Here is a 72089-nt window from a genome sequence, read left to right as displayed (position 1 = left end):
CCAATGTCAGCTTCTGAAGATGTGTATTGATTTTCTGCCTCATCCTCCTTATGATACCTATTCCTGCAGGCTTTGCAGAGTGTATGCAAGCAACACATCCTGCCGGCTCACGGTTTTTAATTTTAGCATGCCTTCCGGCGGCAATCAGTCCCATGGGCTCGCAAAACTTTCTTTCCAAAAGGAAAGACGAGCTCACTGGAAAGAAGTTTCAACTTTTGCTTATCCAGTCTCTTTCGCTGCTGGCCCGGTCTGGCCTAGTAACTGGCAGCTCCTAGTGGTGAATGGTACCATTAACGCCCTCATTCTCCTGAATTTCACTTACCCTCTTCACTATACTCCATTCTTCCGCTTGCACACTTACTATGTTTGAAACAAAATAACTTCGTTTTATTTTTTATTGTATGTGGTTTAAAAAAAAACTTTACAAATAGAACAAAATAAAAAGAAATATTACATTAACACATTTAGGCAGTAATACACCAAAACAGTAAGAAAGATAACATATCCAACAATAAGTAAAAACTGTGGGAAATATTTTTACATCTATATTTTCACATACATGAAAAACACGGACTCAAATTCATACTCTTGATCAAATCCGATATTGCAATACCTTCCCAAGTAGTCTTGGAATGTAAACATCTCCACCAAAGTGTCATTATCTAAGATAAAGTCAGATTGCCATGATTCTGATTCTGCACTCAGTTTTTTAGTTTGACTGAATTATATCAGAGGCACACTTTTGGGGCACGTAAGAGAGGAAAGAGGGGCTTGATCCGGCTCCGTACTGCATGCAGTGCAATCCATTCCACAGAAGCATGTCTTTCTGCACAGAGCAGTCCTGCTATGCATCAATACGAGCAGAGATACTGTTGTCCAATCCCACTGTCCCAATAGATGGGCTACAGAGACATGCTGTGTCCTGGTTTTCAATTTATGCCAATTGGTATTACCACATGTACCACTGTTGGAGCTGTGCATGCTCCGTTAGCTTACCATGCCTCTCTGCCAATGGCAGTCTCCGGGGGAGCTGGGCAGGGCAGCGGTTGAGCAGTGATGGCAGCCTTCAGCCTAACTGCTCTCTTGTGGTCTGTTTGTCTCCCTTGCCACACTGTCAAACTTAAAGATTCTGGAGGGCAGGTTTGGGCATGGGTAGCACAAGAGCCCTGTACCACAGCTCACACGCTCTCCTGCCCTGTTCGTTTCCCCTGACACACTGGGCCTCATTACACGGAAGGCGGTAATGGTTTACGGCCACCGTTAATGGTAACGGTGACCCTCAACCATTACCGCCTTACTACGAGGTCCCTTAGCGGGTCGGGGCTTTAACGCCTGCTTTTTGCAGGCGTTAAAAACCAACCCGCTAAGGGACCTCGGAGCTAATTACGGCACCGCAAAATTGCGGTGCCCTAATTAGCGCCTTCCCCATTCCCATAGAGCCCTATGGGGCAGAAATGGGAATGGGGAAGGGCAATGGCGGAAGGGGGATTTACCGCCCCTCCAACCTTGGAATGGGGCGGTAAATCCCCTTTCCGCCATGGCTCACCGCCTTCCGTGTAATGAGGCCCATTGTCAAACCAAGAGCAGCTAGTGAGATAAATAGGCACATGGAACACAGGGACATTACATTCCTTTCCCACAGTCAGTACTTACACATAGCCAGTGTCAGGAGATGAGTGAAGAGTTTGACCGCATGGTGAGGGAGCAGGGGTGGCTCGTCCATAATGGGAGACATGGTGCCGACCTAGAACCCATACAAAGCAGCCACTAAAATGTTTAGGGAAATGTGGTTTTCCTTCATGTTTCATGTCCACAGAAAGATTGCCCAGTAGGCCATGCAAAGAAACTCCTTTCGGGATGCAAGATGGTGCACTGCAGGCATAACTGTGTGTAAGGGGGTGCTCATATGCCACCCCGAACATTTACATCTATGCAAACAACAGATGGAATCACTCCATATGTCAGGAACCCATCCTGATTCCTGTCTGTATGGCGCGCGGTAGCCGGAGACCTGCAGACGAGCTTTAAGTTCGGAGCTAGAAGGAAACAGGTAAGACAAAAAACATTGTTGTGATGTGTGTATGCTTGCATGCATGTGAGGATGTCAGATGTGTATGTATGTGTACATGCGAGGTGGTGTCTGTGTAAGTGTGCATATGAGGGGAAAGTGTGACTGGAGTGCATGCCTCTCAGAGTGTGTGAATGGGAAAGTAATGTGAACGTTGTAGGTGCTTGTGTGACTGATTGCTTGAGAGAAGCTGTATAGGTTCATGACTGCTTGAATGAATGTGTATGAATGTGTGCGTGCATGCAAGACAGGGACCTGGGAGGGATTGCTACATGCAGCCATCCAAGGACATGTTTTCTTATTACAGCGTCCCACCTTATCTTGATTTCAGGGGCAAAACTAACTTGATGAGTGTCCTTACATGTGAGGTGTGGGGGCATTTGTGCAGCCAGAAAAGAAAATATTTTTTTACTGTGGCATGGCATCTTGTACTGGTGCTAAGACAAAGCCAACAGGATGAGGGTTCTTATTTGGCCTACTGTCCTGCATTTGTGCAACCATTCTGATCAGGTTTTCTTACTGAGATATGGCATTTTTAAATGGTGTTAAGGGCAAAGCCTACACCATACATGTTCATAGGTATAGGGGAGGCTTTGTGTAGCCAGTAAGTACATGTTTTCTTGATGTGGCATGGCATGCTATAATGGTGTTAAGGGCAAAACCACCATGATTAGTATTCTTACACAGTGGTGGTTGGCATTTGTGCAACCAGCAAGTACATGTTTTCTTACTGTTGCTTGATATTGTATATTGGCAAAAGCCAACATGACGAGTTTTCATTCATATGTGGGCTTGTTGAGGTGGCATTTGTGTATCCAGCAAGGAGAGGTTTTCTTACACTGGAATGCCATATTATACTGGCATTAAGGGCACAGCCATCATCTTGAGTATTCCTACATATGGGATATGGAAATTTGTGTAGACAACAATGACATCTGTTCTTACTGTTGCTTGGCATTATATATTGATGGAAGGGGCAAAGCCAACATGATGAATGTTCTTACATATGGGGGAATGTGTGCAGACAGCAAGGACATGCTTTCTTATTGGGACATTATATTTTATACTGGTGTTAAGAGCAAAGCCAACATGATGAGTATTCTTAAAAATGAGGTTGAGGGCATTTGTGCATCCAGTAAGGGCAAGCTTTCTTGCTGTGGCATGGCTTTTTGTACTGGGGTTAACAGACACTCCAAATGATTACTTTTCTTACGTGTTCATGCTGGCCTACATTGATGCATCCATTCTGTACATATTTTCTTACTGGGGTGGGGCATTTTTACTGGCGTTAAGGGCATAGCCAAAAGAAGTATGGTCTTATGTGGGGATACTGGCATATATTGAAAGTGTAAATGGGGACATGTTTTCGTGTAATATGATTACTGCCATTATTGCAAAGGAAACGTGAGTATGTTCTTACGTCAGAATACTGGTATATACAGGTGCTGCCCGTATGGACATGTATGAGTACATTCAGCATCAAAACGTTGGTCAAAGGCATCATGAAAATGCTCCTGTGCATTGTTTGCGACTTAACATCTAATTAATTTTCTTATGTTGTACCCTACAACACTGGCTGTGAACTGTGTGGCTTCTTACCCAATTTTTCAAAGAAAGTGTGCTGAAAAATGCACAATTTTGGCCAATTATTTAAAAGATTTTCTTGGAGGGAGAACTCTCACTGAACCCACGTTGTTGGTTTGGGCTCCCTGGCTATGCTCAGTCCGTCCTGTGCATTCATCGGAAATGTTTATGCCCCTCCAATAACTAATGTTACCATCTGCCAATGCATGAAGAAAAATAGGCCAAAGAGGGAGTAGAGAGTGTTTCCTCGGTATACAGTTCTTTTGCTGCAGGATTTTTCGTCGCGGGACTTTTCATCGGTGTTTTTTTTTGGGGGGGGTTTAAAAATTAAATAAATATTTGTGGGTGAAAGGGAATAAGTTACAAAAAAAAGGGGGGTTTGGTAGGGTAATCCCCCCCCCAAAAAAAAACAAGTTTTTTTCGATAAAAAAACTGATGAAAAGTCTGGCGCCGAAAAATCCCGCATCAAAATCACATAGAACCGTTTCCTCTACCCCCTATCTATTGATGCCAATATTAGGCAATGATGTGAGTATGCTGGATTTTAACACCTTAACTGCTGACCTAAATCAAGTCTATGCAAAAAGGACGAGCATACTTCTTCCTTAGAACTATGGCAAAACCTGACAATAATGTAAGTAACTAGCCTTTGATTGCCATACCCGGTAATGGCTTGACCATATGGGTACTTGAATTAAACACTTAGAAATTGTGTAACATACTGTAACACCCCATAACTCATATTTTACTCTCACCAAAATGTAATGTAAAATGCTCCATTGTTTTCAGCTAGGTTTATTCTAAAACTTTGGGCTATATAAAAAACAAATACAAATAGAGCTTGAGCTAATCTGGGGGGGAACCCAAACAAGCCCAGTTTATAAAGTAGAGATTCTTAAAACATTTACTTGCATCAACAGGGAGCCTGTGGAGAGATTTCAATGCAAGACATATACGATCCCTGGGTCTCAATGCCCAGGATAAGTCATGCTCCCTTATTCTGAGTACGCTGTATTTGACGGCTGATGCTTTTGGGCAGCTTACCAAGAGGCTGTTTAAATATTCTAAACAGGGCGTGACCATAGCTATGTTAATTCCGCTTTCTGAGACATGTTAATGAAAGGACGGTTGTGTTTGATCATGTAAAAGTGAAGTGTAATTTGTTTGTGAGATCCGAACCTTGTTGAGTGAAAGTTAGGTCCCTGTTGAAAATGAATGAATCCAAAGCTTTCAGCCATGAAGACTTGTGTGGGTGTGTGCCCTTGTTAGGATGCCAGGTGAAAGGCAGCTGAGGAGGGATGGGCGACCCAATGACAATGGGCCTCATTACACGGACGGCGGTAAGGGTTTACCGGTACCGGTAAGGGCACCGATACCGGTAAACCCTTACCGCCTTACTACGAGGTCCCTTTGCGGGTAGGAACTTTAATGCCTGCTGTTTAGCAGGCGACAAAAACCAACCCGCAAAGGGACCAGGGTGCTAATTACGGTACCGCAATTTGCGGCACCGTAATTAGCGCCTTCCCCATTCCCATAGAGCCCTATGGCGCAAAAATGGGAATGGGGAAGGGCAATGGGGGAGGGGGGAATTACCGCCCCGCCAACCTTGGAATAGGGCAGTAATTCCCCTTTCCACCAAGGCGGTGCCGGTATTTTAGCGGCATGGACCAAGGTGCTAATAGCACCTTAGTCCTCCGCCTACCGTGTAATGGGGCCCAAAGATCTTAGTTTTAGTGTTGCGGCAGAAATGGTTCTCTATCCTTTAGCTTTGGATGGTCAAGAGGCAGGATGAGATGTGGTCATGATCTAATGTTGGGTTCACTAGTCTGAATGTGATATGTCTGTCATCAGCATATATTTAAATGGTACCCAGTCAATTTACCAAAGCACATTTCAGAGTGGTACATTTCAGTGCAACCATAATACGAAAAAATACCGAAAATATTAAATAAATATGTATAGGGTAGTGGGGTAAGGGGTTAAATGGGTTGGGTGGGGTTATAAGGATAGACAATCAGGGGGCTTAGGGGGACCCCCCAAATTAAATTTAAAAAAAGAACATTTGGTATTTTTTCAGTATGTTGCATTGCAGTGAAATGTACCGCTCGGAAATTTGCATCAGTAATATCACAGATAACCATTTAAATTGGCAAGGAGTATGCTACAACGAGGTCAACTATTGGCTTAATGTAGGTGGTAAAAGGCCGTGGTGATGCTACTGATCCTTGCAGAACTCCTCTGTCATTCAAACAAACCTTAAAAAGAATAGGCTCAGATTTTACTTGGAATTCCCTGCTGTCAAGAATGGATCAGTTCCATTTTCAAGCAATGCATTCAATACCCAATGATGCTGCCTTACAGTTGAATGATTCACAGAATTGAATTCTGTTGACCAGTCTAGAAAAATGAAAATGGCTAGTGTGTGGCTGTGCAAGGATTCAATCCCTCATGAACTGGAGACCAATGTGTGTACCTCTTAAGAGTCTGAACCCTGACGGGTGATCATGTGGTAGGGTTAAGGATTCACTTTGTTCAAGCATTTGCCCCTGAGACATTGTCTTGAGGATCTTGTCCAGCTAAGAGGTGTTTGAAACTGGGCGCTATGCAGCCAGTATGCCAGGTTTTGTTTTTTAAAGCCGAAATATGCAAGTCTTTTTCAGTTGGTACTGAAAGCTAACATGATGAAATCAATGCACAAATGATAAGCAAAGTCAAAGGGGCCAATCAAAGGAATGTTATTGTATCCCGAAGAGGCCTTCATTTTCTAAACCTCTTTGGTAACGTTGGTAGAGATGATCCACCCAAAGGTGGTACCAGAAGCTGTTGGGTTTGTGTTCAGTTGAGGAGAGATGGAGGATGCAGTGATGTTCCTGATGTTGGACTGGATGTTACTGGTCTTATCTTTGAAGAACAAAGACACGTTTTGGGGGCAATTGGATCTGCAGGATTTGCAGGCATGCTTCTTTAGAGATTCAGAAAGGTCAACTGATGTGTTTGTGTCCTGGGCAATGTGACTTTGAAAGAAAATCTTTTCTTTTTGTTTCATGATCACATTGTAACCTTTCCCGTGTCTTGGGAAATTCAATTTGTCTTTGCATGCAAGGGCTTTTTGCCGGTTATGTGTCAGAGTTTGGTTTTGTCATTTCAGGATGCCGGCTTCCGCGTTCCACAATTTAATGTTGTTATTTATTGGTGGTTCTATTTGATTTATTGAAGGGGCGTGATTGTCCACTGCTCTAGCGGGTTTGCCATAGCAGTTGTTAGTAAGGTCTTTTGGAGAGCCCTGGTGCGTGATGGGTGGTTTGAAAGTTGCATATGGGGCAAAACCCCTGGACACTTGACTGTGCAATCTAGCATATGAAGGGGATCCCTTGACATATGATGTCAATACCTTTTATATGTTGGCTACACTTGCCAGATCAGATTGAGTACAAGGGAACATCAGGGTAATGCCCAAGACATACCTGTAGGATTGCACATTCAATGATAACATCTGGCAAATGTAAGAAAACGTGTATTTTGCTAATATCAGGAAAATTATGTGAGTGCGTAGTCATAACATGTCAATGATTGGCAACACCGGAAGCATATTGCCTATCGAAATTTTGCATGTATTAGCTTTGTAAATATTTATCACATGTTTGCAGACACCGGAAAATGGAAATGGAGCTGCTTGACACATGGTGTAAGTTTGAGTGTAGAGACAACATTAACCCCTTTTTTGAATTAAGGTATTGTTTCAGATGTAGGGCTTCTTCATATGTTCAATATCCCGCAGCGTTCACACACAATAACATAATCGCTTATCAGGATGGCGTTGCAGGCCCCGACGCTTGAGAACATTTCCCTAATACATGCTGAATTGTTTGGTAACTTGGGGTTGGTCACCCTAGGTTACCTGGGGGGCAACCTAGGGGCAACCAGACGTGGACTCCCTGCTCAATGTAATTAGAGAGGCTAAGCTTCACCTCACTGATGATGCCCAACAAGGCCGAAACACGTGTATGGGGTTGCTGTTGGTACTCTTGTTCAGAGAGGAATTGCCATAGCATTTCGGTGCTGGACTGCCCATGTGGGCGGGACAAAGGCTGATATTCAAATGGATATTTCCGATCTGTGAAAGGTACAGTGAGCAAAAAGCAGATGGCTGCAAACTCTCAATGTGGTTAACAACCACTGAACAGGTTATCATGCCTTGTTCTTCCGAGAGAGGGGCGCCTGCTACCTTTGTTGAATTGTTTGGTAAGTATATATTTGAGCAGGAACATCCCTATGCTCTGCGGCCATACTGCGGAGAGATTACACACTGGAGTAGATGCACATACAACTGTTAATGGGCTGTGATCCCTTGGAGACTAGTCCTCATCACTGAGATTCAAGAAGTCACAAACATTAGGACTATGTGGAATGTGCATCATAGGTAATTTGTAAATTGATTTGCTCGATCTTGTTCTCCTGCTCCGTAGTCTTTTTTTCAAAAGCATGCTTTGCTGAGTGTCTGCAAAGGTGTCCACAAGGGATGAAGGTACAGAAAAGGCGATGGGTAAGAAAACCATCTTTGTAACGTGGCATCCAATGAAAAAAGAATTAACAAACCAGGCAAACATGTTATATCAAGTAACTACGGGGTGTGGCTACGCAGGTGTATGCAGGGTGGAATGTCATTATTGGATGGTCTGGAGTGGACCAATAGATAAGAAATGTAACATATTAAAAACACAATGTCAAGGGGAGAAAGGGAGGGAAAGGAAAGAGCAAGAGGTAGGAGGGAAATAAGGAGATTTTGGGAGGATATCTCAGAAGAACCAATAGAGAATAGTGGAGAAGAGCAGCAATTTTCCAAACTAGAGTGTATTAAGTGATGGCGGGAGTGATGAAGGGAAGAACTCTGCGTCTATGGCAGTAGCAGCGTTCAGTTACAACTATGTCAAGAATAAATGAATGCTTTATAAAGGTGTGGGATGACATACAATGGTTAACAATGACATTCAATGAAGTGGAGGCCTGTTGACTTAAGAGAAAGCAAAAGCTCAGGTATGAAGCGATAGGAGAAAAATTACTAAGACCCCCATATGACATACAGTGAGATAACATCTGCAATACTCAAGGCAGTAATGCCTAAGCAGTAGCGCACCTGGTATGCCCACCATTGTAGGCATTTGTGGTGAACACCCTGTAATAACTGTTCACCTCGGGATCCCTTGCTTTAGTTCTCCGAATCCCACCCTGGGACGTCTGATACTGGCCTCCAAAGGCGGCACCTCGTACGTACATAAACCTCAGGATTATTTCTGGCTTCTGTGCATTCAAGCACCTTAATATAACAGACCATATTCAACCAGACAGTCTCTGTGATTGCATATAGATTCTTCCAGTTGGAATGTATGACCTTGACAGCTATGGACAAGAGAATTCTGAGTAATCGTTGGTTGGCCTATCCTGCAGATCAGGAATGGGTCAAATGACATATTAAAAATGTCAACAAAGTCATGGGAGTGTCCATACCTAGAAAAGAGCCAAAGGCTTTCTAGAATGATGCCCACAACATCTGTAATCTGTGGTAGTCAAACCACATGTTCCACATTGGGCCTTACAAGGTGCTGCATAACCAACAAAGGTTGTTACTCAGAAGCATTTGTTGATTAATTTTCTGCTTGGTCTGTAAAAACGGTCCCCGTTAATAACTGTGTTGAAAGGAAAAATATTGGATTATCAGTGACGTATCAGTCAGATTGTGTGAAAGGAAGAGCTTTGTGCAGTAGAGGCTCAATCTGTCATTGCTTCACAAACAACCAAGCTGGAAGCCAACTGGCCCACTTGTGTCCGGTTGGGAGTTGTCAGGGTGAATGTTCTATCATAATTCTGCAGAGATAGAAAGGACGCACCACCAGCACTTTGCCCTATTGTAGAATGTTTAGACTAATGCATGATTTTTATAACCCCAAAAAATGTGGCAGCAATGTTCGACGCATTTAAAGAAGGTAGATGGGAAGGAAAAAGTCAGATGGGACATAACGTGTAGCACCACAAGAACCAAAACTATTTTAATAAATTCAACCATGTCCCACCAAGACATAGAGAGGGGACCATTTTGTGATATTGTCCTGCAACACTTCATAAATATGATTCATGTTCAGTTGATGAGTGTGCTAAAAGGGAGGCACACCATGGTTCCTTGTATAGTGGATCCCTTCTGTTTTCAAGGAGAAATTCAATTGATCACAGAGAGCATAATGAAAAAGAGATTTTGAAGGGAAGAAGTTTTATTGTATCCCAGTTAGCTTTGTACCCAGACAAGGAGCCACATTCTGAAATCTATGACATAAGGGCCAGAACATAGTTATTGGGCGTGTGACATAGATTAAGGTATACCACTGTCTGCAGCTTTGATAACTCTGTCTTGGTTTGATCACGCTATGGATATAATAGCACAGGCTGTACGACGAAGGCAATTTACTGGAGCAAAAGATTTGTATTTGGGCTAATTTGCACACACACAATGATTTGCTCAGGTTGCTATGAACTGGAGGTGAACTTCCAGCAATGGGTGCTCAGTGGTGCTGTGTCATGTGTGACTTGTCTCAAATGACTTATTTTGCTTTCACATTCCAGGTGGGAACATTTTTCACTTTTATATACAGGAATTATGTTTTGTAACTTATATTTTATTCATTTTACAGCAGAGCAGACAACAGATTAATGCCACATGTGGCAAGCATCAGATAGGATCATTGATTAAGTATGATCTCAGCAATACCTTTTGTTGGAGACATCTTAGACTATTGTCTATCCTGGCGTCAAATACCTATCTCAGAATGTAGTCCCAACATGTCTTACATATTTCAGTGCCCCTTTATTCAGACAGATGTGATGTGGCTTTGAGAGTTTAGTTCAGAGCCCCCTCATTAGCCTCCTATAAATTGAAGTAACCAATGAGGCCCTCCCTACACTGATCCTTTGAGTTTGGGCAGCTCTTTCAATGGTGAATTTCTCTGTCCTAGAGGCATCTCTATATTGTTTTTTCAAGATCTGATAACTATCTGCTTATCTTCCAGCTATTTTGTAGTTAAACCTTGGTAATTAAGGCACAACAGTAAGCCAAACCTATCCACTGTGATGATTTCCCAGCCTATCCACATTTTCCATCTTAAATGTGTCCCACTATGAGTGAATATGGTATTGTTTTAGATAATAAACCACACACCCACCTCTCAAAAGTTATGAAATGCCCCCAGCAGCCCAAAAGTTCCCTACATTCTTTTCAGGTTAGGCAATCCAGCAACAGTTTTTTTTATTATCGAAGAGTCTTCATAAACTATACTCTTTTAGCATCCAGGTATTGGGCTTCTCAGCCACTCACCTAACATTCGCATCACGCTTGCAAGATCGAATTATTAAAAATATGTGAAATAAAGCCCACCTCTTTCCTTTGACCTTACCTCCCAGAGAATGTATCTTTCTGTTTGGAAATGTACAGAGAATACCATGAAAGTATTTTAGATCCTTCTTTGTGAAACTATGGGGACACACATAAAAAGATAAAGATGTCTCAGGAGAACACTCACCTTGATGAGATTATCTTTCCCCCAAGGTATTGAGTTGCACATTTCTCTCAACTTCGTTCATTATGGATTTAAAATTTTAAGACAAAACGGCATCTTTGTTAATCCTGATTTTCACCTCCAAATGCTGTAACCCATTTACACATTATTTATGTTTGCAGTTGTCCAGAAGAGCATTATAACCTCTTTCTTAGATGGGTATTCCTTCCGTCTTGAGGTTTATCTTCTAAGGAGAGACTTCAATGTAATTAGTAAGAATGTCTGACGATGGGATGAGATGATCTATGGTCATGGTTCAGTAGAAGGGCCACATCTACGTAGGCCAGTAGTTTGCATTCACAATTCAACATCTAACAGACAGTGGGCCTCATTACACGGTAGGCGGAGAACCATGGCGCTATAAGCGCCATGGTTCATGCCGGTAAAATACCGGCACCGCCTTAGTGGAAAGGGGAATCCAAGGTTGGCGGGGCGGTAATTCCCCCTTCCACCATTGCCCTTCCCCATTTCCATTTTTGCCCCATAGGGCATAATGGGAATGGGGAAGGTGCTAATTACGGCACCGCAAATTGCGGTACCGTAATTAGCTCCCTGGGTCCCTTTGCGGGTTGGTTTTTAACGCCTGCAAAAAGCAGGCGTTAAATTCCCCAACCCGCAAAGGGACCTCGTAGTAAGGCGGTAAGGATTTACCGGTACCGGTAAAATACTGGTACCGGTAAACCCTTGCTGCCTACCGTGTAATGAGGCCCAGTATGTTTACCCCTCTGATTGTCTATTATAACGGTTCCAAGGTTTTTCAAAAAATAAAGGATACAGTGGATGACACTGTCTTATCCCTCTGCTGCATAAGAATTTCTCTGACATCTCATTATTTGTGAGGACTTGAGGTCTAGAAACCATATAGACGAAGGGAGGTATGACGGGAAATGCAGGGCCAACAGAACCCTGTCTGTAGTGCAATTTTTTTTACAAGTCCTTTTTAAGAAGGGTTCCTGGAAATGTCTCCTACTAATATATATAATTATAATTGTTCTATTATAACGTGCTTAATACCAGTGAATGGTTTCTGAGCATGGGATTGGGATCTGTAACTGTGTTGTGCTGCGTTGTCTTGCTTCCAAGACAAACACGTTGCCCCTGAACTATCCTGTGTCTTTTTGTTTCTGTCATGGTGGTAGTCTTTAATACATAGTTGTTTATCTGTTAACATGTCCCTTTTACAGTTTGTTACACTGAACACAAGATGGCCCTGCTGTAACCAAATCCCTGCTGCCTGGCGCATTTGTAATCTTGGCATCCACAATGGCCACAGCAAGATCACACTCAGTGTTATATGCAAGTGAAGATGGCGGCTAATGGGCCAATGCTACTCCTATAATGGGGATTGCTATGCTTCTCTCCTCCGTAATGAGGACTCCTGTGGCGAGGAACTGCTGTTCATGTAATATGTGTGTGTGCTTGCCACTCCCAAGAGTTTTAGGGCAAGCTGGACTACTGCAACAGCCTCTTTCTCTTTTTTAAAAAAACTTTTTTTTTTGTCAGCAGAGGTAAATAGCTTACACAAACATCAGAGCAGCCAATAGGAACATAATACATAATTTTCAAAATACAGTGGTACACAAGCACAATAATGGAGAAAGAAGCACAGTAGCAGAGGCAACCTCATGAATAGGCAGTGGCTGTGGAGCGTTACAAAGATGAGTGCGATGAATCGTCTGCAGACGAGAGTGTATCCAGGCTATTGAGATGGTTATTGAAAGCAGTCTAGATATTTTTTGGGTGAGAGTGGGCCGGAAGAATAGTGAGGTGCTCCTCCTCGCAGTTCCGAGACCACGTTAGTAAGTTCATCCAATTCTGGAATGTTGGGGGGGAGGAGGACTTCCAATTCTGTAACACACATTTTTTGGCGATTATGCAACTCACGTTTAAGAATTTAGCATCACTTCTAACTCCCTCAGCCCCCATATACCAAACAATACCCCAGGGGGTCGGATTCTATAGTGATTCCACAGATTTCAGACAAAGTTTTCAGGACCCCGTCCCAGAATGGAGCCAAACCCGGGCAGTCCCAGAACATATGTAAGTGGCCCGCGTCTCCAGCGCCACAGCGAGGGCAGAGCCATGAGTCGGAGCGAGCTAATTTCGAGATTTTGCGTGGGGTATAGTATAACCTGTTCAACAATTTATACTGGATAGCGCGGTAGCGAAAGTTCAATGAAACTCTATTAGTGTGGGAGCACATTTTCAACCAAAGCTGGTCGGTTAGTTCCAGCCCTAATTCAGATGCCCAGTCGTCCCTGGCCTTGAAATTCTGTGATGGGGTAGTATGTAGTAGGAGTTTATATAACGAAGACACCACCACGCGGGCCCCGCCCGAGTTGGCAATATAGGATATCCAGGGGAATCAGGGGGTTCACAGGGAAACCCCAGCCAGGCACCTCGGAAGGGCGCTCGTAGTCTGTAGACTTGCAGCTCCATCGGTGATCCCGTGTGGCCCGGCTTCCAGGTCTGCGGGGTTATGAACTGCCCGTCAGGGTAGACGTCTGTTAGAGCTGAGTAGCCCAGGGCTTACCAGTGCCGTATTAGAGCTACGTTATGCGTGGGTTCCATTCCGGGAAAACGCCAAACAGGGAGCCACTTGTTGTATGGGTCATCCTCTGCTCCAGTGGCAAATATCCGACCGCAGGCCTGAATGGTGGTTCGGACCGGGTCATTCGCAAAGTCCGGCTCGTATTGTCGATGCAGCATAAGGGACATTATATTGGTGCCAGATACCGCAAGGGCCTCAAGTTTGACATGAGGAAGTGGGGGCGGGGGGTGGGATACCAGTAGGAGGCGAATTGTGCCTGCGCTGCGATCCAAGTCAGGGGTGGTGAAACCACCTTTCTCGTAGGGAAGTGTCATAGCAAGCCATTTTTTTCGCACTGCTCCTGAGTGCCACAGAAACTGAGCACACAACTTATGTAAGTCCATGAAGTATTTCTTACCGGGCCAGACAGGAACATTATTGAATATATACAGCAGCTTAGGAAGCAATATCTTTTTTACCAGTGACAGTCTCCCTGCCAGAGATCGCGGGAAAGGGCGCCACTGTGCAATCCTGGCCTCAGCCAGTTCCGCCGCAGCCCGGTAGTTGTTAGCGAGGAGGGTGTCTTTGGTCAGGGACACCCGGATACCCAAATATTTAATTCCATCAGGGGACCAGCGGAGGGGGTACTCGGTGGCCGGTTGTGCTGTGGAGCTTGTGAGAGGAAAAAGTTCAAATTTGGTGTAAGTGATTGTGAAGCCAGAATACGTGCCGATACGGGTGATGTCTCGCAGGATTGGGTCAAGATGGGTGTTGGGGTCCCTGACAAATAGCAACACATTGTCCACGTAGAGAGAGATAATTCCGGGGGAATCCTGCAGCCGTATCCCTTTGCGTGAGTGGCGCTCCCTAACAAAGTCTGCCATAGGCTCGATGGCAAGGGCAAACAGGATCGGGGAAAACGGGCACCCCTGACGGGTGCCCCTGAACAGAGGGAACAGAGAAGAGTCCTGGTTGTTGACCCGGACCCTGGCGACCGGGGAGGTGTATAACAGCTTGATGTATGCGATCATCCTGGGTCCTATGCCCATGGTCTCAAGAACGAGCCACATGTACCTCCAGGACACCATGTCGAAGGCCTTCTGGGCATCCAGGGTTACCGTGACCGCACTCACCCCCTGATCGATGCGTGCCATGACGTTCAGGAGCCGTCTGATATCGTGGGACGTAGATCTCCCGGGGACAAAGCCCGACTGGTCGTCATGCACCATGTAGGCCATGACAGGCAGGAAACGGGCGGCGATCAGTTTAGCAAAGGTTTTAGTATCAAGATTCATCAATGACAGCGGCTGGTAGGAGCCGCATTAATTGCTAGGTTTACCAGGCTTAAGCAGGACCGCGATGACAGCCTCGGGTAGGGACGGGTGAAGGGAGCCTAGCCTGAGCGATTCATTCCATACTTCAAGCAGTTTGGGGGCCAAGATTGCAACGTGCTCTTAATAAAATCCAGCTGTTAGCCCACAGGGGCCCGGCGCCTTTCCTTTAGGGTGACTGGATATGGCCTCCACTATTTCATTCAGTGTGAAGGGGGAATCTAATCAGTCCCTCGTAGCGGTGGAGACACAGGTGGTGGGTATCCGTTCCAAGAGCTCTCGCATCTGGGAGTCGCTATGCTCGGGGGGCTGTGAATATAGATCCGAATAGAAATCTGTGAAGATATCAAGGATTTTGCTGGTCAGCCCACTGCGTGATCCTCTGTCCGTTCTTGATGCAGGTTATTTGAGGCCCAACTCCCCCCTCGCCAATGCAGCCAGTGTTTTCCCAGGCCTGTCCCCCTCGCTGTACCGTCGAGCCGCCTGTGGGCAGCTGAAGTACTGAACTTCCCTGGTAGCCTGTTCGTTGAAGATTTTGAGCTTCTCACTGATCTGGGAGAGGATGCTCGGGTCAACTGAGTCCAGGTGGGCACGTTCCAGGTCACGCAATTTAGTTTCCGCGCGGGACAGGGTGGCTCTAATAGTTTTGAGGACCCCTGACTCTCTAGAGATGGATGCACCCCTGATGAAGGCTTTGAAGGCGTCCCAGCGTTTTCCCCATGTGGTGGGCTGGGGGGTGTTGTATTCAAAATAGGTCTGGATGTCGGAGAGGATGTCTGCCTTAAATACAATATCTTGCAGGGCAGCTGATTTGAATCGCCATGTGTTGATCGCAGGGGCAGGAATACCCAAGTGTAGAGTTATCAGAATAGGTGAGTGATCGGACAATGTGCGCGCTAGTATCCGTGACTCTGCTACCCTTCCTAGCAGTGAACCGGACAACAGAAACAAGTCTATCCTAGACGAGCTGTCATGTACTGAAGAATAGTAGGTGAACTCACGCGCTTGCGGATGTAGTGCTCTCCATACTTCATGTATGTCAAGTGTTGCCTGGTAGGGGAGCAATCTGTGCGCTGCGCCGGACAGGGGTCTAGGGGCCGCCCTCGTTCTATCCATCGTGGTATTCAACATAAAGTTCATGTCCCCCCCCAGATGATCTGTACCCCAACGTATCCTAACAAAATGGATACCACCTGTTCAATAAATTCGGGGAGTCAACATTAGGGCCATAAGTATTCACCAGCAAGTACTCCCTATTGGCTATGTCGCAGTGCAATTTCGTAAATCTCCCCTCGGGGTCCACATAACTCTTGTGGAGAACAAACTTAAGAGCTTTATGGATCATCGTTACCACCCCTCTGGCGCGTGTGGAATAAGAGGTAAAATATCTGTAAGGACCCCAAGTTGGGGCCATACTTTTGATCAGGGGGCCCATTGAGTGCGTCTCCTGCAGGAAGAGTATTTTCTAGACGTGTCTGTTGGCGTATGCCATGATTTTACGAGCCTTGGAATAGTTGCTCAGGCCCCGCACATTCCAGGACATTACTGCTACAGGCATGTCAATGACCTAAGTAACATCCCACCAACGTTGTCGTAGGGTAAAACTACGACGGTGTCGCCACCGCCACCGTCAGGGCTCCCCGATGCACTGTGGTCTGCCAGTCCACCTCTGCCATTTTCCTTAACATACAAACAACCCTTCCCACCCCCCTCGCGCACCGCCCCATCCAAGCAGGCAATGTTACCTCCCTCCCCAACCCACAAATACAACCAGGTCCCACGAAAAGGGGAGCAACAGGCGGTGCCCAACATGAGCCCGCCAGCACATTGGCCCAACCGCGGCCCTCGCCCAATACTAAACAAATGCAGTCGGGTGCGCCGTTGCCGTGTGGTCGGCTCTATGAGAGACATACATATCATCAGATTACCAGCGGAGCCTAGCACAGCATGTATGGACCATGCATAGGTATTCAGCGCTAGTCGTTAGCATGTGTTCACGTGAGTCCAAAGGGTTATATTACCATCAACACATGAGGAACAAGCAATAGAAGCATATAGCAAAGATACCAAGTGATTAGTCATCTGCCAATGGATTGGTGTTGGGAACAGGTAGCGCTATTTGTGCCTCTATAACTTTGACAGCTTCCTCAGGCACGGTGAAAAAAAAACAACTTCTCTTTGAAGGTGATTTTGAGCCTAGCTGGAAATAGGATGTGTATGAGACATTGCGCTCCCGTAAAAGTTTCTTGACACCCAGAAATTGGCGTCTCTCCTGCTGCACCCCGACCGAGAAGTCAGGGAATATACAGATGATTTTGGAGTCAAGGCGTAGGTCTCTCTTCTCGTGGGACAGGCGTAAGATGAGGTCACGATCCCTGTAATTGAGAATCCTGTCGATGATGGGTCTGGGGAAATCTCCTGGCTTGGGACGCGAGGACAGGGCTCGGTGAGCCCGTTCCACCATAAAGAAGGGGGACAATGCAGGTTTCCCCAGCAGGTCTTTAAGCAAATTTTCAACTGCCAGCTCCATGCGTCCCTTCAGAGCATTCTCAGGGACCCCAATTATGCAAAGATTGTTTCTACGCGAGCGGGATTCGAGGTCATCACACTTTGACTTTACCAGCTTCATGTCGCGGGTCAGGGTGGCCACTGTGTCCTGCAGAGTGCGAAGCTGGTGTTCGTTAGCCCAAATTCTATTTTCCGCCTCAGTTATCCGTGTTCCCGCATAGTCGACCCGTGATTTTAGAGAGGCGACATTGGCATTTATGTCGTCTAATTTTTTGTGAAATGAGGCGAAGTTCTTGGCCATTGACTCCATCATGGCATTGAAATCTGGGGCCGGTGTGCCAGTGGGGGCCTCGGGATCAGGGTCATCCTGGACGGACGCCCCGGCGTCCTGGTCCGTGCGCGGGCCCGCTCTCGCATATTTATCCATAGCCTTATTTGATCCTCTGGGTTTGTTAGGCATAGCACATGTGATGGGGAATGACCCAACAGGGAGGCCTAGTTTAAAGTTATGTGCCAGGGCACAGTGGCAGGGGTCACTCTCCAGATGTAGCAGGCTGTTGTGGACCAGCGGCGGTAAAGATGGGCTAGGGTCTTATTAGGATGTTCAGGATTCCACTGGCCACTGGCTTGATGTGTGAGGCAAGCGGGCAAATGTAGGCAATCCGGGTATTAAACATGGAGGGTGCATGGGCCGGGGGGAGCCGCAGCCAGGCACTGACGACGTGAAGTTAGGCCAGGGACAGTGTGCAGGATGGCCGATGTAGAGTACTATGATGCTGGCGCTAGACCCAGGCCGACACCTGTCAGATATTAATGCCTGAGGCCGCACGCGGCGCCAGCACCAGGCACCAGAAAATGGAGTGAGATGCTGTGGCCCTGGGGGCAGATTGAGTCGTGAATGCGAGGCACAGCAGTGAAGGCCCCCTGTCCAGTGTAATGCAGCCGGGGGTGTCAGGGCACACACAGCTGACAGAGGCCCCCCGTGGTCAGCTAGGCCCGCTGAGCCGGTGGTGATACGGCGCAGGCTGGCCGTATGTGGAGGCACTGGGACAGGGAGCAGCAGCAGCAAGAGAAGGCCGGCCCCGCCCAGCCCAACTCCTCACCCCTTCGCGGGTGCAGTCGGCCACCCGCGAGGAGGTAGCCCGGTGTCCCCAGACACGAGCGGCGGATTCGCTGGAACGAACGGCCGTGTCTCTCTCTGTCGGAGCCGTGGAGACAGTTGCGGGGAAAGCCTCAATGCACAGGTGAGGCCGGGGAAACCCACGTCGCCCCCGGCAGTGTCGGCAGCCACAGGCACCAGTCCCTCCGCGCCGCGGCAAGGACGGATGAGGCCTCCCACAGAGGCAGGCCGCAGCGACCTTCCAGGAAACGCCACGGTGCGTATAAGGCAACAGGCCAAGATCTTCTGAACAGCCCAGCGGGGCCCCCAGAGCCCAATTCGGTCCGAGACAGCAGCAAGACGTGCAGGTCAGTGTGGGGCACAATCCAAGCTGGCGACATGTAGGAAAGGTAGTGGTATCCGCTGATGCTGCCGGATGACAAGTCCAAGCCACACGGAGCTCCACAGCTAAGCGGCCATTTTCGGGCTGCTCAACAGCGCCCCCCCCCGCAACAGCCTCTTTCTCAATCTACCTACTTCTACACTCCACCCACTACAACCCATCCAGAACAGAACCAAAAGATTTATCCTTGGCCTGAAGACCAGGGACCGCATCTCTCTGGCTCTGAAACTTCTTCAATGACTCCCTGTGGCTGTTAGGATCATGATCAAGACCCTCTATATAGTCTATATAGTCCACAAGGCTTTCTGGGGCTGGGGCCCGCCCTATCTACAACACCCTCTTCCTAAATACTCTCCTTCTAGAGCCCTCCGCTCGTCTTCCTCCAACTCTTGTGAAATTTTTCCAAGCAGGGATTTGGGGGTAGATCCTTATCCTCTGCAGGTGCCTCTCTCTGGAACAGCCCCCCTGCCTCTCTCTGCCTTGAGCCGGAGCTCCTTAAGTTCCAGAAACTCTTCACGACCTTCCATTTCTCTTCCTCTTTCTCACTCCCTCGCCCTTGCTAACCTCCCCAATCTTTCTCTCCGGCCTCACTCCTCCATCTCTCACCTAACCCTGCTCAGTTGTTTTGTTGACTGGTCACCTGGCACACTTCCGGAGCCTCACAGGTCCCAGGCTCCCCACCAGTCTTTGAACTGGCCTCCGGGCATCTGCACTATGCCCAGCACTACAATACATTCAGCTTTCATTCCATGAGAGGGGTAACCCCCTACTGCACTTCAGCATATGTTCCGTGAGAGAGGTACATCTCTGCAGTTAACCTAGGGCCCTGCTGGACTGGAACACTTGTTTCCCCACCTCCCCTCTCCCCTGCACCTCCATCTGAACATTTGCATGACCCGAATTATTTAGGCCTAGTAAGTTCTGTCCTGTCCCCCTTTGTCTCCCCTCCCTAGCCTGGTTGCGCCTGATACACTTCATGCACTTGAACTAGGTGAAATGCCATCAGGCCTAGTACGCTATTTACTTTTTGTTAGATCATTCAGAAACTTCAAGGCCTAAGAATGACCACTGTTTTCACCTTGCTCCCTTCCCACCTTGAAGCGCTTTGAAGCACTTCACTTGTGTATAAGCGCTGTACCAATAAATAATTACAATTACAATTGTGACCCATGCTGCCAGACTAGTGACTTCCGATCAGCTTCTAGCACCTTTTGAATATGCTACACAGGCTGTCAGGAATCATAAAACTACGATGAGTGATGTTATCTATCTGGTTTATGTGTATGACAGAGTATGACAAATGTATACATTGAGATGAAGATGGTTTTGAAGTGTTAGGTCGGACCAACGGCATACTCTAGCACTTAGAAACAAATGCAGGAATCAACACACTTCAAGGGGCTTGCCGACCTGCTTCCTGGATTTTCCCTCATGGTTCAGCACAATCACTGCAGCACTACACACACACACAAACACACGCGCACCCACACGCACACACACGCAAGAAGGTAATTTCTTTGCTAGGCACACTATAAAATTGCCCATCTCAAAATTCACATTGCTCCTCAAAGGCATCTGCCTTCTTGAAGCTTCTGGATTCCTTCATTTTGCTCAGTGTTCCTTGTTCCTTGCCCTTGCTCCTCTGCTTTCCCCTTCAAAGCCACCGGTCCATTGCTGTACCTTACACCTGGTCTACATCCACCAGACTCGTCAGACACCTGCTTCTTCTGATATTCTGCTGTCTGCAGTTCCCTGTTCCTTTGGCTGCTCTCACCTGCTACTGTGCCTCTCTCAGACCATAAGGAATGTCCTTCTTGCTTTTTTTATTTTTGCTATGTCTTCACTCCAAATGTGGCTAAGCCCTTCAACATTCCATTCTGTAGTTTCATTGATATTGTGTATCTCCTGCGTTAGAAAATGAAAACTTGAACTTGTGCTGCTGTGCTCTCTGGTGATATACATTGAACGTGTAGAGGCTAGACAATTCCAATGTCCTGGGTGTTTGGTGGCAGTAGTGGAAATTGTGCTGGTGTGATTGCTCTGTAGAGAGGCAGAAGAAGAGAACATCACTCCCGGTTCTTTCCTGGGAAGTTGCAAGTCAGGCTTCACCCTCTCATTTGCAATTCCAGCTAACATCCACTGAGTGCGTTCCAACCACAAAGCGCATTGAGGCCATACAAATGGGGAAAGGGCGCTATATAACTGACGAATACAATACAATACAATACTTGTTTTTTTTCCCATATAACCCTGTCAAAGATTAAAAAGAGTAAACTATCGAGATCTGTAGCCTATGTTTAAAACCGTGACACAGACGAAACCCCAAGAGTCACGGTATGTGTTGATTCTCTCTCTTGTTCTCTCTCTCTCACAAGCACACATCTGTGCACGGAGCAGAAAGCAACACGTGAAGTCAGCAGCGAAAACAAAAGATCTCTCCCCATGCAGCCATCAGCTGCAAAAATATAACTCAGTGTTATCATGTTACTATGCATGTCACATAGCAGAGAAAGATCATCAAACTCAAATCTTGAAGCGTACTGTTTCCGGGTGTGAAGGCCATATTAGCACCCAGGGCGGTGGAGCCAGCCAATCAGGTTACTTGGATTGCGGGCTCAATCTACCAATACAGGCCCATGTAACAAGCAACCTGATGGCTGCCGCTGCTGTGCAATCTCCCTCACCCACACCATCCCCTTGCCTCGGTCACCAGTCCCGTCCCTCCCCACCCTCACTGCCTCGATCACCTTGTTGTTTGTGGTGGTAGCTCAACCGCTGCAAGATCCAGGCCGCCATGGGAATGCAAGAGGGGCTCTGCTTGGAGCCCCGTCTCCCAGCTTCGTGGTGGCTATCTTGCTTAAGTATTTTGATTGAATGAACGGGATGCAGCGATGTGTCCCTGTCACTCATACAAAAAACATTGTTGTCAGAACGCCGGGTTCCGGATTGGAAACCCATGGTGCAAGTAGCAATAACAACTGATCTGGTGGCCCGTATAGGGTGAAAACGGACTGGCGCCCAAGTTACAGGCCCATGCGCTACACACCGGATCAGCTGTTATTGCTAAAATGGAGTATATTGCCAGCCATAAGAAGAAAACACCTGATAACAATTGCATCTTTTCTGCTTGTTCTAGAAAGAGTGTATGTATGAGGGCTTTGAGAAAATATAAGGAGATACCAGCTGCAGTGCCTTTCCCAGGTTTAAATGTAGAAAACAATGAGGCACAGGTCACATCATTGCAGCTCAGCATAGTGTCTCAATTAATGAGGTAACGAAAAGCCCCTCTTCAACGCTGGCTACACCTGGGTATTCACGCGTCTCCATATTTCATCAGATCAATCATTAGCAAGTGCACACATACTTTCATAGATGGGCATGTCCATCACCTTTTCTTAGGAGGGAAAATAATGTGCATACATTTGTAGCAGATGGACACACGAAAGGTCAGCAATGCAATGGAAGAAGTTCTGTTTATGATGGCAAAATGGGGGGTACAGGCGTCCTTCTGACCAAAAGGTAACATAACCATTGGAATTCCAGCCTCAGTATTAAATGGGGGAAAAGCACACACACAGCATTTAGAGACGTTCTGGATTAGTCAGCATTTTGCAGAGGAAGCCATGGAAGAAGAATGTCAGTTTCCTTTACGTGTTCTCCTGGAGGTTCACAGGCAAACAGAGGTAGCAGGATGTGCTTGTATAAAAGGATCATGGCCGCTGATGAAACACTAGCAACAATGGCTGAAAGCGACTCAGTCAGCAGGTGCGTGCAGCGATAAGAACAAGCAACATGAAGGAGCAACTCCTCAAGAGGTGTGTTTAGCTGTCCAGTGGGGGTCGCAGGGCCCTGCAGCGGACTTATAGCAACTAGGGACTCTATCCACAGGCGCTAGGGCATTATTGTAGCCATTAATTGAAAGTGTATACGGTACGGTCCAAATCAGAATGCACTCAGGCCCTTGTGAAATAGTGACAGTTGGAGGCTGCGTATACCAAACCCATAGACCACTCGTATATGCCTAAAAATTGAGTGAATAGTAAAAGATAATTGGGTATGGTATATCTGCGCTCTTCCCAAAAAAGTTGGCCGATAATCTGATATGACTAATACATTGATTCTTCCGATCACATTATACAAATGTGTTGTTTTATTAGTATCCAAATAAGGAATTTAGCCGACATGGGTTTCGACCCTTTGGGTCGTCCTGAAGGCTGTATATTCTCTGTAAACAATGTTAACCCTGTCCAAATTAGCACTTTGTGTTATAACATGTGATTGTTAGGTTCTCCTTCTCAAAATTGATGAAAATGCATCCACTACGAAATCTCTTTTTGGTCCTAATCCTATTGACTGTATCCAAATGGTTAGAAACGATTAAGGATATTGACTACCCAGGATTATCTCACATTCTGCATTTACGGGTCCAAAAATACCACTCGGCGCTCCGCACCATTATTGTAGCCAGATGAAGAAAAGGATGAAGGAGGCAGGCACTGAAGCTTAACTTACAGGTAGGATGTGGGTATTGTTTCCACCGGGAGCTGGCATTTTGTTAGGTGGTTGCTCTCAACTAGCCTTGCTACAGAGGTTGCAATAGTGGTGTGCTTCACACTCAGCTTCAGTCTGCTGTTCCTTGTGCTGAAAAGAATGGACATTATGGGGCTGAGAACCTCTCTTGCAGGCAAACAACAGATGGCTGAGTTTGTCTTCAGGAGCAACTGACATGGTCCTGTTGAGTGTAGTTGTACTATGTTACAATTAGGATGCTTCTTCATCACCACCCATAACTGGGAGCAAGGTTGTGATAGTAGGAATGATGGAACCAAAGTAACAGGATCTTGACAAATTTACAGGGAACCAATTGTATACAAATAACCTGCAGACGAAGTAAGTCAAATGCTAGGATGCAATTACCCTCTTTCAGAAGGGGAAAAGAGGCAGAAAAGAGATTCAAATTGTAGAATGTAGTGATTACGTGTTTTGGAACGTGGTGTCTCGCGAGCCATGCTCTTTGCTTACTTTTATGAGAGCTTGAGTCGCAAGACACGGCGTCCGTTGCCAGTGTGGCTGGGCGAGGACTTGCCTGTGGGCCCGCACAAATAAACTTAAAGTTTAATTCTTAACTCACAGCGTGGAGTCATCCTTACATTGGCGACGAAGGTGCCCGTAGCGGGCCCGCACGGCTGGAGGCTGGGCGGTGGGACGCCTCGCCGTAGCAATCAAAAATCCTCTGTGTCCCTGGGCTTGAAGGCGGAGAAGCGCGTAGCAGGGGAGCGCTTCCAATGGTCTGCTGACTGCTCTGGAAAGGCCCAGCGAAGGGAGCAGCGAAGTCTCCCAGCTGAAATACCTCTTCCAGACATACGAGGTGAGGAGGGGCAGAGGGGGGCGGTGAGAGGCGGACGCACGCCGTGGAGGGAGAGCAGCCTGCTCATTTGGGGCGTGGCTACAGCCCCGTTCCCTGGACCGCCCACAAGCCGAAGACGGCATTCGTCTGTACAAGCCCAACCAACAGACTGAAAGCACTGCTAGTGTGCGGTTGAACAGATTGTGCCACTGACATTCAGAGGAGGGTGATATCACCGTTCAAAGTCTGTGAATTCTAGGAATTCATCTTTCTTACCTTAGTGGGAAGAAGTAAAAGGACTTAACAAGTATTCATTTTAAGTGGGGAAGTTTAAAAGAAAAAATTGGAACATTACTGCTGGTCTTAGCAGGACTATAGAAACTTATCATGGCTGCAGCCAGCATGGCCCCGCCTCCACCCTTTCTACCTGAACCAGGAGCACCACCCATAAGGTGGGACAGGTGGAAGAAGATTTTTGATACCTACCTGGTGGCAATTGGGGGCGACAAGTTTGCGGCAGGAAGGTAAGAAGCAATTCTTCTGCACAATTTGGGCACTGAGGGGCGTAGTGTCTATAATGGTTTGCCTCAACCACCGCTTGAGGGTCAAGGAAATGTGGACCAATACACTATAGCTGAGAGAAAACTTGAAATCCACTTTGAGGCGAAGAAGAACACAACATTCGAAAGATACAAATTCTTTCAAAGAGTACAAGACCCACAGGAGCCGTTGGAAAACTTTGTAGCGGCATTGAGATCCCTAAGTCACACTTGCGAATTTGGAGTGCTGACCGACTCACTAATACGGGACCAGTTAGTACATTTTACTAACAACATGAAGATACAGGAGAGGTTGTTGACCAAGGATGTGTCACTGGAAGTGGCAATTGAGATTGCCAGAGGAATGGAACAGACCCACAAATACATGTTCACAATGAAGGGTGATAAACCCGAAGGTGAGGTGGCGGCAGTGAGAGCGTTCAAGAAAATGAATCTGAGTAAGGAGGTCAAATGCTACAAATGTAGAAGCAACCACCATATCTCTACAAGCACGTTTTGTCCCGCGAGGAACATTTTCTGCTTGAAATGCAAGAAGAAAGGACATTTCACCAGAGTGTGTAGAGAGTCGGGACAAGTGCAATGCATTGGGTCAAGTGCTAGGATCTCGGAGCAGGAAGAAAATGCTGAAATTGCTCAACTGTCTCAAACTAAACATGTTCTGGAGGTTTCGGAAGTATCCAACAAGCGCAGTGCACCGACTGATGTATTTATGATCAATGAAAGGATAGTGGCTTTAAAGGTGGATAGTTGCTCTCCATGGACTCTGATATCCAAGAAGACATATGAAGTTTGCTTACAAGGAAATTTGAGTGAACTGAAGGAGCACAGCATAGAGCCATATGCCTATGGAAATGTCATGATACACTTATTGGGCAAATTTCAAGCTGTTATTCAGTATAAAGGCAGGAGTTGCGATTCAGAGGTATATGTCACACAGGAAGGCTCATCCCTGTTAGGCTGGGAGTAACAGCGCAAACTTGGGATCAGAATACAAGCAAGTGCTGAGGAACCAGTTTCAGTAGCTGAGATTCATGACAAGTGGGAAAAGGCGTTCCCGACAGTTTTTAAGGGAAAATTGGGGATGGTCAAAGATTTTGAACACGAGATTCGATTGAAAGCAGGAGCAGTCCCTAATGTGTACAAAGTGAGGCCGATACCTCATGACCTGAGAGAGAGGCTAAAGACTGAGATTGAGTCATTATTGCAGAAAGGGATTATTGAAGAAAGTGAGAGCTCAGAATGGTTATCGCCAGTCGTCGTAGCAGCAAAAGCAAATGGTGATATAGGACTTTGTGTAGATATGAGAGACATCAACAGGAACATTCTTGTGGACAGGCACCCTTTGCCGATAATCAGCGAAAAGTTATCAACTCTCGATAAGGCCAGGGTATTCTCTGTAATTGATCTTTCTCAGGCTTATCATCAGATTCCTTTGAAGGAAGACTGCCAGCATCTGACGGCGTTTGTTACAATTTTTGGGACTTTTAGGTATCGGAGAATGCCATTCGGCCTTGCCTCGGCAGTGGCCGTATTTTAAAGGGTGATGGATAAAGTTATGAAGGGGATGAAGAACATTGTGGTGTTCCAAGATGATATGCTTGTGTTTGCGAGTTTGAAGGCTGAACATGATGAGGTGTTGAGGCAAGTGTTGGGTAGATTGTCAAAGGCTGGTATGACTGTCAGGATGGACAAGTGTAAGATTGCGGTGGACAAGGTGGAATACCTTGGACATGAGATCGATGAGTTGGGTGTGAGACCAAAAAGGTGTTTGGTGGAGGCAGTGAAAAAAGCTCCTGTCCCGACTGACAAAGACCAAGTGAGGTCTTTTTTAGGACTTGCAGAATATTACCATAGATTTGTTAAAGATTTTGCAATGGTGTCGGCTCCTCTGAGAATGATTCTCAAAAAAGGGGCGAGGTTTGGGTGGTCTACAGAGTGTAGTACAGCATTCGAAAGTATGAAGGAAGCAATCAGTAAAGCACCGTCTATCTGGAGATTTAATCCTGTGAACAAGACAGTTCTGGTTGTAGATGCGAGTCTGATGGGGTTGGGAGTTACGTTGATACAACTGGATAAGGAAAATAAAGAGAGAGTTATTGCCTTTGCTTCGAGAGCATTGAGAGGGGCGGAGTCCAAATATTCAGTGATTGAGAGAGAAGCTCTAGCTATGTTCTGGGCTGTGATGCACTTTAATTTTTTCTTGTGGAGCAGATGGTTTTTAGTTCGCTCTGATCACAAGCCATTAGTTCAGTTGTTTGAGAGTAGGAGGTGGGCTCTGGGTTCTCCCAGGATAAGCAGGTGGGGTTTTGGTCTTCAAGGGTATAATTTTGACCTGAGTTTTTTACCTGGGAAGAGAAATGTTGCAGCAGATTGCCTTTCTAGGATGCCGTTGAGTGGAGATGAGATAGTGGAGAGTGAGGGAGTGGAGGAATTGGTGGTGGCTGAAATTAAGGAAGCAGTTGCTCAAGAGAAGTGGTTACAGGGGGAAGATTCTGACAAAGAGCTCAAATTGATTAAAGAATGGACGGTGAGGGGTTGGCCTCATAAGAATAGTTTGGATAGGAGGTTTGACATATGGTGGGAAGTCAAGGAGGAGTTGAATATACATGAGAACAGACAGAGGAGAGGATGATATGTGGTTCCACCAGAGTCAATCAGCCAGCCTCTTTTGGAGCTGGCTCATGAGGGTCACCCAGGAGAAGGGGCGATGAAGAGGAAACTCCGCCAAAATTTTTGGTGGCCGCGAATTGACAAAATGCCAGAAAGGTGGGTGAAGGTGGGTGAAGGACTGTATGGGGTGTCAAATGAGTGACACAACTAAAGTGACAAGGGAAACTCCTTTAGTTCCTAATATTGTGCCAGAGCAGCCGTGGTTTAAAGTTGCTGTGGACATTATGGGACCCATTAGGGGTTTGGGAGACGGATAGAGGTTTTTGTTTGTGCTGGTTGATTTTCATTCGAAATGGATTGAATGGTAAGGGAGGTCACGGCTAAGGAACTTATTGCATTTTTAGAGACGATTTTCTTTAGAGAGGGTGTGCCCAATGAACTTGTTTCAGATAATGGGGTTCAGTTTGTCTCCTTGGCAATGAAGACATTTCTCAGCAGCTATGGTATTAAACATGTCAGGACGGCATTGTATCACCCCAGAGCCAATGGCCTGGTGGAGAGAGTTAATCGTTTTTTGAAAGAAGGATTGCAGTTGGCTGTGAGGGTGAAGCAGCCTTGGAGAGAGATGTTGAAATTCATGACGTGGAATTATGTAACTACGCACCACTCAGTGACTAGAATTTCACCTTTTGTATCCCTCAAGGGTAGGGAGACGGGAACAAAATTGTGTTCAGGATGGTTGGGAATGGCCAAAGTGGTTCAAGTGGACAGAGAGCAAATTATGAAATATATCAAGGAGAGCCAAGACAAGAATAAGCGTAGTTTTGATGCTCGTGAGAAGGTAACAGATCGTGAGTGGAAAGTGGGAGAGTTGGTGTATGTGAGGAATCCTAGATTGGTCAACAAATGTTTGAACAGCAAGTAGATAGAACCTTCCAGAATTTCTGTGGTTAGGAAAGGGGTAGTTATCCTGGAGGGAGGAGAAGTCTGGTCAAAGCGGAAGATTGCTGAAGCATGTGAAGTGAGAACTGCTATGGAAGCAGGAGACCAAGACAATGAAGAGGTGATAAGGATGGAGGAGGATGATGATAATGAAGGTGTGGTCAGAAGGCAGTAGAGTGAGTGTGTTCTAAAAAAGGTTGAGTTGTTTACAGTGGTCCAGATTCAAGCCTGCCTGGATGAAAGACTATGGGCCTCATTACGACTCAGGCGGTAAGGGTTTTACGGCGGCGTAAACAGCGCCGACCCTTACCGCCTGAGTACGAGGTCCCTTAGCGCCATGGCGGACTTAACACCTGCTTTTAGCAGGTGTTAAAATCCATGGCGCTAAGGGACCATGGAGTTAAATACGCCACCGTAATTTACGGTGGCGTAATTAACGCCTTCCCCACTCCCATTATGCCCTATGGGGAAAAATGGGAATGGGGAAGGGAAAATGGGAAAATGGGAAAATGGGGATTTACCGCCCCGCCAAGGTTGGAATGGGGCGGTAAGTCCGCCGACCACCATGGCGTAAACATAGTTTACGCCATGGTGGTAAAGTCACGGCCCAGGCGGTAACTTACCGCCTGGGTCGTAATGAGGCCCAATGTGTCTTAAAATGTATTGGAAGTTATTTGTATTCATGCGTATCACACATCTTCAAGTGTTATTGTAGGATTATGCGGTTGTGTCTCACACATGTAAATTTGATTGGTTTGTTTTAACCTCTTTTCTTTTGTTATGCTATATATAATTTTCTGTTTCCATAAGGAGAGGAATATGTAGTGATTACGTGTTTCGGAGCGCGGTGTCTTGCGAGCCATGCTCTTTGTTTACTTTTATGCGAGCTTGAGTTGCGAGACACGGCGTCCGTTGGCAGTGTGGGGCGAGGACTTGCCTGCGGGCCCGCACAAAGAAACTTAAAGTTTAATTCTTAACTCACCGCGTGGAGTCATCCTTACATAGAATAACCAGTTATTGTCAACTGGTAATGGCCTGCAGGTGGAGATGTCTAATAGCAGTTATTATTGCTCTCCAGTACTTCAACACAATATCATAATTTTGAAGCAAAATGTAATCCTTGGGAGGCAGAGAAGGTATAGAGAAGGTATAGAGGGCCTTCCCTTCGTCCTACCCATCAAAATCGTCGGTGGAGAGGCATGTTTTCTGTTGTGTTGCTAATGTATATAAGAGCAAGTTGCAGAGCATCATGAAATTTCGAGTGATGTCTCATAAAATACTTTACAGAGTCTATTCTTTAGGGCAGAGTTCTTTCTTTTAACTACCCCCACTTGATTGTGGATGATAAGCACAATGAGAGCTCTGCATAACGTTCCAGGTGGCACACATATGAGCAATTAGCTGAACAGTAAAATGAGTGTCTCTATCACTGTCAAATGTGAGGGTTGAACCACACTGGGGTATGAATCTCTCAGAAGTTCTTTGCTAGAGTTATGGAGTTAGCATGTTGGCAAGGGTGTGCCTCCACTCAACCAGCAAGCATATCTATGACCACTAAAACATATTAAATGAAGCAAACTTGAATGTTGAAGAATGGCCTTGAGGGTAGGGCAGTGGTAAGCTTGTTTGGTCTTGATGTGTTGCCTGATGTTATGTCATAAGCAAGTGACACTGAATGACCAACATTGTTTGGAAACCAAAGGGAAATTGGGAGCAAACGTGAATCACGTCACCACAGAAAAACATCCCACCTTGGCTGGTGCCAGCCATGGAATGGGTCACCATAAGAAGACAAGGTAGGGGTGCAATGAGTCAGCCATCTATGATGCACCACAATCAATTAGTAGATTGAACACAATCTTTATTGGTCCAATGTCATTTCTCCTGAAGTGGGGCAGATTCTTGGATGTCAGCCAAGTGGGAATGTGATCCGAAGGGATCATCACACTGCAACCCAAAGAAAGAAACATTAGAAGGAGTCTAAAAAGGACCACCTGCTTGGCCAAATAATCTGGCAGACAGTTCCCAGCAGTGATATCATCATGAAGGCACTGGTGAGTGTGACATTTCACAATATCCAAAAAAGAGGGCAACAGTGTATTCAAAAGAGCATCCACATAATGACCATTGGATATAGCGGTAGCTTGTGAGATAAAGTAGCCTGCTTGCCTCAGAGTTGGCCAAAGTCATGGTAAACCCTGAAGAGAAACCTGAAATTAGTGTATATCAATGCATGAAAGCCCTTAAAAGGGGGAGGACTGAGTGATAGGAGCTCAGCTACTTGCATAGAGTGAACTTGTGGTAGGTGTCAGATTGGGTTGTCCAAACAGCATACCCACAAGGTGGACCCTGTTACTATTATCTCGGCTAAGTGCAGGCCACAAAGTAAACCTGCGCAATGTTCCACAGTGGTCCATCTTTCAACTAAATGCAGAGAGCAACATTAGAGTCAGTAACAGTGAGACAATCGTGAATTTTCCAATTTTCAAGAGTAGAAAGGACAAAAGCAGGTTGTAATACTGGGCAATGAGAGATGTAGATGTGAGGTGCAGAAAGAATACATGTCCCTTATTTGGTGAAGCAGCCATTCAACTTGAACTTAGACTTGCCTTTAAGAAGAAGAGCAAACACTGCATGTGGGACAGCCACAGTCAGTGGGTTGGCCAAATCTAAGGTGTCATTTTTTTTGATGAGCATAGATGTAGGGGCCACAGCACAGAGGAAAAGAGAAAGCCCAGAGACAACAGGAGGACGTGAAGCACTGAAAACAGTTACGGGTCGTTTGTGGTCTTTCTGTGGCTAAATGAGGAGACGTACCACAAAGCAGTCACACTTATTTGAAAAGAGTGTGAAATGTTTTTCATAATCTGGCATACCATTGGCAGGTGTTTAGGCGAGGGCTATTTTATCAGCTGTAAAGGCAGAGGTACCTTAAAGACCAGTAAAGTGTGGTAGGAGCAGACTGCAAATTAAGTACTTGCAAAGGTGGAACAATGGCAGAGATGTCCAGTTCCTACTCTCAGCAGTAGCCAGTTATTCCAAGGACAACACATAACATTTGCTTTGTCTAGGCTTATGCATCTGAAGTATATATTGTTTGCGAGACAGGGAAATGTGTTTTATGCCATGCAATATTCATTCCCCATGCAGGAAACAGTTGTGCAACAGAGTTAGAGTGTCCACTTATTGGCTGTGGAAAGAGAGGGCTGTATCAGAGTAAGAGAATCAATTTGGAAGCATCGCGATAAGGACAAATGAGGATGAGATCACTCCTGAATTGTATCATAGGAGAAACTATGAGCATACAATGTGATTGAGTCTAAATACTGCTTAGGACATTGGGAGAGTAGGGTGATGCTCTGTGTGTACCCCATTGGAAGTCTTTATCAAGAGTACCGGAAGCTGACATGCACAAAGGCAAGAAAGAATTATCTATTGAGGGGGATGGGAATCATAAAGAAAGCATAGCAGAGTTCAGAAAATGTGAAATAAGTTGCTCAGGAAAGGCAGGGAGCAGGTTGACATTCAGCGCTCATAGGTTTTGGACGAAGTTATAGGTATCCTTGCCAGCCTTTTCCACTTGTTGAATATGCAACTTACATGGGGTTGTCATCTGGACAATAATGCCCTGCTCCAATAAGGAATTGATGACTTGCGTAATGCCTTCCAAAATGCTCTCAGAAAGGGGGAAATGGGGCAAGGAAAAAGAATAGACGTGCCAAGCGTAACGCTAAGAGGTTCAGAATATAAAATGTGCCCTACCTCGTTTGCATGAAACAAGCATAGTTTGGAAAGGGCAGCAGTAAAGAAGATAGCAAATTCAGTAGAAGTGACAAAGACAGAGGATTGCTTTTCCTGCAGAAGAAAAATACATTCTGAATTGAGATTAGGTCGAACATCTGAAGAAATTCTGCCCGGAGGAACAGTACATGGTGCAATTCCGTTTACACAGCATATCAATACCCAGAATATTGGAGGTTGCACATAAACTAAGGGGGAAGGCATTGTGGTTGGAAATTGGGCCCACAGAGACAAACAGGGGGTATGGTAACAGGGGGCAGAATAGGGATAGAATTTTAACAGGTTTGGAAGATCTATGCACATCTGTACATCCATGATGCTCTAGTATCATACAGACAATGCACTCTTTTACCAGCAATAGAACAAGGCACATTGGGATCAGAGGTGTCCAAGGAAATGGAAGGAGCGATGATGTCAGAGTCCCTTAAGATGTTCTCCAGAAAGGCCGCAGGGAGTAGCAGTGTTGGAGGGAAATGTTGTTGCTGGGACCCACAAGCAACTTGCGGGTATTGTGAATAGTGTTGCGGATTTGAAGGAATGAAGGGACATACATCCAGTGTTCCCCCGTTCACAATAGCTGCAACAAATAGTTGTTAGTGCAGGCAACTGGGCTGCTCCTCTACATCCCCCGCCCCCTTGAAAGATCTTCCTGTTCTAGTAATGCTGCATTTGTAATGCCATTGATTTCCCATGCAAAGTGATCTTCTGCAGTTCATGTTTGTCAAATAAGTGTTTTGCCCCTTGGAATGTTCTTGTATTGGTTCCTGGACATCAGCTACAAAGTGTGCAACTAGCAACTGTGGGGCGGTGATTCAGGCATTCTGAATTTCAGAAGGCCAGTCAAAGAAATGAGTGGGTCTCTGTAGCCAACCAGCTCAGGACGTGCCTTTAGCCTGTTTGCACATGTTCATTTGATTCCAATCAGACTTTTGTGGTAAAAATGTTGAGATCAGAAGCATCTCTGTGCTCAGGTGTGTACTTGGTTTCTGACAGCAACCTTCTGCACACTTCATGGTGAGAAGCAGCTATGAGGAGCTTGCATGAATCTGCTTCAGTCAAATTATAGCAGAAGTTAACCAAGTTTAATTGTTTACAAGATCTGCCCGGATCAGCACAATATTTGAGAAAGGTGTATGCCATATGCCAAGGATCATTGGATCTCTAAGGTACATTAATTGTGCTGCTATGATTTTGGTCACTGGACACCTGTAGTTGTCTCCAAAAGGCAAGAAGCTATTCTGTTTTCTCAGCCGCTGGGGTAGAGTCATTGCAGATAGACAGAGAAGGGAGGTCAGTGCATAGGAGATAATGTATTTTACTAGCAAGGGTGTAATTATTAGAGGCACCCATGCCAGTATCTGCATTCCAAAAATAACCTTCATTATGCAAACTTTGCTTTGTAGAAACATAAAGCATTCCTACACAATCTACACCAGTTTTCATAAAGGGTTAAAAAAAAGTGTTTTGTTTGGGTGATTACATTGATCGCACAATGAACGTTATTTTTGGGATACAGACACTGATTGTGCCTTAATATCAATTCTGGCTACTAATTGATTTATTATGCCCAAAATCACTTGGACACTGTTGTCTGCCCTCTAGAGGCCTAAGTCACTGAATAGTGTGACTGTCCACAGCCGAAACTTAAGCTGGCAGTAGGAATTATGGGTAGAGTAAATCATGTACGACGTTTTGACAATTTAACTGAGGCGTAGTCATGTAACACCCTTATCCAGACAAAAGGAGTTAGCAGGAAACAGTCGTAGCATGGACAAGAGATATTTTGAGTTTTTTAAAGATTTTGGTTTCGTGATAACAATACTTTGTTAATGTATTTGGATTTATTTGTACAATGCTGTTTGTTGTATTTATATGTTTTTGGTAATGGGTTTCACAGGGATTGATGTGAATTGTTTGCAAGATGTGTTTATTACTTTTGCTTTTGTGTATTATATAGCATCTATTTTTGACTATCGATCCGTCTAAAGTATTGTGAGTATTGCGCCATTCTCCCATAGGAATCAGGGCGACTAAATTGATTATTGTTGTGCTCTAGTACATTTCTTTTTAAACATATATATTGCTATGAATTTTTTTTTTTTTGTAACTTCTTTTTATTGAAAAATGTGGCACCCGCTTCCCTCCCCAAATTCAACCAATAACCCATGTTAACCAAATACTGTAGTGACAACAACAAACAGCGTATTGACAACATAATGAAAGCCTCTGGTACCGGGGGCCGTATCTGCGGCAGGTATCCACATACTAGTATAGGGGCGTGGATAGAGTAATTTGTTATTTTGTTATGTGCTGGGGTCAGGGTGCTAGGCCAGTGAAGGGGTTTGTCAAGGTGAGTAGTGGGGGTAGGGGCACATTGAATACATGCCACATTGAATTTGCAACAATCGTTACGTTTTTTTATTAAGTATCTACGAACCGACTAGTCACGTAACAAATTGTTTCAAGGTCCATGCCTTGTGATTGTTTATAGGGTTTGCCCAATTAGACCTTAATTGCGAAACAATGATTTGGGCAGCGCACATTTTTCATGCAATATGAAGGGGGTCAGCTGCATGGCAACAAATTGGCATCGAAATGAACTAAAACCCACATTTAGAATCAGACCAGTAGCAAAATGTATTCAAGCACATAGGAGCAGAGAGCAACATGTGAGGTCCGTGGCAAAAACAGAAGAGCTATGCAAGTGCAGCCCACCAGCCGCAGATATATGTTGCAATGGTATCATGTTATTGCGCATTGCATAGAGCATGGAGTTAGTGTCATAACTCAAAGCTCATAGTGTGATGTTCAAACATCACGAACGCCACCATGACTTACAGTACAAGCCATGTACGGACAAGAACTGGCAACAAACGCACCGTGCCCGCGTGCCCGAGGCCGCGCGTGCGTAGGAGGGCTTTGCGATCCTTGAGCTCGAAAGATAGAATATAACGAGATTCCAGGTGCAGACTCGTTCTCGGCTTCAAATGTAAAAATCAACGAGGCATACTTTCCAGCACAGCAGCCACGACTAGTGTCCCAGTAAATGGAACAAACCACTACAGTGCGCTCCTAGGCCACACCTCGCCCATACATTGTGCCCTCCACTCATCTAGGCGGTGTGACACTGGTTTAGCCGCTCCAACGGGCCGAATAACCTACCATGACTAAAGGGGCTGAATACATATTATTAAAAATGCACAAAAAATAAACTTGATACCCAACAGCAACACACACATAAAAGCATAAGGAAAAAAGGAGTCCAATCAAAATTAAATATATCTAAATAATGAACATACAAAATTGAACTCTATGGAAGGCCTGGTCTAGTCTCTACTCAAACAGTCAATCACGATCTCCATTTAATCATAGTAGGCCTGCATTGCCTACAGTCTCCTATTTATGTGTATATTGTTTTTATAAGGGTGATTGAAAGGTGTAGTGGTGACAGTAGGATCCTAGAATGAGAGCATGAGTAGCCAGGGTGATTCAAGATTTGCATGTGGTGTGTGTGTGTGTGTGCATTGGCTTCTGCGCCCACCTACAACATGCACATTAAGGATGACTAAAGTTTCACAACTGTGGTTTGGCATCTTTTGTTTTCCTCTTAATTTATTTCATCCAGTAATACAGTTTCAAAATATGCGTGTCTTCATTCTCAGCACAAGCGTATCTTTGTTAATTTCAAGTGTGGTCAATCTTAGCAGCCACAAGAATTTTCAGGAAATGTCAACCGGTACAGGCAAAACACTGTATGGTTCATTTTATGGATCCTCGTAATTTGATGGGGTGGATCTGGTTTGCATTCAGGCGTATCCAGGTCCCAGCCTCAAACGTTTTGTCATTCGCACGGCGGAGTGCAAAAGGGGAGGAGAAAAAGCAGCGTATATGCTTGTACGCTTGTACGCTGCCTTTTGCCCTCCCCTTTTGCACTACACCATGCAAATGACGTTACCGGTGCCTCGCCATGTTGCGAATGGCAGGCTACATTTACAATGGATCCCTGGGGTCCTCCTGCTTTTTGCTGGCACATAAATCCAGTATACCCCATAGGGATCGCCCAGCATTTGCTCTGGCATAAAACTCCATGCCATGCAAATGCTGGAGCATTGGTATGGCGGAGAGGAAGGAGGCGGCAGAAACGCACCTTACATTTTGCTCCTCCTCTCCACCATACACGTATGAAAATGAGGCATGACGTAAGAAACATGTGTAAACGCGTTTTACACATTATTCTTACGTTGCATCTCGTGGAAAATGAGCCCTTCAGAGGCTGGTATGGTTGGAGAAAAGTGATGTGTCACAACTTTCATAGTTGCAAAGTTAGGAACGTTGCAAAAGTCAGCCAGCAGAAACAAAGTTTAAACTCCCCTCGGCTGAACCCACTTTTTGTTTCGAAATTGCAGTATGCCTAAAATTGACTAAAAGAATGAGGGTGTTAGTTTGTTAGTGGAACTCTAAACACCCAAGCAAACAAAACATATTTGAGGGGTATACCATCGTTTCATCAACAAGCATTTTTACGAATGCCATTTTTAAGTGGACACTATTAAGAAAAAGTCATACAAATTTTGGGGGGTGGGAAAGGGCAGATAAGAGGTTGGAGGGGGTCGGGAATAGTTAAAATAGGTGCAGGAGGTGGGCTTGGAGGGAACCCCCCCCCCCAAAAAAAAACGATTACGTAAAAATGCCTGTCGGTCAAATAACATGGAACTTCAGAGGGAGCTTCAGAGAACGTATTTACAGATCGATATTGCATTGGGTGGCCACACAAGGACTTTTTTGACTGTCACGCAATTGGCTTAGCTTGTATTGAGTGGCCCTTCTATAGGTTCAGTTTCTTTATTAATAGTTGCAGAGTTTCCTGCCACAAATAAGTCACTGCTCGAGCTGTGGCAATTCAAGCATTAAACTGCGCCAGCATTGTCCATCATTCCTACTCCATGGGCACCACCTCCAGATGGCACCGTAGTTAGAAAAGATACTTCCTGTAGGCAGATTGCACATACCGTTCCGGAATATGCATTGTCGATGCTACACACTGGCTGCATTTAAAGGCATACCAGCCGACTGGAAAAGACTGGGATCACAAACCCTTTTCATCTTGGTCGCTTTAGATATCACCGATTTTAATATTGGTCTTGTTTGTGAGTTTATGCAGAAGCTTTGACCCATTCAACCCTCAGATAGTCTGCTCTGATTCACCGAAGTGATGAGAATCGAATGAGAGTTGGCAACGTCACAGGCACAGTGCAGTGACATCTGTCGTACATGATCAGGCTTCCGCCCACTACGGTGCTGCTTTTCTTTAACATCAATCGTATTGTGAAAGTGCCACTGGTTTAACCATGAGTCATGTGACCTTTGCGAGTCGGAACTGTGGATGATGAAGTGCGAAATTGTGTTCAGGTTTGTAATTTATTCAGCGAGTTTGCTTTTTCACACTAAAATCCTTTGCCTTTCCTTGACATCACATCTGGCGCTGCGCGGGTCGTGTGGGTGAAATACAGGCGCAGCCCCCTGTGGCCTTGTTGAAGTCACGCTCCCCTGTGTGATTGCAGTCGAGCTCTTTCATGGTGCGGTTTGTAACTTTGTGCCTACTCTTACTTGTGAATTCCATGAGTGTGTATTTGCTTTTCAAAGATAGACAGGCGTGGGATCTGTTAATAGCCCCACTGCATGCAAAATGTCTCCCTTTTTGTGCAGGAGTCCTTTGTGCGTCCAGTTTGGCTTCGCTGACAGGTAGTGCTTTCCGGCAGTGCTTTTAATTTAATTGGGTTTTGCATGTGGGGTTTGCTTTGGTTTGACAGTCGCTCGTTTTCTTTGATGTTTCGCGTTTTTCCTCGGTTCTGCTCCTGAGCTCTTCCGGATTATTTAGGCTTTCGCTTTTATGCAATTATTCTTTGACAAGAGTTTGCAGTGATGCCCTATTTGACTGTCACATTTCAAGCAGATCTGTATTAGTCTAATATGTTTAATCCACCGTTCTTTGCACACATCCCCTAGATGTGCACCTGACACCGATGGGCCAGTGGAGCGAGATCACATTTCACATGTTGCACATTTGACAGGATTTTGACCTACGTTTTCTGAGGAAACTGAACCATGGATTGCAAAACAAAAACAAAGGCAGAACAAAGCATTCAAGTGTTGCTTGTAATATCCAAACCTATCCGTTTCCATAGAAAATGGATTGCTCTATGTTCTGCAATCAGAATTTTTTTAAATCTAGATTTTATCTGATGTAAGTTCTGCATAATTCACCTGCTCCGTCTGCTTTTATTATTAAAATTATATTTCAGATGGAGTTTTCAGTCAAGTAGTACGGCTGCAATAACGTGAAATTATTATGCTAATAAATGTGGAATACATTAAATGATAATAACAATAATTTCTGTAGGATTGCATCCCATTTTACAAAAAATATATATTTCCTGCTTCATAATAAGATGCAATACACAGGAAAACGCAAACTCCTAAACAATCTGTCGTCATTTTTTATTATATTTTGCTATTAAAAATATCACTTACTAGTTAAATTATTACAGGTAAATAGTTATGTCACAATGCGCCCTGATAGCGCCACCAGCCAGCATCTGTTATCACTCACCGATTAACAACGAGACACAGTGCCGCTGTGAGGGCAGTTTAGTTTTACAGTTGGACATTCTCCTTCAAAAAGAGGAGGTTAAGAAACTTGAAAAAAGGCAAGGCAGAAAGGAAATATGAGGTCACATGTCAGGTAAGAGTGATAGAACATAGACAGGTCTAGTTAGAGGGAAAGAAAGGTGATACATTTAAAGGAATGTAACATTTTAAAAAAATAAACTGGTGCCAAAGGGAGATGAAAAGCACCAAAAAAATAAAATAAACAGAGACAATAAACAAGAATTAGGTATTGAGTAATATTTAGAAAATGAAGAGGAACTGAAAAAGATTGTGAATGGGAAATAGCAATCGGACTATGCGGATGACATCTGGTGAAACATATATATTACAAGGAATGAAATAGCCAAAAACTACACAAAACGGATATTGGGTGGCATCTCAGTTCTGTGACCGTATAAAGGCAGTGAACCTGTGGCTTTCAGCCTCTAGACAGTCACAGAATTAAAACTACGGCTACACTTCTCCCATATCTGATATGTTGGCTTGGTTGATGTGTGGGATATGTTTACCCATGCTGATGTGCCCCACTGCCTCACTTTACAAATGGTGAAAGAAACAGCCAAAAATAGATGCCCTAACCCCTGTGTGCAAGAATCTGCAACATTGTGTGTGGGTCACAATCACAAAAGGCTGCTCACCCCTGCCACACACAGTCAAAGTGGGGGTGAAAACAGAATCCTCACTGCAGGAGAATGCCAGTGGGTGCTGTTACATTTAACCTGAAGCTAGTCTGCAGAATTGAGCCAAAAACTGAAAATGCCTTTTAAAAGGCAGCTTTGCAACCTTCAAAGTGCTGTTTTGGTGCTAGATCCATTAATTTTTCAGTGAATCATTGAAATTAAAAGGGTTGCAGATCCTCCAGGTGGCCCAGAAAAAACGGGCCTCATTGATTGACAGCAGCTAAGAAATGCATCTCATGAAAAAGGCAGCCCAGTAACAATTGTTGTCAATTCCATGGGAAAAATGCAGCTAAAAGTGGCAACAGGTAACAATTTCACCTGTGCAGAGAGAACTCCAAGCGAAGGCTGGATACATACATCCAGACTGCAAGCAAATCTCAGCACTTAAAGGAAGAGCTGGTGCTGAATAAAATGTGTGTGCTGCAGAGGAAACTCTAATGTAAAGGATTCAGTTTAAACGTCCTTTTTCCATGTAGAAGTGCAAAATCGCCTGTTTAAAAGCATGTTTGTGAAAGGCCTAATTCTTTAAATGTCAAAATCCCCTATAAAATGTGTTCATTTTTATATGTTGTAAATGAAAGAATTAGGTGAATCTTAAAGTCAAAACCCAGTCTGGAGTTAATTAAATATTTAATTCTGAGCTGACAGCTACAGCCTGGGAATGGTTGACACCTCATTGCAGGAAGGCTTAATTGCTACTGGGAAGTTCTCGCATACTCTGAACAAAGAACTCATTAGCCATTCGTCTCTGGGCCAGCCATGGACAATGGCAGGCTGAAAACTGATCCCTTCAGGGGAGGGGCATGAAACTTCCCTCTGGATCCCCACCCTGATCAACGGAATTTGACAGCTGTTGCCAGTTGAACGTAAAGTTAAAAAAACTGCTTAAGGACATTTGTTGTTTCAATGCCTATTTGTGATTAAGTTTTGAAAACCTTTAACTTTGCCTCATGAAGGAGGACAAATCTAAAAGTTGGTAGTTGTAAATCTAATTTTATACTCTCTCTCTGTCAAGACGTGAGTGAACCCTGTACTACATTAGGAACAAAAGTTACACTAAAAAAATAATTGTGGCAAGACTATTGATGCTGCAAATATAATATTGTACACCCGTGTTCTAGGGGTGATTGCACAGATATTTACTGAATTAGGAATTGTTAGGCCAAATCGTTATGATTAAAATTGACAAAATTCCACAAAACGACAAAGCTAGCTCTCCCTAAGATTGGAGTTAGATGTAAGGATAACCCACAAAATATGTAATGTATGTGTCTGAGTTTATTAGAGGGCATAATTGTAGAAATGTGTAATTGTGGGAAAGTTAAATTGTGGTTCAAATCATTGTGGGAGTTCCCAAATCACATCATAAAATAGGACAGCTCTTTCTGGCTTCCAACCAGAAAAAGGCAAGTGTCTTGGACAGATCACATCCGGGGGGGGGGGGTGTTTGTAATTCTGCCCCTACCATAAACTGAGTGATGTCACTTGGCATGATAAATAAGGGAACTTCACCACTCACAAGACACACTGATTCCTGACTACATCCTGATTTCCGCGTGACGCTCTGGTCCTGACCTCATCCTGTTCCAGAATTCTTCATCTTGTCCTGTTCCAGACTACTTTGCAAAACCAAGGCCATCAGCATTTGCTGAACTCTTTTCAGCTCAGCCCAAATGCTGAACCCTCACAAACTTCAGGGAAATAATTCTGCTCAAGTCTGGCTTGCTACCATTCATGCTTGCCTGCTGAAACTCACCATCCCACTAATCTACAGTGTCCAGTGACCAGAAGGGCCAATCCAATCCAATCTGAGGTGCAGTCCAATTGACCAGAACCACCCAGCTGACCATCCCGCCAGAAGTGCCCTGCTGCCTGTAGACCTGATCCATGATGACCAGAACCTGATGGTCCAATCTTAATTTACAGTGGACTGTAAGTATAAACAGGAATCATAGTGACCCATAGTATATTTGCCTTTTCCTAACCCAATCTATAACCCATCCTCTCCTTAACTTAAGAACATCTAATATTGCCAGGTCCATTTTTGCAACCCTGTTTTTAATCCCTAGTGTTAGCGCTGATTGTCTTTCATTTGTTTTACAAGACCATAAGCAATTAGTGATTTGGATTAAAGAAAGTAATTCCCATAAATGAAAAACTGAGTATCCGCCACGTGAAGGGTTACAATCGGCCGTGCATAACTGTGGAGATGCACGGGTGGCGGTCTCTTTTTCTTAGTCATTAATATAGTTTAAATAAAACCAATCTGTCATTTTAAAAACAAATTTCTGCTTTTCTCTGTTCTATTTTTTCAAAAACACCTCTCATTCAAACTTGCATAAGTCTTCAATTTTATAACTAGAGACTTAATTTCAACTCAATTTAAACCTAGGACCTGTAGCAACATCCACAACCAAAAGTGTATTTGAACAATTTTTATTAAAAATTGCATACTGAAATTTAGGCGCACATTTGCATTTTTGAAAACATTTTAACATGTGTCTTTTGCCATTCAAAGTGTTTCTTAACTTCCATTCTGATTTAAAGTGTGTCTGTTGCTCATCTTATAGCTCATGTTGGTTAGAATCTGTTTAGTATTGCTCTCATAGGATTTTTTTTAATCAATTTATCAATTTAACGATTTTTGCACATTTTTCATTGTTTCACAAAGCCATTTTCAACTGTCATTTTAAAAGTGTAAAATTTCCCAAAACTCTCTTGTCTCTTGTTTGGGGATGGAAGACTGCATTCAAACCCTATACACTGTTCTACATTCCTGAATACCTGCTACTTACTTACATCTGTGTAGAATTGCTCATGTGTGAATTAAGAACTTTGCAGGGGGAAACTTTAACATAAGCGCTATCTTTTCACAAGTCAAAACTGTTCTATTCCCTGTGTTTTATCTTCTGTATTTCTATAAGTGAATTCAATTGCCTTACTTACTTTCAGAATTGTTTTATGACCAAATTGGTGTTTGCTGCCCCATATATATCAAAGTGTGTTTGATTTGTATTTAAATAAATAATATTACCTTTACCAACCAGCCGGATTCCTGGTCCATTGTAACCTGGGGGTATTTTGAGAAGGGTGTGATATGAGTGGTATATCACTCAGAATTTTGAACCTATAGACACAATCAATAAGTATTTCATTTGTGCATTACATGCTAGGCGAGACCCGGGTGTGTGCCTGATTGAAATCCTTAACAGATGTTATTACCTCATTGAGTAGGCAATTGGAATATATGACGTGTACACTGGAGATCGGAGCCCAGCACTTAGGTCCCTTTTTTGATATCTCATCAACTTGATATTTGAAGGTGCATCATTATGAGTAAGGTAGAAAACAATGGTAAAATGGTGTTCATTTTGATACCGCTGCATTTCCGCACAGGCGTACTGTACGTTTGGTGGTAAGGTGGAGGATAAAACTCCAGCAAAATGCTGGAAGTAAATCCACCACCTTACCACCAAAAATCTGCAAAATCAATCAGAGGAATTACCACCCATGGAGTTACATAGACTCCACAAAAAGTTATTTATTCTGCCCTACCACCACCTGTAAATTTGCAGTAAATCCGCGGAACCATGTGGCAGTAAAGGTAATTCTGGTTGGTGGTATTTCAGCAGAGTTACTGCCAAAATACTGCCAGACTTGTAAGGAAGCCCTTAGTCCCTAATGGGCCATTCTGTGCATCAATATTCATACAAGCAATATCCCTCAGCCCCAGATCTGGCTTATAGATTGGAATGTGAATGTGTTCATGTATTTAATAGAATCAGTAATTAGGCTTTAAAGGTGAGTTTAAGGGAGCGTTGTATAGGAATTCACATATACAGTTACATCGCTCATTCTTTTTTGTATTAACAGAACAAATGCAGAACAAATTCAGACATCTACTTATATCTCTAATGTATTAGATAGCCGCTCAATTATGATTACAAAAGATGAATATAAATGAGTGTTATATAGGAATTCATATATTCAGAGACATTGCTTAATGCTGCAGCCTCTACCATACAAAAAAGTAATGTTCTTCTCTTGTAACAAAATAGCTTCAGATATCCAAATACATTTTCATTGGATAAGACAACCACTTAATTTTGATCGCAATGCATAATGTGCCAATTACGGTGGTAGCATAACATGAGATCATTGAGTTTAGAATACTAAAAAAAAACATAGTATGATTATTAAAAGTCACCACCTTGATGCACTTTTAGAGACAATGGGCCTCATTATGAGTTTGGAGGTAGCCATGCTGTTTTTAGCGGCATGGCTACCCCCAAACTCGGGTCTGGGTCCTGCAAAATGGGATTTACCAGGCCATTCCAACACTTGCGGGCCCGGTAAATCCCATTTGCGGGACCCAGACCCAGTACATCCCCATTCCCAATGGGGAGGATGCTAACAACAGACCTGTCAATGACGGGTCCATTGTTAGCATCCTGTTCTGATAGCGGGTGCCGCTCTGCACATCTGGTCTGGCCAGGCGTACAGAGCGGGACCCGCTGCAGAACTCATAATGTGGTGGCCCGGTATGAACGGTGCCGTTCCCTTAGCGTGGCCGCCACAGTTGTTATGAGGCCCAATGTATTTTTTCACAAAAGCCACTCATTATTCGATCATTAATTGACCAAATAGTCGAAAGATGGGCCTCATATTTAGTAATAACGTAAAGTTCAAAACCTACTAAGTGTGAGGTTGCATATATTGCCAATAGTGAAACAATAACAATAATATGAGGATACAGCACGGATCCAAATAGTTTAGTCCATCATTGTAAGATGGCTGCCACAGAAGACGTTAAGTTAAACATTTACTTGCATTGCTGTGTTTACGTGACAAGCGTGTAAATAAGCGACCAAGAAGGAAGATGCAAACAGTCTACGCACTGGTAACATTGATCGCTACCAGCAGAATGGACTTGTGAGCTCCAGAAGGCCTCAACTCCAAGTAAGTCAACAAGCACTATTTAAAAGGTGTTTTAAATAAGCTAGATGAGCAATATATAATAGTGAGTTGCTAGATTGTATCATTACTTACGTCTCTACAGAATTAGAGCCATGCAAGCGTAATGGGGACATACTCAAATTGATTCCCGGGTCCCGATCAGAAGCATGTGTACTGAAAAACCAGTTATGAGCTGCGCTTAGTAAGTTAGTATTCTTTAAGCATTTTCAATAGTACAAAGCTATACTTACAGAATTAATAACAAAGTAGAGTATTGAATAAATAAGGTTATGCCATTGTAGGACAACCACAAACTTTCAATAAATGGGATCCTTAAGGATACTGACAATCTGTATTATCAAATGCACTGATACTAGAAGCCAAGTTAACAACCAAGGCTAATAGAATTAAGTGAACCTATCGAGAAATTCAGGGAATGTAATTCATCATAGTTGACTAATACATTTTACTAACCAAGGGACATCATGTTTATGTCTCCTTAGGAAGAGATACTTGGAAAATTGAACTTCTCCCAGACACCTACTAGACAGAAAATAATAGGTACGAATAAAAAAAACATTGTATTAATTTCAGATTAATAATAGCATTTATTTATTTGTGACATTAAGGAATTATTACATTATTTATTAATTCAACTCTAAACAAGAAAAGCATCTAACTTGAGCTGTTTTTGTGTTTTTATGATGCAGGCAGCAACTACATCCACAAGATTCTGCTACATATTCTAGCCATAGAAGAGCACAAATGTAGTATTGAACCTAAATGTGACTTCTAACATAGGAATATGTTTCACCTAACCCAATAGGGTGTGTTGTGAAAAGAACAGTGAACGAGAAATACCCTGAAGAAGTTCCTACAATTAAGAAAATATATTTAAATGACCGAAACATATTCGGTTATGAAAATAGCCTTATTGTAATGGCTGCGTCATTATGAGTCATTAAAGAGACAGATTGAGTCTTTCAGAACAAGAAGTGTATAGACTACTAATATAGTTACAGCTACTGTATTTACACTGTTGAATTTTCTCTGTGCTACATTCATGTGTTTTAATCTGATTCATTAAAATATGTATTGGTTTATTAGGCACTGATCACTTTGGGGTGCACATATTTATACACACACATTGTTTAACTGAAAGTTTCTAAATATCAGCGTGAATAAACTGTTTATTACTTTCTTGTATAAATAAGAGGGTACATTGTAATGTTTTCCTCTCTCTAATTTGATAGTGCTGTTCCCTGTATCAATATATGACAACAGGGTCTTTGTAATGTATGATTTGTATCGATTTAACAGGGTTGTCTTGGTGTTTCTATTCCCTGGTGGCCCTCTTAGGTATAAGAAAAGTATCCTTGTTTTCACAATAAACATGATATCATCAATTCCAGTATATGTTCTCATGGTGGTAATCCATACTCTAAAACAAAAGTCCAACGATGGCTGAGCAATGCATTTCTGCTGGAGGTGTAATGGATGTCAACACTGCTCTGCAAGAGGTGCTTAAGACCGCACTCATCCATGATGAATTAGCTCATGGCATTCCTTAAACTGCCAAGACTTTGGACAAACGTCAAGCTCACCTTTGTGTACTTGCTTCAAACTGTGACAAGCCCATGCATGTCAAGCTGGTCGAGGCACGTTGTGCTGAAAACCAAATCAACTTGATTAAAGTTGACAACAACAAGAAGCTCGGTGAGTGGGTTGCCCTTTGTAAAATTGACAGCGAAGGTAAACCCTGAAAGGTGGTTGGCTGCAGTTGTGTCGTTGTCAAGGACTATGGCAAAGAGTCTCAGGCTAAGGATGTCATTGAAGAATACTTTAAAAAGAAGTGTACAACCTACAAATACACAAATATTTTCCTTCTTCCATCCTTGATGAAGGTTCTGGAGAGTCTTGTTTCCCCTCTTCTTTCTTCGTTTTTGGAGATATCTGGCTTTTTGGATATTTTTCAATTTGGCTTTCGACCAGGGAGAGGAACTGAATAGGTCCTTAACTCCGTGCTGGACGATCTGACGCATCTAGTCGATCAGGGCGGGGTCAGAGCTCTTCTCTTGTTGGATCTCTCGGCGGTGTTTGATACAGTACATCATTCTACCTTGATCTCACTGTTGTTGGACACTGGCCTAAGAGGGCAGGTGTTAAACTGGTTCACTGCCTTTTTGGTGGATCGGTCCCAGTTAGTCTTCCTGCCTCCTTTTTGTTATGAATCTGTCCTACTGTCCTGTGTAGTTCCGCAGGAATCGTCACTCTTACCGATCCTGTTTAACATCTATATACTCTTCTTCTTCTCATCGTGTCACACGGTTTCTGCTTTTACTCCTATGTGGACGATACACAGATCTTGGTCCATCTGGGCCTATCTTGTCCTGAAACTGCGGCTCAATTTAGGAGCTGTCTGGAGGATTTAGGTGTATGGATGGCATGAAACTCACTTAAATTAAATGGCAGTAAAACTGAGGTTTTAGTGGTTGGCACAACCTGCCCTCTCTCTTTCTGGACTCCTGACTTCTGGCCTCTCTCTCTTGGACCCTTCCCTACCCCGTCAACCTCTGTGAGAAATCTGGGGGTAAGATTCTCATCCTCTCTTTCTATGGCCAAGCAAGTTGGTGCTATATGTAAATCAGGACACTTTCAATTACGCACCCTGCAGAAGTTTCTCCCCTTCATTCCTTGCCATTCCCATTCCCCTGTGGTTGCGGCTTTGGCCCTTAGTACAGTTGCTTACTGCAACTCACAGTACAAAGGCCAACCTCGCTATCTGTTAAACCTCACTCAAATGCTCCAGAATGCGGCAGCTAGAGCGATCCGACGCCCCCCAGCATGAACACATATTGCTCCACTCTTGAAACAGTTGCACTGGCTCCCCATTGAAAAACGGATTCAGTATAAATCCATGTGCCTGATTCAGGAGAGGTTTGTTCACTATGTTCCCTCCTGCCCTCTCTGATCTCAGTCTACCCTTCTCCTCTCTGTACCCCATATTAGACGGTCACGGATGGGTGGCAGGGACTTTTCGGTAGTGGAGTCTATGCGTGGAATCAGTTACCCTTGGCACTGTTTGCAACTTCCAATCATTTTGCTTTCCGGTGGTCCCTCAAGAACTTTCTTTTTTTAATGTGTTGTTTGCTCTTGCACTCCTTATTCTACTGCTCAGCGCCAAGGTGCAAAAATGCCTTTGGGCGTATGTACGCTCTTACAAATTCATATAACATAACATAACAAAACAAAAATGTACCTAAAAAAAAAATCTAATAGCAACATTATTGGTTTTCCAATTTTGTGTTTCTAACTATGTATTTACGTAAATTATTTTTATCATGGTTTTTCCCATTCAAAACACAGAGGACATTATTATCAATTACCCTAATTAGCAGAATGTCACCAAACGTAATTTTCAAAGGAATATATATTTGCAGTTCTATTTTTCGAACACAATACAAATCCAGAGGATATTAACTATAGACACAACGTACCTAACATATGTGGCACTGATTTCCCTAAGACTACTTTAGTATAATACAAACTCTGTAATTACAATCTACATATCAAGGACACAATCTCACATACTACAACTGTCAATTGTTCAATATACAATGTTTGTTGGAGACTTTGTTGTTTTCCTACTTCACCGGGTTCATTTACAGTACCATTCACAATTCAGTTATTCTAGTTTTGAAAACACCACATGTGTGCATGGTCTCTAAAGTTTTAGATAAATACTGTAATATATCTTCATTAAGTATTTCACAGGGTTCTTCGTTTGGTGAGCAATCATTGCTTGAATAGTACCACAACAAGCACTTCTTGTGAATCATATTTGGCCTTAGTAGGACATAGTTCCTTGGCTTCTCCTATCTTCTCAAATCCATCATATAGTTGTGATATGATTATTGAACTTTCTACAGGAAAATACACCAATTTATCCAAACTTTTCCAGGGTCCTCTTCCATGTTTTACATGTGTACAATTGTTTCCTAGGTTACCTCCACATATGGTATTCTGGCATTTTTATGCTACTATTTCCCATAAAGTTCTGTCCCTCCCATAGTATCAGGCCCCCATACCGATGTACATCAGGCTTTAATAGCAGCATAGCATTCCTGAATGGCTGGTATTATCAATACTCGTTCCCTCTCAAAACATGCTTTGGAAATTTCAGACTTAGGGCCTCATTACACGGTATGCGTTAAGGGTTTACCGGTACCGGTATTTTACCGGTACCGGTAAATCCTTACCGCCTTACTACGAGGTCCCTTTGCGGGTTGGGGAATTTAACGCCTGCTTTTTGCAGGCGTTAAAAACCAACCCGCAAAGGGACCCAAGGAGCTAATTACGGTACCGCAATTTGCTGTGCCATAATTAGCGCCTTCCCCATTCCCATTATGCCCTATGGGGCAAAAATGGGAATGGGGAAGGGCAATGGTGGAAGGGAGAATTACCGCCCCGCCAACCTTGGAATGGGGCGCTAATTCCCCTTTCCACCTAGGCGGTGTCGGTATTTTACCGGCATGAACCATGGCGCTAATAGCGCCATGGTTCTCCGCCTACCGTGTAATGAGGCCCTTAGCTTTGGATTAACATTTAGATTGGTTGGCTGTTTCTGAAACCTGTTACAATCATATTTACATCCCACACTTACATTAGCAATTATTTATAAATATTGCTTCAAATCTGTTGCCTGCACCAATTTAATTATAGATGGCTGTGAAATACTTAATATTAAATGCATTACTCAGAAATGCCACCTCTTCATATTATCATTACTTACTACCATCTCAGCCCATTGAAAATATTTTCCAATTAAATATTTGAAAACATTTTGCAAGAAACCAAAGCCCATGAATAATCACTCATTTTGGGTGACCTCAACTTGGGGTTTGAGGACTGAAATGACCTTCTGGCAGAAACCAGGTAGGCCACAGTACAGTGGCTTGGCTTTAGTCAAGTCGTTCATAATAGAGGCCATGATAACAATCACATTTTGGACTACGTTTTATACCAAAATCTAGATATTATCAATGTGCCTTACAATAAAGTTTCCTGGTCTGATCACAGAGGTACATTCTGCCTTTTGACTGAATTCAGGTTCAATACTTACCTCATCCGGGGACTTTCAGCAACTCACTAAAGAGAAAGTGAGCCCATTATGTAATAATCTGTGTCAAGATATGGATGAGACTAGTGAAATTAATCAATTGATGTGTCATTATTACATCTCTATTTGTAACTCTGAACTCTGTAGCATTAATGCTTAAATCAGTAAAGAAATCCCAAACCAAAATGTCTGGTGATCTTCTCACCTAAAAAGTATTAAATGTCAAATTAGACAACTAGAGCAAACATTTTATGAAATTCCTTTGCCATATGTGAATGTTGCTCTTAAATCTTTATGCAAAGTATATAAGGTGGGAATATTGGAAGCTAAAAAGATACACTTTGCTGATCAAGTTATGCTGCTAACATTTTTCAAAAAAACAGATTAAAATTTTAGCCAAATTAGCAAAACCTTTCCCTTTTTCTTCCCTCAGAAAATTGGTGAACACAGTTCAAGATTTTCACCACTAATACTATTGACATTAGAGATACAATTATGAAACTGAATCCTGCAGTTACTTTTGATTCTAAAATGCATCCTCTCCCCTTGTTGGCTCAAAAAGAAAAAAGTGATCCTTGAATGTTGATTGTTAAAAAGATCCTGGTAATTTTGGATTTGTCACCCTTATTTTCATTTGCTATGATTTCTCCTGAACAACTAATCACTACAGTTCACAGTATGAATCCTCCTCATTGTCTTTGTGATTCTTGTCTGACCCTCATAATAAAACAGTCTATCGAGTGGCTGGCTCCTTTTAGGGCACAATTGGATCAAACCCCTTGTAAAAAAAAGCATTGTTAGATCAACCCTTATACTCTAATTATAGACCAATTGCTGACATCCTTTTTCAAATCACATGGGTAACCAATTACTTTTTTCTTATAGAGACTAATGCACAATTTTGTGCATTTGTTGAAGGTGTAGCACTTACGCCTTCAAGAACGCACTTAAATTGGTAGATTAAACAAACAGGCAAACCGTTAAGGTATTTGAGGCTCTGTTTTTCCAGAATTTGAATATGCTTTTTAGAATCATGTGCAATATTAATTGTGATATTTGTAGGTTGTTGGGTTACCCATGTGCCTTGAATTCTCCACATCACAGTAATTTCACACACATCCAGAACACAGCTTTGAAGAATTTATGAATAGCCCCTGATGAATATTCAACATTAACTGCCCCTGAAACATAAGCATGCCATGTTGGCCAGTATTGCATGCATGTATTCATGCTTTTAGGAGCTTAGCCTATCAATTAGGCAAAATTGTATTTTTTCGGATATGTTTTGAGTGAATCAAGTTTTGGAGAGCTTGATCAATTCATGAATTAATTCAGTATGAGCTATAAAGGATTTTTTCTGGGCTGTGGTAAAACTCACATTTGAGTGTGCGTAGTTGTTTTAAATGTTTCATAGGTGAGTATGATTGAATTAGAGATTTTCCTTCAGTGATCAACCACCAGATGGTTGTCGAATAAGATTCTCTCTTTGCGGTGGAGAATACATTAATATGATGTAAAGGTTTTAAATTGTTGTCAAAATAATGTATTTTTAATGTTTTTCCAAAACGTGTTCACATTTTTATAAATACATTTTCTTTTTTAAAAGAATAAAAGGAATATGTGTATTTGAGAATGGGAAACCCCAACACCGCACACGACCATAGAGATACAGAGCAATGGTGGTATTGTCTATAAAGTGAGTTCGGAGTCGGTCTGTATCATGTCAGCACAATACTAGACGGTGCTGTACCTGAGTTTCTCTATTTTTATGGTTTATAACCTGGACAACACACATCTAAATAATGTGTTTTAGGATTACATTAATTTGTAACCATTTTTTTTATGTGTTATGTTTATTGTGAATTTATGTTCGTTTTTTATGTGTAGATATTTTATCGGTAACGTAGACACTTTTTTAGTCAGTTTATGTTGAGTTGTTTTTTCAAAGATGCACTTTTCAAAGCTGGTTGTATTCAAACACTTTTTATGATAACAATTTTCTTTGTATGAAATGACATTTATTAGAATGTTTATGAAATTATAGATTGGTTTAATAAAATTGATTTTTGAAAAAAGAAAACATTGATGTACTGTGAATAATATTTACATATGTAACACACCAGGGACCCTTTTTGCCTTTTATATGCCTTTTCAGTGAGTGGCAGACATTCCAGACTAGAAGTGAGGATTTGGATTTAGTTCTAAACTGCAGAAGTTGCAGATGTGCCTCTAGGTCAAGGAACTCTGGGTGTCAAGCAAGTCCTCTCTGCAACCAGTCAGATGAAGTGTCCATCAGCGATTTAAACAGCTCTATATTAGCTCTCAAATCGAACCTGGAGCCCATGAGTGAAAATATTATCAAATAGCCATTAGTGCCAACAGCTGTAGTATTATCAGGAACAGGAGCCGAAGTGGACCCTTGACCTAAAACGTATGTCGCAGGGAACAGTGAAAACTGTGCAACGTTTAATATCCAGTGCCAGCGAGAAGATTGAAACAAGCTATTGAAGTATGGCCCTACGGTGCCCATTTTCCCTAAACCCTGGTTCAAGCATCAAATTACATAATAGAGCATGCCCGAGGAAATGCTAGTGATTAAAATAACATGGGTTTGAGAGGCCCACCAAATGACCAGAATGAGAGCATAAGGAGCCAGAAAGCAATCAAAGTAACGAAAATAACAAATGTTGGCAACTAATGTACCAGAGAGTTTGGGGAGCTCCCAAGACTCAGTTTCTTTAGTCAGAAACAAGGTATTTAATCTGATTCTGAGCCAGTCGAGAGGAGGTGAAACTATACTCTCATGTAGTTATCGGGGAGTGTGACACACAATCGACTCAGAGTGTAGGACAGATTGGGGATTTATGTCTGCTTGTTTTGCGTTAGATGAAGTGAAGTTTTGAAAAAAAAAGCTGTGATCTTCCTTTGAGAGGCCTGGAGGCGATTTAGGAATGTTCTTAAGTATAAAAGGAATATGTTGTTGTGGAATAATCTGGAACATCAAGAACCTGAATACTGGGCAAGCCTAGTGGGTAAGATATGCCGATGTCTGAACAGTAAGCTTTGCGAATGCAAGGTTATTAGGTCTGACCTTAAATTTGTGAAGAGATTAAGAATAAATTGAGTGGATGAGTGATGAGTAGCAAAATGCAATACTCATTGGGTGAGGTGCCTCAAGTCGGGTCCCATTTATTAAAAAGGCTGATCCTTTGGTGAATCCCTTCTGTGAAATTAGGTTAATTTTACCAGATGGCTACAACAAATCCTACACAAGAAAGCTACCAATCTTTTGTACACCAGTGCTTCATCATCTCGAGGTCCAATGGTGCAGAGCATGCTGAGGAGATTTTACCTGGTAGAACGCAAATCACAATTTCAGCAGCAACTCAAGGTCTACCTGCGGCTGTAACTATGCCACATGTGGCCGAACTGAGATGCCAGGTAAGAATGATCAAGTTATCTAGTCTACCAAACAGCATAATAAGTTACTAGCTGACATTGTTCTGCAAGGGAGGAGGCAAAGCAATAATTCTTTCTTTCCATGGTTGGACATTAAACTTAGGTCATGGAATGTCACCAGTATATCCCAAAATTGGGTATTCCCGACTTCAACGATGTTGTTGAAAATTCTGATATAATTATTCATTAAAAAACATGGTTATTGGGAGCCTGGGAGCGTGGTGGTTGCTCAAACTTTGTTTTAAAGTGAGGGCAAAACAGTGAGTAAAAAATATGGGAGGCCCTTACATTTTGTGTAAGACTGAGGTCTGTAGAAAAGCAGTTGAGTGTAAACTAAACTTCAAATATGAGAAGACAGCGGACATTGGTGAATGGAGAGCTACTTACAGTCACAAATGTGTATGCCAACTGTAAGGACTCCAATTCATTTTTACTTCATCCATTCAGCCTATCTGAAGAGGCTGTAGCCTCCTTGCAAAGGACATTGATTCACCAAAATGCCAAGGGTAGCGAGAGAGACATCACACACCTGATGACAGGGAGTGATGTCACATGGCATTTGACCTGGATGGCATCAGTTCCTCTTTAACCCTGGTGGCATCACTAGAAGTGTCTTTTGGGGATAAAAAAAATAGTACATACATTAAAAAATGTAAAATAACAAATATGTACTAAAGCAGACAAGAATATTTTAGATACTAACAACATTTTAGCAATCATGCTGCTTACATATGCCATGGATGCGGTCAGGATAGGATAGGGTTAGACCCAATAGAATCAACATAGGCTGAGGCACTGCCATAGACATGCCAATTCAGCATGATATGGCACTTTACTTTCACATTATGCCAGTTATAACTGCATGTCACGTATTGTCATTTTATGATAAGTAGAGCCCCTACATTGCCAATTGCTGTGATAAAACTGTATCCAAAAATCCAATAGATGCAAGTCACCAATAATGCACAAGAGCATTAATGCTTTGATTCATGATGTAGATTTGTTATTTATATAGCACTTTCGCCAAAGCACAGTACATAGCACATCTTTCAATACAATAATCATTCAAACCAAAGTTGGCATTCATTTACCAACCTCAGAAGCATGAAAGCAGGAGTTGGCCTTGCTGGAATTCGAACCTGCAACCTACAGATCACACATAGATCACAGCAGCAAGCACTCAACCCACTGAGCTATTTTACCACTTTGCTATTAAAAAATACAGCGCCAAAATAAGAAAACTTTTAAGAACTGGCTGCACAATGTAGGCTAGACATGTAATAATGTGTGCAGTAGCCTTGATGATGCACAGCAAAACATGTTTATGCAACAGTAAGACATACCTAGATGGGTAACACCAAAATGCCAATCTAACCATAAACTAACACTTATTATGCTTACTTTATCATAAATGCCCAGAAAAATATACCATGCCACAGTAAGGAAAGGCTAGAGTGGTTGCACTCAAATGCCAGTCTAGCCAGGTAATTACACATATCATGCTTGCTTTATCATTGATGCCCAGTACAACATGTCAATCCGCAGTAAGGAATTGCTAGATTAGCTAAACGAAAAGGCTACCCTAGCCACGTAATAACACTTATGATGCTTACTTCATTAAGTATGCCCAGAAAATATGCCACGACACAGTAAAAAAAGGCTATATTCCGGCTGCACCCAAATGCTAGGCTAGACAGTTAATAACATTTATCATGCTTACTTTATTATAGATGCCCAGTGAACATGTCATGCCACAGTAAGAAATGACTAGACTGGCTGCACCAAAATGCCAGTCTAACCTTTAATACATATCATGCCTGCTTTATCATTGATGATCTTTATGTATTATTTCACCCCTCTTCTGCCCTACCATTCCCACACGTCCCATCTCCCTCCGACTCTCCTCTTCCAACCCCCAAAATCAACTCTTCTGCCCAGTATTACCTCAACATCCCTCTTCCTCGTCCAAGTACTTATGTATGAGGCAAGGTACTTCATAGACAAGTACTGCGAAGAGGGACTAGGAGCCCACCAAACATCATGCACTCATTCACACATACATTACATGATACGTACACACACACGTGCATTACATAATACGCACACACACACGCACATACAATTTTACAATTAAAAATGCATTTCCTTACCTTTCTGAATACGTTGCTCCTCCTCTGCAGGCGCGACTCTGGCTCCAATGATCCAGCACTCACACAAGGAACCAGCTCTGGTTCCTGTCATGCGAAGAAGAGCACAGAAACCAAAGCCATTCATGTCCTGGAGGTGGGGGCTCGGAATTTCAAAAATAAATAATTTCTTTTTGCAGTCACTCTGACTGACTTAAAAATAAACTATTTCCGTCACGGAAAACCGAAACGGAAATAATTCCTTTTTGAAATCAGAGTCACTTCAAAAAGAAATTGTTTCTTTTTGAAATTCAAGCCCTCCCCCAGGGTTCGCGAAGGTAATTACAGGGGTCACATTGTGGTTTCCAGGGGTTGCAGTTGAGACATCTAATGACCCCAAATGACCCTGTTCCTTGGGTGGTAGTTTGGGGCATATCATATGTGGAGAATGCAATGCACGTATAGGCCTCTGGGGGGTTCATGAGGTGCCCCACAAGAGTTTACATGCCCATGTTAAATCAATTTTGAGACATGGTCATATTGAATAGTGGCACTACTTATGATGTCCAAGGAGTCAGCTCTGTCATTGGTTACACTTTATTTCCATGGAAGAATGGTCTACTTATGGGAATTTCTGTAATTTATGCCAGGATGGAAAGTGACCAAAATGCTTTGTGATCACACAAATATTTGAAGGGTGATTTGAGATGCGAAGGATCCCAAGAGGAGCAGCTTAGTCTTGATATGATAAATAAAGTGAGGGTGAGGTAGGAACTGGAGGAGGGTTGTTCTTTTTGGCTGGAGCACACTGAAACCAGTTGTGGGCTAAATTACATTTTAAGTATTTGTGGGTCTACATTGGATCTGACATGCACAATGTGGCAGGTATTGGCCACTTGTGTGATCAGTTCATATCTTCCCTTATGCCTTTTGCAACCCATGAGAGTAGGGCTCAGGTACAGGTATTTGTGAGGATTCATGGGTGGGCAATTTTTCAAAGGCATATAGAGACATTTTCGAGGTTAGCATGACACATTTTTAGGAACTACTGCAGGCCCTAAATGAAGCTAGAATTAAAGATAGACTGTGTGGTAGGTACCGCCAAAATTTATATTTTTTAACAGACCATGGGGAACCTGATACATTTCACATAGGTTAAGATTCTTATAGCAATCAACCATTTGTCCAGAAATAAGGCCCCCGGCCCAATTATAATTCTGCAAGAAACTTTCAAGCTCGCACTAGCGTGGTGGGTCCAGTTATTCAGGACAGTCTTTCCCATATTTGTTGCAATGGGGGTGTATCCAGCCTCTTGGTCCAATGTAACTATTATACCACTCGCCAAAAAAGTCCCACCAGTTATGTTACTTCTTACAGACCAATCATCCTAAAAGACATTGGGCCTCATTATAACATTGCTGGTCCGGAAACAATGGTGCTGGTAAGCTTACCAGCACCGTTGTCTCCGGACCGGCAAAGTACAAATCTGGTGGGAGGATGGACCGACACCCGCCCACAGACTTTCACGGAAGCACTGTCACCGTTATTACCGGTGCAAGTGTTTCCGTGGTCACCATTCCCATAGAGTCCTATGTGACTCTATGGGAACGGGGAACAATATATTACTGGCGCCTGACATTCCGGCCTGCGGGGTTGTCATACCCCGGTGTTACCAGCAAGCCAGGAGCCAGTAACTGTTTACAGGTTCGGCGGCTACCTTCTGGTTTAACCAGCACGGTTACCGCCAGACCCGTAATGAGGCCCATTGTTTTTAGTCATATTATATTGATTGAGCTAAACAAGTGGATTGACGATAATGCACTCCTGAACTGGGCATATGGTGGTTTTATAACAGGGCTCGCCATGGTTAATCAGATTTTTACTGCATTGCATCTGGTTAAAAAGTATTTTTTTTTAAAACAATTTTATTGATTTTTGTTTCAGGAAACAATACAAACCAAACTTACAGTGCAAATAATTATATTGAATATACATTGCTTCATCCAAGTCCACTGTTTGACCCATTCCCACCCCCCCTCCGAGCCTACTACCCCTAATTTTCCATTGCTATGCCTTGCAATAGGGATTCCTCTCCAATGGTTCCTGTTGGATCCCGGTCACTTGACCCTTCATACGTGGGCCCAAATAGTTCAGCTATTAGTTGCCTCCAGGCTATTAAGGTTCCAGCCTCTTCCTCCCCCCCATCATTGCATGCTTCCTGCTATATTGTGGTTTCTGCCTGTGCCCATTTCTGTAGATCTTTCCACCATATTTCCATTCTTGGTCTATAACATGCCCTCCACCCCATAGCTATTCTTCTCTTTGCTAGAACATACGCCAGATCTTTCAATTTACTCACATGCTTGAGTTTACGTGGTCTAGGAAACCCTCCTATCAGGCAAGCCCATGCTGTATCCACCTCTATTTTGATCCTTTTTTCTTCCATCTTATGTGCTATTTCTCCCCAAAATCTCTCTATTATTGGACATGACCAGAACATGTGCACCATTCCGGCATTCTCTTTGTTACATTTGGGGCATGATTGTCGTCCTGCATTTTTCAATTTGGCTATCCTTTGGGGTGTCATATATGCCCTGTGAGTTATATATAATTGTATCTGTTGCAATCTAGCATTTCTTGACACTTTTTTGTGATATCCTTGGGCCCGCTCCCACATCCCATCACTCATAGGGACACCTATTTCCTTTTCCCAGTCCTGTTTGAGTAGTACCACTTCCTTCCCCACTTTGGTCATCATCATCTCATATATTCTAGATGTTTCATGTCCCCTCTCTGCTCTGTCATATATCGTGTCTATGGTGGCGTCTGGTTCGTCTGCTAGCACTACTTCGGACCAGGTCTCTTTAATTTAATAAATCCCGTTTCCTCCACCAGCCCCAAAAAATCCTGTATACTCCCCTCCTGCCACACGTCGCCCATTGTTGCTATCCCCACCGGTTCCCAGTGCTTCCTAATCATTAGTCTTAGTTGCTTTTCTTTTCCCGCCAGAGCGACCAATGGAACCTGTGGGGAGCACGAGGATGGATTCTCCTTTAACTGACAGGCTCTCCGACAAATCTCTCACCCAAGTATCATCATCCTTGGGCATCCTTCCATATCCGACCTGGGCAGCCACATCATTTCTTTTAAGAAGAATGGGGCACAGTCCAGTTGGAACAGCCTGGATTCCAGGGTCGGCTCGTCAGAGAGCCGTTTAGCTACATATTGTAGTTGACTTGCTATCTAATAAATTTCGTAGTTTGGTAGTTTTATGCCCCCTTTCTCATATGAATTCTGTAGTTTCCATAGGGCCACTCTGTTCCTTGTCCCATGGCAGAGGAATTCTCTGCATACGCTGTCCAGCCTGGCAAAGAATCGTCTAGGTATGGGATGTTCGCAAAACAGTCTTGGCAGTACCACCATTTTAAGCATTGCCCCCCGTCCCATCATCGCCAAGGGGAGCTTCACCCAGAAATTCATGCTATTTTCAATATTCTTGACGGCTTTCTCTGTATTGTGTTGATGTTCTGCTTCCACCGTGTGATATATGTCTACCCCAAGATATCGGAACGTGTTGACCTCCCACGGTATCTGCAGGATCAGTAACTGCTCTAACGGGATCCCTCTATACCTGCCCAGTGGAAATAAACAAGATTTTTTGGGGTTAACAGCAATGCCTGAAAGCCTTGCAAATCGCTCCATCACTTCTAGGATATACTGGAGGTTCTCTTCCGATAGTGCAAATACAACAACATATCATCAGCGTACAATGAAATTGGATGCGGTTCCCCTTTTATGGTGATGCCTATTACTTCATACTGCTGCCTCAGGTGTATTGCCAGGGGCTCTAGGGCCAAAATATACAGCATAGGGAACCACGAGTATCCCTGCCTAGTACCTCTACTGAGTTGCCATCTCTCTGATATTACCGCTCCAGTCTTAACCCTGGCTAGCGGCACGCTGTATAATAGCTTGGCCCATTTTAGATATCCTGGCCCTATACCATAATTGGTCAGGGCCGCAATCAGCCATGGCCATTTGACCGAGTCAAAGGCCTTTATTGCATCTAGCTATACTATCGCCATCTCGCCAGCGTCCCCGTTTGCATGTTCAATGACTCGGCGAAGTCGCCTGAGGTTGTTGGATATGTTCCTATTGGGGGCATAGGAACCCCTATGGTCGGGGTGTATTAAATTATTGATGACCCTCCTCATTCTGTTTGCCAAGACCGCTGTTAATATTTTACTGTCCTGGTTCAAAATTGACAGGGGCCTGTAAGAGCCACAGTCACAGCCAGGCTTATTGGGTTTGGGAAGTGGTATAATAATCACCTCTCTTAGGGACTCTGGTAGTTTTCCAACTTCATATGCCTCATTTAGCATCTCTAAGAGAGGGGGGAGTACCTAATTGTTATACGTTTTGTAGAATTCACTAGGGAGTCCATCAGTCCCCAAGGTCTTACTAGTGGGTTGCTGCCTCACTACCTCCTCCAGTTCCTCTAGGGTGATCGGTGCGTCCAGCTCCTCTCTCTCTTCTGCGCTAATCTGCGGTAATCCAATATCCTCTAGTGTTTCTCCTATTTCTTTGCTTTCGCTTTCCTCCTCGTCTCCAGAAAGGAGCCAGTAATAATCTGCAAATTCCTGATTAACTCCCTCTTGGGTGTCTACTATACGCCCATCATCCTTCGCTATCGTTCTAATTGTGGGTCTAGGAGTCTCACTTTTATGTAGCCATGCCAGAACTCTCCCTGGTTCCCCACCCCCCGCATGCTGTCTCTCTATATACTTTTTGTAATTAAGGTTGCATAACATTTCCCAGTATCCTGCGCATTTCTGTTGCAGCCTAAGTACTGCTTCATTATCTTCCTTGGTATTACCTCCCCTTTTCAACGTTATTTCTAGCTCTGTTTCCGCTTCTTGTAGTTCGGCCAAGACCCCACCTTGTAGTCCTTTGGACTTAGCTATGGCTATCCCCCTCACTACCACTTTAAAGGCTTCCCAGAGCGTGCCCGCTGTCTCTACACTGCCAGTGTTTATCTGGAAATAACTTATTATTTCCTCTCTCATGTCCTCCCTAAAAATATTGGGCCTCATTACGAGTCCGGCGGTAACCGCGGTGGTAAAACCGCCTGGTTACCGCCGGACTTGTATTACCATTCCGCCTCCGTGATTCCCAGAATTACCGGGGCATTACAACCCCGGTTTTCCGGGAATCACAGAGGGGGAATGGTGTTAATCCCCATTCCCATTGAGTCCTATCGGACTCAATGGGAATGGGGATCATGGAAACACCGGCAGCATCTCGTAATGCTGCCGGTGTTTCCTCGTCCGCCTGCGGGGTCGGTATTTCCATACTAGTATCAGCGGCGAGTGGTCGGAAAGGACCCTCACCTTATACTCTGACTGCGCTATTTCTATCAATAGTCCATGTGTAACAAACACATAGTCCAGCCTAGTGTGTAGGTTCTGGGGGGGCTTCATAATGTGAATATTGTCTATCCTGCGGATGATGTGACCTCTATGCGTCGTCTAACCCAAAATCCGCTAACAATGCCTGCAATGTCCTGGCAGCTGGAGTGGGTCTATCTATTTTTGTATGCAATCTATCTATTTTCGGGTTTAGTACACAATTAAAGTCTCCTCCCCAGATCACCGCCCTCCCTAAGCTCCCACTGAGTTTGTTATATAGGGTTCTAAAGTATGCCGCCGTGTCCTGATTTGGGGCATATGTGTTTATGATACATATTTCCTTGTTTTCCACCAGCCCCTTCATTATGACCAACCTCCCATCTGGCTCCACTGTTTATCGCAATAGCTGGAACGGGACATGCGGTGCCACCCAAGTAATTACCCCTCTGGCATAGGCTGAGTATGCTGCTCCCACAACAGTCCCCATCCACGTCTTTCGAATCACTTCCAGCTTTTCTTGCGTTAAGTGAGTCTCTTGTAGCAAGGCTATGTCGATTTTCTGCCTGCGCAGATACATCATAACCTTATTCATTTTTAAATAGCTATTGAGCCCCCTAACATTCAAAGTAACTATTTTAAGGTCTCCCATAACATATTAAATTCCTGCTCTTCTCTCCACAAGTGCAATCCCTTCCTTATTACATGTAGGCTCGTTCCCCAACTTAAGTTCCCCTTAACTATAAACACTTCAAGTTCCCCAACCACCCTCCCTCCCACCTCCCTTGCCAACCCCAACACACTCCCCAGCCCCTTAACTTTCACAACCCCATCCCCACCCCCCTCCGTCCTGCCCCAACTTACATTGCAATCCCCTCCCATCTCTGCCCTTCCCCCTCCGTTGCCCAGCTCCATCCCTGGATCTCAGGCACCCCGCATCTAGCCCTTTTCCAGCAATTGCCGTACTCACGGCTCAGCAGGGTGATATCACCCTAAAGGCGGTCCTACTACTCTAATTCCCGGGGTAAGGCTGTCTCCATCTCGTAAATCCTATTGTGTTTATCAGATCAAGCACACTTATCGCTGCCCTTTTCACATTTTGCAAATTATATTCTAGTCCCATGTGCTCAATTGTCACTTGTTAATCTTCCTTCATAATACCTCTAGCTGCATCCTTGCTACCAGTTCTATTGTCTCTATTCCCGGCCCCCAGCTCCCATCTGTTATCATGATAGCATCGTGGTCACTTATCGTGTTCCTGCTGGGGTTGCTCCTCATCACGTTCTGGACAACCGCATGCATCCAACCACGTCGCCACATCCTCCCGGGTATCAAAAAAATGCGCTTTCTCTTTGTGGAGAATTTTGAGCTTCGCAGGATTCAAGAGCATGTATTTGAAGCAAGCTGTGCGCAGTCTCCTTTTGATCGCCACATAGCTATAGCACTGCCTTTGTACCAGCATGGTGTAATCAGGATATGCAGTGATGGTTGCCAACACCCTTGTTATCGTTCCTCCTTTCCGAAAGAACTCCAAAATCTTCTCTCTGTCCCTGTAGTTCAACATTTTCTCTATGATTGCTCTGGTGGGGGGTGCGGGGGCTCCGGGTTGCGGTTTCCTCATCAAGGCCCTATGTGCGCGTTCGACTGCGAATCCTTGGGAGAGCATGTTAGCTCCTATTTCCCGTATTATCATATTCTCCACATAGTCTGTGGGGTCTTGCCCTTCCTCTCCCTCCGGGAGGGTGACCATGCATATGTTACTGCGTCTCGCTCTTCCCTCAGCTTCCTCTGCTCGATTCTCCAGGTTAGCCACCTGTTGTTTCAGTATGTGGACTTCTTTGGCATTGCTTGCGCTAGTATCCGTGTTGGTCTTCACCGCGCTCTCTAGGCCGCTCATTCGGTCGTTCAGCAAGCGCTCTCACGTCTTGTCTCAGCAGATTAACTTTTATTCCCACTGCATCTATTTTAGTTTCCAGAGCAGTGCTCAGGTCTGCCATCGCTGTCCCCCATGAGGTTTTCAGTTCCATAATGGCTCTTAGGATTGCGTTGTCCTCTCGTGGTGAAGCTGTGTCTGCGGACGTGGCTGCCGTGCCTTGTGCTGGGGTGGTGGGGGTTTGCTGTGCCTTAGCGAAAATGTCCAATGTGGGCTGTTTTCCCTTGGCTTTGCCTCCCCTTACCGACATTGCTCCACTCTGCTTGTGCTCCAGAGTCCGTGGTTCTTTCAGTTATTGCAGGTGTCAATGCCCCTCAGTGCTAGTCCTTCACGGGCCGTGTTTTAAGCTACTCTTATTCTGTATTGCTTTCGCCCTTAGTGTCGCAAAATGCACCACCGATTGCCGCCTCTGCTTATCCGCTCCCCCCACACGTCCTGGTGGTGCTATTTTCGGTCTTTTGTTCTCATGTCCCCCCGCACTGCCGACTGCGGGTCGCACTTGGTAATTTCGTTGTTGGTGTCTCCTCAGGGGGGCGCTATACTCGCCCCGCCGCCCCTTTCCAGCAATCCTCTTATCTGGAGGTTTTAGGAGGTATCCCAGACAATGTAGTTCTGTCTCAGCGCTATGTCATAGGTTTTCTCATGGCCTCTGGGCCTCTGCCGGCACCCCTCTGCTTCCTGCGTTGTTTGCGGGGCTCTGTTTCCTTTCTGTAGCCTAGTGCTGCATGCACCATGGCATTCAGGTTACCCTTCCTTGGTGGGCTGCCTATGTGCATTTCGTATTTGGCCCGTACCTTCTTGTTCATCCACTCTGCATAATTCGTATGCTAACAGCACTTTTTGGTGATCACTGCATTCTGTCTTCAGGGCCCATCTTAGGGTGCAGGTGGCGCTCCACTCTGCCCCCTTTTGCTTGTCTCCTTCCTGGCAATCTACTTGGTGCAAACGGTGTGGGGCCCCATGTTGTAGTCTGCTGCCAGCGTGGCACCCATTGTCTCTGCTGTCTACAGCGCCAGCAGCGCGCACCTGACCCCGCTCTTTGGCGCACACTTAAAGTCTGCCGTGCATCTATCAGTCCCCCTGCAACCTCATGTTGGCTGCCTCAGTGCACGCCCACGCGCCGGGTCACCTTATCCCCTCTATAAATGTGTCCTGGGGGCCTGTCCTTCCCAGGCTGCACGTGTACTGTCACGGTGCCGGCCTTATCCCGGCCCAATAGCATTTGCAGTGCAGCACTTAGTGCCTGCCTTCCCCGCACGGCGTGATGCTTGCAACTCCAGAGCCACATGTCCCTGACACACTGTATTGGCGTCGGGCGTCCCCACCTCCAACAATTCGTAACGCATGCTCATAAGTGCTACTGTTTGTGGGGAAGCGCCGGTCCTCCACGTCTCTCCATGCCCTTAGGGCCTCCCGCAGGCCGGGCTCATCGTCATCTTCAGCCGGCCAGCCCGATTCCCGACACAGTCCGCGATGCCCACACGGCACAGGTCTCTGTGCGCTCTGCCCTCCTCGCCAGGCAGTCAGGGACGCCCGTTACACTGCTCAGGTCCACACACTCTGCTTACTCCTCTGTTGACGGGCCCATGTTCGTGAGCTGTCACAGCAGTCGTCCCGCTTTCAGCAGCTCATCAGCTGTTTCCTTCTCGGGTGCCCGCTCCTATGATGCCCTGGTCGCATTCAAGCGTCCCTTTGTTTCAGAAACGCCGCCATCTTGTTGCTTTCGTTCCGGGACGCGACTCCGGGCACAAAGTAGCAAATCTCTCATTAAGTTGATCCAATTGATCTGCTGATAAGTGCTTCCTGATCCTTTGTTGTTCTTACGTGTATGCTGCTAATTTGGGTCTTCAGTCTTCCGCCAGGCAGCTCGTGCTTGTACGGATCGTTTACCGGATCACGGAGCCCTCTGGAGATACAGCCTACTCCATGGCTGCCAAGCCACGCCCCCTGCATCTGGTTAATAAGTATGGCTTTGCTTGCTCCCTGTACGTTGCTTTTTTAAACTACTCATCTCCCTTTGGCATTGTGAACAAAGATGTAATGGCCCATACTGGCAAACATGGGTATTGAGAGAACTCTGTTAGACATCATGAGGGTTTTACATCTGAAGACATTGTGCAGGTTCATTTTAGACCCAATGGCCAACTCACTAAGAATGTCCCGACAGACAGAGGGGTTAAAAAAGGTTGTCGGCTACCTCCATTCTTTTTTGTCGTCATTGCATTGCACTCAAGAGGCTACCAAACCTTATCAATGACAAGCCAGTTCCAATGCGTCTAAACACAGATGACTCAGTATCACTTTCTAGGACACTTGTTGCTCTTAGAGCCCAATTAAAAGTAGCATCATGGTAATTCAAGACAAAGCACCTTATTTCAAATAAAGCAAATTCCAAAGTTGTGGTGTTCAATAGTCAGCATAGTAGGACACCTAAGCCATGTTTCAAACTTGCAGGAGATCTGATGAAGTTAGTTGATGGCTTTATTTATCTGGGACATCCATGTCGATGAATCCATCATGGAATTTGCATATTGATTTGGTGACAAAAAATGCAGCAGCGGCCGCAAGAGCCATCATAAAGCTTGTGAGAAAGTACAACTACAACCTCAAACCTGAACTGGAGATGTTTTTTCAGGTGACATTTGGCAATATGTGAGAGGAAGTTTTGGAAACAGCACCTATACCTACAGCAAGAATTTCTGAATGCTGCACTAAATACGGATGTGGTATTCTTTCCACCACAGATGAGGATGAGAATGCATAGTTCTCCAGCTAAGTATGCAGTTAGAGCCACATCACAATCAAAGGATCTTATTGGTTTAGTCTGGCAGGAACATTGTTCTCAGTCTTCCATCTCGTCCTTTAGGAAACAGCTTTTTCAAGCCTTAAACTCACTGGGCATGGGTCATATTCTGGAACCTAATTGTTGTACCACTGATTCAGATATGTCCCTTTTAAGTAAGGTAAAGAACAGCCAAAGGGCAAGAATGGGGCTGACTAAGGAAAGTAAACTGTCAAGGCTTGCACATTTGGGTTGGGCAGATCCTTACACCGATTGTCCCAGGCAACCGCCCTTTTTAAGAGACTTTGCCAACCCCGAATTTAGGTCTCTCTTTGCTCTGGCCAGTGCTCACAATCTGGCTCTAGCATGTAACCTGAAGAGATGGAATTGCCTATCTAACTCAAGCTTTGGAACATCTAAGGTCGACACTGAGTATTCCCCTTTCACAGGATGATGCGGACTGGCACACTCTGAGTTCTGCGGGCAGGTGCCGTCCCGCCCATCAGGTCTGACCTAGCGGGCAGAACGGCACCCGCCCGCAGACTACGACGGAAGCACTGGCACGGTTGCACACAGTGCCAGTGCTTCCGTCCTCCACATTCCCATTGTGTCCTATGGGACTCGAATGGGAATGGGGAGTTACTTTTCCGGCGCCCAGCTTCCGGGACCGCAGGGGCTGTAATGCCCCGGTAATTCACCAAAGCCAAGCACCAGAAAAAAACATGACTCCGTTTTTACCGGCACGGCTACCGCCGGGGTCTTAATGAGGCCCATAGTCTGTTATCTTTTGGGGGAATTTTATTAGAATATCAATATGTAAACTGAATTTTTCACCCATGGGGCATGGAGAATGAGGATGAGAATTAGAATGCGAATTACCAGGAACTATGGATGCTGGATGCTGAGTCTTTATGGCCTTTTTAGTCCTCTGATTTGCAGGTGTATTAAACTCACCCCTGGAATCACAATGGGCAGTTATTTGATCTGTCATATATTTGTTTGTTTTCCTGCCATTTACTACTGGTTTTATTCAATTAAATCAATTATATACTTGGTGTTGATATATTTTTCATTATGATTTATACTTTTACTTATGCAATTGTATTTTATTTTTTTATTTTATGTTACATTTGATTTTTACTTAATTTTTATCTGTTCATGGAACTGTTTAATTTATGTCTTTGTCACCAAATGTTCACATGAACCGAAAGATTACTAATACATCTAAATCTAAATTCACATTCTTGTCAAGGGCCACAACCAATTGTTTAAGCCTTTAGATCTGCCTGCCGCTTTCAATACTCTGGACCACTCCATGTCTCTTCTATAATTTGGCTGAAGTGACTGGTTTGTCAAGCCATGCAGTTAATTGGATTTAAGCCTTTCTCTGTCAGCGTACCTTTAGAGTTTGCATAGGTTATATTTCTTCTAAACATGCTTGCTTGAACATGGAGTCCCTCAGGGAGTTTGATTCTCCCTCCTCCTCTTTAACATATACATAAATTCCTTCATGGCCAGCTGTTAATCCATGGCATCTCTTCTAAAAAGTATGTCAATGACACTCAATTGGTCTTTAATTTTCAAGAGGACACCATCCACACTTTGGATAGAATTGGTTTCATTTTCAGTTTACCTAACTCCTTGATGGTAGAGTGCTGAATATGCCTGAACACTTCCAAGACCCAAAATATACAGGTTTCAATAAAAAGTACACATTTAATGGCAACTGAAAGATTTAGAAAAGTCTACTTATTAGGTAATATCATTGAGCCAATGGATAGTGTGAAATGACTAGGAGTGACTCTAGACTCCACATTTTCCATGCCAAAATATGCCAATCAGATAGTCAATAGAATTGCAAACCACTTCATGCTGCTCTGTCAGATCAATCCTTTTCAAACTCAAGATAATTTGGGAACCGTTGAATCTGCTATTATTAGCTGTAGAATTGACTAATGCAATTCTCTATTTCTCAGAGCCTCTAAATACATAACCAATCACCTTCAATTACTAATCAATTCACCAGCCAAAACAATCCCAAATAGTCCTGACAGTCATCTAATTTCTGCAGTTTTAATTCAGCTTACATTGACTCCCTTTTCATTCTAGAGTTAAGTTAAAATGTTTAGCTCTGTACACAAATTCCATCTATGCAAGACACAACTGTACCTAAAGCGTTATCTAAAGATATGTCACCCTGGCAAGCACCTACAGTCTGTCAACACATTCTTGAATGATACCCTCAGACACTGTTCCTCAGTCCAGACGGGCAACCGCTGGAAATCACTCCCAACTCAGTTACATTCTTGGCTCTTAAATTGTATATTTTGGCACTCCTTCAAAAGTTTTATTCTTTGTCCATCTCTAGCTCTCTGGTTTGTTGATGTTTGGGGTGCTCAGATACGTTGATTGGTCATGATAATCATGAAAATTTATCAAATCAAATCAACTAAAACCAGAGTTGATTCACTGTGGATGTCTGCAAAATATGTCTTTTACTTGCTACTGACAAGGAAAAGAATGTGAAAGTATCTGTTCTAAACCTCACTTCTATGTTCTCCTAAACCATCACTGAATAGCAGTGTCTACTGGCAGCACAGCAGGCATTGTATTAATTTATGGGCTGCTTCCAAATAAGCTTTGAGACTTGACAGCTTATTGCTTGATCTGTCTCATTATCAGTGGTTATTTTCCCTCTTTTTTGTTTTTGGGGATCCGTTTCTGAATGGGAAATGGGGAATAAGCAGAGGAGCAAAAATAGGAAACTGATTACCCCTCTCTCTGCCTTAGTTACTCTCACTGGTGACCACTCTTTTGAACCACCTTTTATAATTTGGGGTGATTTTTCATATATCTCCGCCACGAGACACATATAATATCATGGATGTAAAAAAATACATTTTATTTATACATTTACATATATATTTAAAACAAAAATGGTCAATCAAATTTTAACACACAATAGACTTTCAATACAACAAGTAAATATTTCAACACAAATGTGGTGGTAGCAAGGCTGTTATGTTGTGCTCTCCAAATGTAATTACAAGAGCTACTTAGAATTTTTCGTAAGAAACGGTGAGGTCTAAATTAAGTTTGGATGATAATGTCCAATCACATAACATACAGGTTCTTACATTGACCGACTTACTCAAAATGAAACTTCCAAGAACAACAACGGAACATGATAACATGGGTCAGTCAGACATTGCACAGCTGGTGAGCGAACGTTTGGAAAAGTTTCAGAATGACACAACAAAGACCAAGGAAACTATCCTCAGGGCTATGTGCCTTTCAGAAACCATTGCAGCTAATGAATTCATTCTATTGAAAAGAGATAATATTTTCATCAAGAAAACATGTTTTAATGTGGAAATAAGCCACGAGACGGCAGGCCAATACCACCCCAGGTAATGCCCCCGGGGACGTAGCTAGACCGCGGTATTAAAAGCATTTTTTTATGTTCTGAAATGCTGCCGCATTTTGGAACAGAAAAAAAAGAAAAAAAAGTCAAATAAAATGGCCGCCGGGTAAGGGAAAATGTAGTCCGTTTTCCCTTTCAATGGCGGCCATCGGGAGCGGACAAGCTGGGAACAGAAGTGTTCCCAGCGCGTTCACTCCCAAGAAAAGAAGAAATAAGAAGGTAAGTGGGGTTGGGAGGGTGGGGAGGGGATAGTCTAGAGGGGAAGGGTTGGAGGAAAATAAAATACTTACCTGAGTCCCCGGCAAAGGGCGAAGGTAGCCTCCAGCCTTGGCGAGGCACGGCGCGGGATTGCCCTGTTTTGAGCCTCTTCATTGGCTAAGGGGCTGCCACGCCCCCTCGCTGGGAACAAACGCAGGTACGTAGATACGTCCACGGGATTACACCGTTGTATGGCTCGGAAACAAGCCAATCACGTTACGTGTATCCCCTTGACACACCCACGCTGGGTACTAATGAATGGTACACAGATTGAAATATAGACTGGTTTAGAAACAGAAACAGCAGTCCAATGCATTTTGGACCTACAAAGTCCTTGATCAGGGACATCATCAATACACAAAGAAAGAATACATATGAATCAACATGACCCCACTTCATTGTGGCAAGAAGCCACGAGACGGCGGACCAATACCGCCCCAGGTAATGCCCCCAGAGCTGTAGTTACAGGCCCAAGTGTAGCGAGGACCTTAATGAAGCCCTGGGGGCATTACCGTGGACGGTATTGGCCCGACGTCGAGGGGCTTATAGGCATTAGTACCCCGGCCCGTTAGACCGGGGTACTAATAGCATTTTTTTGTGTTCTGAAACGCTACTGCGTTTCGGAACAGAAAAAAAAGTCTAATAAATTGGCCGCTGGGAATGGGGAAAACGTAGTCTGTTTTCCCTTTCCATGGCGGTCATCGGGAGCAGACACGCTGGGAACAGAAGTGCTCCCAGTGCGTTCACTCCCGAGAAAAGAAGAAAAAGAAGCTAAGTGGGGTTGGGAGGGTGGCAAGGGGATAGTTTGGAGGAGATGGGAGTTGAGAACATTTTTTTACCTGAGTCCCCGGCGGGGGACGAAGGCAGCCTCCAGCCTTGGGGAGATTCAAAGCAGGGATTGCCCCATTTCGAGCCTCTTTATTTCTTAAGGCTGCCACGCCCCCCCGCCGGGAACCAACACAGGCACGTAGGTGCGTCCACGGGATTACACTGTGGTATGGATCAGAAACGAGCCAATCACGTTATGTGTATCCCGTGGACACACCCACACTGGGTACTAATGTTAGATAAACCTAAATAAAACAAAATATGATGTTACAATACCCACCTCCTTCACAACATCTCATGTGTAATCCAAATCAACCTAAACAAATCTGAATAGAAAACACATGCAATACATTGTTGATTACTGTAAAATATTTTTTTGTACTGGCATTACTAAAAGATTAAGGTAAGACAGCAGAATAGTACTTGATTCCGGATATAGTTCTACTAAAGAATTGCTAGACCCATTGGTCAGCTGTAGAGGATGCAAGAAAAGGTCCAAAGAAAACACAAACACAAAAACCATTAGTCTTAGCGTTACTTACAAATGTAGCAATTGTTCCTCAAGCTTAATCACTGCCTTCCCATGGGGCACAGGTGGCAACATGCTGGTCTTGACCCTATGAAAAGAAATTGCTGATCATAGAAATATGCTGTGGACATCCAGTAAGTGCCATTGGCTGTTCAGCAGAGGTAGATGAGGAGGGACCATGACACTCCCCAACACACATAAGTATACAAGATGGTACTAGTTGCTGTGATGGTCTGTTAGATTATGTAGTTGGTTAACATACATCAGCACTAGATCGTTGATGTGTAGCAAAAAGAGTTTCCAAGCAATGTGTGCTTTGTGGTGGTATTTCTGCATTCTGAACCTATGCATGGATTATGGGAATAGTAGGTACAGTGTCAACTTGTTTTTGTTCATCCAACCCATCATCTGGGCAACTGCAGGGTTTGGACTGAGCATTAGTGCCTATAGCCATAAAAACATCTCCAAGTACGAGAAGAGAGGGTGGCCATCACCATCACCCTCATCATCATTATCAAAACTATGTCCATCATTGAAATCAAAGGCCAAAGAAATGGAGGGGTGCCAGATGCAGTGGGTGTGCTAGGCCACTCCTCTAAAATTAACAATTGAGCATTTTTCTGCTTTCTCTGACATACTGCTTAGATGCTACAAATCCCCAAACCCATCCCGAACATCTGCTTGTTCTGCTACACATTCAGTGGCATTCTCTTCCTTTTGGCACGTAAGCAGTTCCCGGCAGAACTTGAATGTGTACGCTGGTCTGTTGCAAAAAGGCAGCATGAGATACATCTCCACGTGGGCCAGACTCTGATTTTGGGGAAACTGTGGCTTGGGCTGGCTGCACTGAAGTGGTTGAAAAAATAAGCTAGAGATGACATTGGAAAGATTGGTAGCCACATCCACAGCCACAGTTTAAAAAAGCTTGCAGAACATGCTGTATTAGTGGTGGATGTACAACGTGTGGATACTGACTAGCATTGTAATATTCTATAGCCCAAGCTACCTGTCCCTCTGCCACATCTGGAATTTCAAAAGGAAAAAGTGGTTTATACCTTGCTCCTGTGATCACAGCCATCAACTCCAGCAATTTTTCCGGAGCCCCCAATTATTTTCTTCTCTCCAAAAATATTTTACTTGCTTGCCTTGTTTGAGAATGGCTGTGCAATCAAGCTGAGCCAGTTCAAATGCCTCCTCTGGCCTATTGCTCAGTGTACTCAAGCAGGTGTGTGTTACATCACACAGCCAAACAACCAGTCAATAATGCCCACCACTTGGGATCACCACAAGCACCATCATCACCACCTCCAACAATACTTCTGGCACCCAATGATTTCTATCTCTTCTCCCAAAACAATTCATCAGCTTGTTTTTGTGTGTGACTGTGCCTGTTCAACCAAACTGCACCAGCACCAAATCTTTTGTTGGCGTATAGCTGAAGCAGGTGGTGTGTTGTGTCACAAGCCCAGATATCTCCTATTTATGCCCACTGACTGTGATCACCACCTCCAACAGTTTTTATAGCACCTTCAATTAC

The sequence above is a fragment of the Ambystoma mexicanum genome, chromosome 1q (genome assembly GCF_040938575.1).
Source record: "Ambystoma mexicanum isolate Mex_15411 chromosome 1q, UKY_AmexF1_1, whole genome shotgun sequence".
In the NCBI taxonomy this organism is placed as follows: Eukaryota; Metazoa; Chordata; class Amphibia; order Caudata; family Ambystomatidae; genus Ambystoma; species Ambystoma mexicanum.
Note: the sequence above shows the minus strand (reverse complement) of the source record.